The sequence below is a fragment of the Nicotiana tomentosiformis genome, chromosome 11 (genome assembly GCF_000390325.3).
Source record: "Nicotiana tomentosiformis chromosome 11, ASM39032v3, whole genome shotgun sequence".
In the NCBI taxonomy this organism is placed as follows: Eukaryota; Viridiplantae; Streptophyta; class Magnoliopsida; order Solanales; family Solanaceae; genus Nicotiana; species Nicotiana tomentosiformis.
In genome coordinates, this window is record NC_090822.1 from 36,438,226 (window position 1) to 36,510,314 (window position 72,089).

General features: G+C 38.5%; 3 protein-coding genes across 3 annotated transcripts; all 3 read right to left on the minus strand.

The window, feature by feature from the left end:
- Positions 1-3,594: 3,594 nt before the first annotated feature.
- Positions 3,595-8,881, minus strand: LOC104119420 (FLUCTUATING-LIGHT-ACCLIMATION protein 1, chloroplastic). The gene is made up of 3 exons (XM_009630929.4): positions 8,609-8,881; positions 8,356-8,526; positions 3,595-4,159 (listed from the first exon to the last, which is right to left on the minus strand). The coding sequence occupies exons 1-3, from the start codon at positions 8,758-8,760 to the stop codon at positions 3,925-3,927; spliced, it is 558 nt and encodes a 185-aa protein (XP_009629224.1). The 5' UTR covers positions 8,761-8,881; the 3' UTR covers positions 3,595-3,924.
- A 10,458-nt stretch (positions 8,882-19,339) lies between these two features.
- On the minus strand, positions 19,340-19,906 carry LOC138901264 (uncharacterized). Its single transcript, XM_070189014.1, has one exon. The coding sequence runs from the start codon at positions 19,904-19,906 to the stop codon at positions 19,340-19,342; it is 567 nt and encodes a 188-aa protein (XP_070045115.1).
- Positions 19,907-29,509: 9,603 nt separating this feature from the next.
- On the minus strand, positions 29,510-32,134 carry LOC117273234 (uncharacterized). Its single transcript, XM_070189015.1, has 4 exons — positions 31,787-32,134; positions 30,405-30,619; positions 29,970-30,318; positions 29,510-29,854 (listed from the first exon to the last, which is right to left on the minus strand). The coding sequence occupies exons 1-4, from the start codon at positions 32,132-32,134 to the stop codon at positions 29,510-29,512; spliced, it is 1,257 nt and encodes a 418-aa protein (XP_070045116.1).
- Positions 32,135-72,089: the final 39,955 nt, after the last annotated feature.

The window sequence follows — 72,089 nt, forward strand, 5'->3', positions numbered from 1 at the left end:
TGAGTTCGTAAGGTCTGGGTAACATTTATCTACGAGCATTTCCCGAATCCGGGCACGTGGGCCCAGGGGTGACTTTTAGGAACCTTTCGATTTTGATTGGGTAATTACTCTAATAGATGAATTATGAACTTGTGAGCATATATTGATTAGTTTGTATGATATTTGGCTAGTTACATATTGCTCGCCATTGATTTGGGGCAATTAGTGAAGTTGAAGGTCCGAATAGTGGACTTGGAAGCGAGTTAGGTCTCTTGTCTAACCTTGTAAGAGGGAATTATCCACGTAGGTGCTTAAATTGTTATTTTTATAATTGTTGGTGCTACGTACGCAAGAAGTGACGAGAGTCTGTACGTAGCTAAAATCATATTTATGTCCGGCCAGAGTTAGGAATTTATCATGTAATACTTGTATTATTTGAACCCACTTGTTAGTTTAATTGCATTTATAATTGAAATTTGATTAGGGATTATGTTAGGCCGAACTTTGTCACTTTGAGCTTTGGCGGAATATTCGATTGTTGATAGAAAATTACGTCTCTTTATAGGCTTATCCTGGTGTTGTAATTGTATGACCAGTAGTCTGAAGAGTTTCTCTATTCCTGTGGATCGGGTCGAACTCATCGACAATATATACATGGATCGGGCCGTACGACCTCGATAGTGTATGTACACGATTATTTTGGATCGGGCCGTATGACCTCGGCCTAACTCGTGCGTAATATCGCTAGGAGTTCGAATATATTTGATATTTCCTTCATGACTTGAGAGTCGATAATTACTTGATGGTTCTTATTTGTTGAAATGGCATGTGATATTTGGGAACTTTCAATTGATATTTTGTTAAAGAATCACGTTATTTATTATTTTCTTATTCCATTGTCATTGTTGTATTTCATGCATATTTATAATTCTTGCACTTTATTTATTAACCACTAGTAAGTGTCGATATCGACCCCTCGTCACTACTTCTTAGAGGTTAGACTAGATACTTACTGAATATACATTGATTTACCTAATCATCACAAATTATGCAGGTACTAGGCAGGTATATCTGGTATCCGTTTGGGCGTGCATCCACATTACCCGGAGACTTAGTGGTGAATTGCTCCCTCATGTTCCGATCTGCAGCACCCGTAGTCTTCTTCCTGTTGTATTTTATATTTCTGTCTATTTCATTTTAGACAGTAGTTGTAGTGGTTTGTATATTCTAGTAGATTTCTCGTGCACTTGTGACACCAAAATTTTTGGAATTTCTAGTAGAAGTTTATGGTTTTTGCCTATTAATATCACCATTTCACTCTTATATTTTATTTATGATTTATATCACCATGACATTCTATACTTAGTTTCTCTATTAAATAAAATTCATGTTTTTAAAAGTAATAAAAATAAATAATCAAATAGATAGTTCTCCATTGGCTTGCCTAACGACGATGTGGGGCGCCATCACGGCCTATAGTGGGAGTTGGGTCGTGACACTCCCTTTTTTATTACGCGCCAAACTTTGACATCATAAAATTTCGCATAGATCTCCATGCTAACTTTCCAATGCGAAAAGTGTTGTCCATTGAAGTATGGGGGCTTTGCCTGTGATGTTCCTTCTTGGAATAGAGTCCCGATGATTACTTGATTTGACATGATCTTTTCTCACTAGATGTTAAGCAAAATCAAAATGTGAGACATGCTCTGATACAAATTAAAAATACAAGGGGGAGGGGGAGGAGTGAATTGTCGATTTTTTCTTTTTATAGCTAAGTAGTTGACTAGTTATCAATTAGCTGACTAGAAGTAAATATAAAGTAAAAGCTAAAGACAGAATGTAAAGTGCAGAATTTAAATGACACCAACTATTTTTATAATGGTTCGGATTCAATGTGAATCTTACTCCAGTGCCTTTGGATTGAAAGAGGGTTCTCTCTTCAAAGCTCCTTGAAAACTTCGTACAAGTATGTTGATGTTATCGCAAACACCAACTGCCGTTTTGGTTCTAAGTACACTCGTTGTAATTTGATACAATGCTTCACCAATATTTTTCTCTCTTTCTTCTCTCTACTAGTTACATAGTAAATCACACTTAGATTACAATGCTTGCTTAGAGTAGAACAAAGAGTACGAAGTTGGTTCGATCAAAGTATACATCTTCTCTTGGTCGTCTCACTATATATATAACCTTCGAGGGTTCTGTTTTGATTCTTGATTGTGGCAGATCTTGAGAGATTACAGACCTAAGGGAATTGATCCTTGGAATGAATCGTAAAATGATTCTTTTCAAGAATAAGTGTGGAGCTTCCATTAATTTATCTTGACCGGTGATCTTGATATAACTTTTCGTTTGTGAGCAAATCCTTCTTTCATTCGAACAGCCTAAAAGAGATCTCTTGATTTCGAAAGTCAACAACCTTCCTTTAATAAGCGAATCTTTAGTGCGTTGATAGATATATAGAACGGATTCTAAGCAATCTTGATCTCCTCTGATTTTGGTCATTCCTTTATTATCTTCCTTTGTACAAACTGTCAAATCTTAGAAGATCTTTCTCTTTTCTTTTTTTTTCTTTGCTCCTTCCTTTCCTTTACTCCTAGAGTGTTCCTGCAAGAAAAAAAATATTATTTTTCATCATTAAAACTTAGAACTAACACCAACTTCATACCTTCGGTTCTAAAGTTGTCCTCTAACATAGAGTAACTTTAGACCCGTTGGTCTGACTTTGAAGTTTTCCGTGTTAAGTTTAGGACTTCAAAGTTCAGACCTTTGGGTATGAAGATGGTCTTTGGCATATCCTAACTCCAGGCCCAATAATTTGAAGTTTTCATGTTAACTTTATGAGTATTTTTGTCCAAATTTTATTTATTATTAGATACTCCTTCCGGTCCACAATAAGTGATTTTTTGGCCTTCTATTTGTGGTCCAAAATAAGTGATTTTTCCAGATTTCAAGAATGAATTAATTATTTTTTTCCTACATTGCCCATGGAGTAAATAGTGTTGGAGTATGTGTTAGGAGTGTTTATGTGAAAAGATAGTAAAAGTTAATATGGTCAATTTCATTGCTAATTAATGTTAAAAAGTGAATTTCTTAATCTATGTGAAAATAGCTAAAAAATCACTTATTCTAGACAGGAGGGAGTAGTGGCTAAATTTTTATATAATTTTTGAAAGTCAGCTATATTTTAAACGATTCCATCACAACGGGCTACCTGGTGCCATTCCTCCAAAATATTTAAGGTGAACCACATCGGTTTTGCATGTAGGACATGGTTAGAAGGTGCATAAAAAAGTCTGTTTGATTTTTAATTATCATCCATTTGAAATTAAAATAAAATTAACATTTTCTAAACTACTTGTTTGTACCTTCTTAGAATTATTTACAACACTTCCACGATCAAATAACCTCAACATTCTACGTTCCTAATACTAGTATCTGCAGGCACATGTGTGTACAATAACCCTTTTTAACCTCTTTTTGTTAGTATGGCCGTCATGAAATGAAAGGTGTTATGAGAAGAAAATTGTGATGTGGTAAGGATTAAGGATGCATAGCCCTGCATACAATTGCAAAGTCTCAATAGAACTTCGAAACACAACATTAAAACAGAGATACGACAAGAATTGCTCTTCCAAAATATAATATTTACATAGAAACTAGGAAAAAGTAACATAAGAGTAACTGCAGCTTCAAAAGAAAATGAGGCCATCAAAATCCCTACATAGGAGATGTTGTATTCACTAGTTTGTTTATATACCCTTTCAGGAATTTGAAGAAAAGCTTCATACCCCAAATTTTCTTTTACAGGCTTCCAATTTGGTTTGATAATTGTTTCCAATACATAAAATTTATATACTATGGCTGCATGACACCGCTAAGTATATCAGTAGCCTCTTGTACAAGACTAATTCCATTAATTTGGACGAACATGTCTTGTAAATGCTAGTATTCATCTTCGTCTCTTGACCGAAGAACCCTCCGAAGAACAGAAGCAACAGCACCAAGAACCAAGAACAGCACCAGCGTATCGAATCCACCTCCGACGCCAACGGCAACACCAGGGCCTGGTGCGAAGAACGAGAAAGGCGACCAGCCCCATCCACCATAGAATGGCACACCATACCCATATCCACCAACTAGAGGAGGAGCAACTGGTGGATTGACATAGATATTTGTTCTGAAAAGGCAAAGCAAGAACAATGTCATGGTCTCATGAAGCAGGATGATGTGAACTAGTCTAATTAAGGGATTTGTCAAATACAAGTGATGGATCATGTAACTAGAAAAGCTAGTTGAACCCGGATACCCTTCACTAGATGAAATATCATAATTCAGTCTGGAATTATAGTTTAATATAAGTCAAGCATATTCAAAAACAATGACTTCTCTACCATGGAAGCTTTGCAGTAAGATTTTGTTGCATAATTTGGTCGCTGGGCTCCTCCAATCCCTAGTCTTTACAATTACCATGCATTTATCCATTACTTTTCCTCTTTCCAGACAACAATATTTCCTTTTCAGTAGAATACACTTGAGGAATAATCTGACACACGCATTTCTGATTCGATTAAGACCGGATAGATTCCTACAGTTATGCTAGCTCATTGATCATGCTTAATTAAGCAAGTCACAAGTTTCTGATCATGACAAGAAGAAGTTTTAGAGAAATCATTTACAAAAATGAGCAGAGAACAGGACCTGAGACAAAGAAAGGAAAGCTCTACCAAGGTTCTGCTAACTTTCTATACGATTCGAGTGTAGACTAGATAGTAAATGGCTGGGAAAGTTTTGTAGCTTAATATTTGGTACAAGAGAACCTCTTCAATATATTGTGGACACCATGTACAAAATTAGCCAACCCAAAATTAACCAACCTGAGACGATAAATTGAGTCTAACATGAACTAGCTATGGGACCTCACAAGCTCATGAGAGCTCTTTGTTGTACAGCAAAGACGCCATCCCACGTAAGTCTATCAAGTCTAATTCAAATGGTTTTGTGGCCAAAAGTTACAAGACAATCAAAGGCATGAAATTTAATTATAGCACAATTCTCCCAATCCTACATCAAATTAGATCCATATGTCAAATACTTTTTCCCCGAGATACTAGACTGTAAGAATTATTTTCCACAAAACAAAAGTTGAGTTGAGAACACTACATTCATAATAGAGTCCACTAATAGCATTTGGTCATGATCCTTTGGCATATGTAACAGTAGTTGGATCTTCTCATCCACATAACTGCAAACCTTTGCCTATCCTTTGAGCAGAAAAACTACAATGTGTATGTTGGCTGAGAATGCTACAAATACAGTTCTGTAACAGTTCATCTTATTTTGGGGAAAGGTTTGATGCAAGGCTGAGCATACTCTTGAGAGCATTTTCAAGTGATTTGAGAAAACAAAAGAATAAAATTATTCACCACAATATCTAAGTTGAGTTTCTTTAGCAAGGACTTCGTTTTAACTTTTGACAGAACAAATTCCTGCTTCCTTTTTATACGGTAATTTGTACATCAAATAACATGAGAGGGCACAAACCTTGTGTTTTCACTTTTTATGGGTACTTGTAAATACAAAATAGCTATTTGGATCTTGGAGGCCAAACGAAAAGTGATTCCTAGACTTCGTCGTGATGGAGTGAACTATTCTTTCAAAAAGATCAGTCAGAGTTCATGACCAACAAGAATCAGTAAAGTTGGAAAGTTACTATGCTAAAATAATTCACAAACAGTGAACTTCTTCAGCACTAAACTATTTGAGAAGCCCGAAAAAGCTTTACCAACCCAAAAAAAAGGATGCCTGAAAAAGAGTAATCTAAACTAGGAAAAAATACTATCAGGTGTCTTCTATAGCTAATAACCATGGCTCCAGGTGCGAAAATGGAGAATAATGGTGACGACGGTTAACATACATTGTTGAATGCAAAAAAAGGACAGGTTTAAAGTAGGTGGAGTAGGAAGCTGGTTGAAAAAAGGAGTAGGAAGCCGAAATAAGTCTGCATTCCCAAGAATTGTGATACTAACAGCTAGTCTTAGTAAACCTAGCCAAAAGCTTTTGTTCATCCAATAGATAATGAGAATAACATCCAATAAAAGTACACAAGTATAACCACGTTTCATTCTTTAACAATAAGACCTTGACCTGGAAGCTATATTCATGCTCTTGACCCATACACTTATGTCCCAATGTTTGACTATATTCCATTTGTATATTCCACTTTTTGACCTGTCTAGCATGTCGTCTGTACTATTTCTATAAAAAGCAAAAAATATGGCCATAAAGATTCTTGTGTTGTACCTTTGTAGCTAATATCTAGAACACTAGAATCACACCCAGTAGGGAATTTAACTATTTCTCGTCTTGTTGAATGAAGCTTTTAGGTTCTACATGCACATTTGCTTTAGCATTGTTTGCACTATATACTGAAGTAATGTATCTGCAACCAATTACTAACAGTTCTCTTTTTATTTACTTCCCCATCCACGCCATATTCATGAGAGCTTACTGCATTTTATAAGTTATTAGCGGAAGGAATAAAGGAACTTGAAAGCCTAGAGAAGAAATCATACTAAAGATGATGGGATTGTTTCTATTAGAAGATGAGATCTTTCCATAATATTATAAAACACAAAGTTATACACTTATGTAACTCAAAAGTAACATATGCTCTTCCCGGGCATTTGTCTTAACCTTTACTACTGAAAAGTTTTACGAATAAAAGATATACCTTGCTCCACTAACATCTTGTTTATATAGGAAGAAAAAAAAAGGTTGCTAAAAGGGAATACTAAACAAATAAATATTCAATGCTAGTATCTGAACACGAAGAGAAGCGTAGATATGAGATTAACTTGTTTAGAACAAGAATAAAGAAAAGGAAAGGACGATTCATTGACTCCACTCAAAATTCCAAGTAAAACATAATACAAGTTAATATGCTCAGATGACAGAATATTATATGACAGTAGAAGGAAAATTTCAGGGTGATCTCCTCACCTCATGCTTCATTTGAGTGTCAACAGAGTCATGCGGAGAAACTGTGGGGTAAAGAAAAACATGACAACTTGAACTACGTTATCCAATTAGAAAAAAAGGACATGTCAAATCAGACGAAAGTCACCAATGACATGGGTTAGCAAGGTAAGAACCGAAAATGTCAGTTCCCCATGTAAATGAATAACTCCCGAAGGTTTCAAATAGATGCCATTAAAAAGTTAGAATTCAGCTCAAAGAAGCACACTTCCAGCACACCTATGTTCTTTCAAATGGTTCAAAACAGAACTTCTCGCATTAAAATTGTCTGGATCCCAGTGACTGAAATCTCTAGCACATCTTTCGTGGCTTCAGTGTTTTCTCCTCATTATATGGAAAACATCACATTTGTGACAGATTTAACACTGCCTTTTCCTTTTACTCCTGCCAAGTTATCACTTCTTTCCCTTTTTACTTCTATCCAAACTATGCCAAATTGAAACCTTCCTTTCGAGTCTAAATTTCAATGCTAGAAGCATTTCACCTATCCGGATACAATCATTCGACAGAAGTCCAAGGCAAATACAACTATAGGTGTTGTACCGTTTGGCACCGAGAATACTATACTTTTAGAAGTGGAAACAACTATTACATTGATATCTCTACACACTACCAAGTTCAAATTTTTATCATATATTGTATATCTGGGACAATCAAATTATTCTCTATTGCAATAATAAGATAGATTTATTAATACAGCTATTCATCATTTTCCAATGAGTATATATTTGCAATTATAAGCATTTTGTACAATTTTAATTATTACAAGTCCAATGTAACTTCAATAATGAGTCAAATTAATCCCCAGTAAGTAAAGTAGGACCTACATTTGAAACGAAGTACATTTAATGCGATACTATTAGATTAGACAAAGAGTTTAAGAAAGAGAAAGACTTTCGAAACTTGGGTACTAAACATGTTATAAAGCCCATAGGGCTTGAGTATAGTAGGGAGAGCGCAGAGCGTGATGTGTGGGTTAGATGCACGTCACAGAATCAAATATTGCTGCAGATGAAAACTTGATATTCAAGTGGAGAAGGATAGAGCAGAAGATCCATTATCCACCTAATTTCGAACTATATGCACAGACCCTGAGGATTTCTCGATCATAAGAAAAGCAAGCCATGACATTTTTGTAGTATAACGGCATATCATTAAGGCTAAAATGGAAAACTTAAAATTAAATTGCTCCATATCATTTTTTGGAACAGCTAAAATGTAAATAGTGTCACATAAAATAGAAGGCAACAAACAGCAAGCAGTAAACAGATTCTTTAAAAACATAAACAGATTCTTTAAGGGGGAAAAACTTATTGGGTAAAATATAGTGGAAAATACCTAGAATTATTGATCCTAGGTGAAGAAGAGCGAGGAGCTGAAGATCGAAAAGCCTGACCACCAACTCGACCACCAGTCTTAGCAGCTGAAGCTGGATCCACTGACCCCACTGTCAATATCCCAGCTGCCACTGCTACTAATGCCAACTTACCCCATTTATTTTCACTTTTCCTGAAAAAGAAAAACAAGATACTTTTTCAACAACCCACAAAATGAAAAACAAAATAATGAAAACCATTTTTTTATTTTTTACCTAAAAGAGTCTTGTGGTTCATCATCTGGGGTGTGTTTGCACAAGATTTTAGTGCTATGTACAGGAAAGTAAGAGGTATTTTTTCTGGGTTTGTATGCAGAAGAAAGAGGAGGACTAATTAGGAAACTTTGCTGTAGAAATGCTACAGACATTTTTTATTTGGAACTTCAAGTGATTAGCTCAAGAGTTCAGAATTGAAGTGGATTCTACTTTGAGTCAATGCTGTTCTGATATTTGCCAAAGGTTCATCCTTTTGATGACTGTCAAGTGTCCACGTGGGGGATGTAGTAGTGATGGATATATGTTAGAATATTCAAGAATATAAGGAGTATGTTTTCCATATAATGGGAACAAACATAAAGTTAATCCAACGGCTGTGCAGCCATTAATCTCAAGCTAAGCAGTATCAACAATACGATTGGAGCGTATGGACTCCCATTGCAGCTCCCTAATGTGTTACAAAAGTTTTATTTTTACTCTGTATTTGCATCAAATTTAAGTAATATAATTTTATAAATAAATATTATGGAGCAGTTAGAAACTGGAGAAAAATTGTGAGAAGGACCTCCACCAAATTATGGATTTTTGTGAGAATGCTGATGCTTGCCAAGGCTTGTGCCTTATACCCCTAATGCTATATCCCCAAGGAAGTATGCCACAACCTAGGGTTGTCGAGTGGTGCAAGACTAAAGTATTGTAGGTGTGGCAAATTAATAATAAGTATTTTGTACCTGTTATTTTCACTTGGCAGAGGATTTGATTCGAATTTATGATAACAATGTAAGTTTGTATGATAATGGTCCATACAACGGTAAATTAGAAGAACTTGTTAAACCACTCGAACACATGATGCTCATGATTTTGATGAAAATTGGCTAGTTTACATACTTAGGTCAAAATGTTCTTACGAAAAAATAGTCGTGGGAGCATAATTTGGATACGCCATCCATTCAACAAAGGTAAAGTCAATATGCCATCCATTCGTTTTAGTCTTTTTCTAGTTTTTTTATAACTAATTATGTCTTTGATTATTACAGTAAAATCAGTGGAGCATATTCATTGAAGGTCATTAACTTCCTCCTAACTGATACGCCGATGGTGAAGCTTAATGACACACAAATGGACTTGTGATCCCCATCCAATCCGCACTCAATAATGAGTAAAAACGGTTGTTGCAATTATAATACCCAGCTAGAGTTGGAGTCGAATTCCTCAGGAGTTTATGAAGGGTGTTAAGGTAGATACTTGAAGAGAGTACGTGAAATAACTAAATTACGCTTCCAAACAAAGAGTGATTGTTTTTCAAATTAACACTAAGAGATTAAACTAATTAAACGCAACTAGAGAGAGAATAATTATTTTTGGTATTTTTAAATAATTGAAAAAAAGCCTAGGGATGTAACCTTCACTTAGGTGCAAACCTAATGAGTAAACTAAGTTAATGCTTGTTTTGCGGAACAAAGTATAATATAACTCTCAATTCTCAAATACCCACTCAATACCTCTCGATTATAGAGTGGTTATTCCCAAATTGACTTTCTCAAGTCCGATTGGGTAGCAATGCAAATAATTGATATGAGTCCAAGCCGAATTTTCTATATCTCTAGTTCAAACCCTTTAATCAAACTACCCAAAACCTTAACTGACTCAATTTCTTGTTAGCCAAGTTTTCCTAGACTAGGTTCCTTTTTTCAACCAAAAACTAAGTCAAATAGGCATGAATCAATGTTTGCAACTATTAATTCTAGAAATAATGCATAAACAAGGCTAACTAATAAACACCCAATCATAAACAAGCATTAGAATTAGTAACCCATAAGATTTACACACTAGGGTTGGCCACAACCCTAAATAAAACTAGCTACTCATGCTAGAAAGAAAAGAAAACAAAGTAGAAGAAGTAATTAAAGCCATAAACTATAATTAAATGATAAGACTAATGATTCTTCTTCAATATTTGTCACTATTTTTCCAAAAGGGTAAGTATAACCGCTACAGCTGCTAAGAATACAAAACTTGCCCTAAAAAGTATTTTCCGTCTATTTATAGTGCCCAAAAATTTGCTGACAAAAATACCCTTCGGGAGGTTTTGCAGCCGCACAATTCCATGTGTCCTCCACGCTTTTCTTCTTCTCATGAGTTGGGAGGAATTCTGTAGCCGCACAATTCCATCTGCGGCTGCACTTCAGCTTCTACGGCCGCACTTTTTGACTGCGGATCGCACTTTGACGAGGCTTCACAATTGGTCTTTTTGCACCTTCTCTGAACTTTTCAAATCATGTCAGTGTGACCAGCTTTTGCGACTGCATAATTTGGTGTGCCGATCGTGCTTCTTCAAACTCCTCTGAGGCTTCAGGTCTCTTTCTGCGGCGGCATATTGATTTCTGAGGACCGTACAATCTTCTGCGGCCGCAGAATTACTTCTGCCGACCGCACTTTTGCCTGCATTTCTCCTTCTTGCCTTTTTAAGCTGGAATACTCCTTTTTGAGTTAGATTTCTTCGCTAAGCTCCAATCCTTCAACTAGCCTGCATTTCACGTAATTTCATTAGTTTTGGGAATAAAAATCAATACTTTCGGACTATAACTAAAGCAAGAAGGTACTAATAAGTGGTTAAAATTCACACTTATCAACTCTCCCAAACTTAAGTCTTTGCTTCTCCTCAAGCAAATAGATTAGTTAAAACCTCCTCTAAGTGAAAGGTCATTTCAAAGAGTCAATTGTAAGTTGTTCATACTCAGTTGGGATCAACAATTACCCACAATACTTGTGCATTTTCAACAAGGTGAGAAAACATATGTTACGTGCATATAACTTTAGTGTGACATTTGAGTTTCAAGAATTGACTTCGCTCATCAAGGACTCTTGTTCTATCATGTAAATCATGGTGGACTCCAAACTCTTCCTCCTCTACATTCTATTTGCCATGCTTACTTCAAGAATTAACACTCAATTTCTAGAGCAATGAAGGATTCACTCTTCTCTCACAAAGGAATGTCAAGTACCATAGGCTTGACCTCATGTAGATCTCCACCAATGTAAGCTCACTCGGTTCAAAACCAAGTAGGACTTTTTGCGGGTTATAATGAAGGCTTTTAGATTGGGGTAGGATACCATATGGGATAAGTGGTTACACCCTTTCTTAAGCACTCCACTTTTTCATTTCTTGGCTCACATTTACCAATCCTTAGAGGAATTTATTTTTCTTGGGGGGGCTAGAGAGACTTGCCATCACTCTTTATTGCTCATTTCATTCTTTCTTTTTCCCTGGTTGCTCATACTAGAGATGGTTGCCTCTTTTTGATATCATCAATCTCCCTTTTTATTTTTTTTATGGAATTTTCTTTTTGTTCTTTTCTTTTCTTGCCTTGTCTTTTTATAGATATCATTTCTTTTCTCTCTTTTTGGTGCCTTGATACCTCTTTTAGATTCTCAACCTCCCTCCCCCCCCCCCCCCAAAAAAAAACTTATGACTTAATCCACTTATTTCATAAGAGTGTTAAGGAAGGTCCGGGTACCAAGAGAGGATTATAAACAAAACGGGTAAAGGCTTGTAGCATGATTACCAACAAAAAAAGGGCTAAAAGCTCAAAAGGTTGACTAGGGATAACAAACATAGGTTGGCAATAAAAAGCTCAAACGGACCAATAAAAGCCTACAATCATCTTTCAAACCAAGCAAACCTAGAATTTCGCCTTGAAACACATTCGGGGCAAGTTCTAGACTATCCACTCAAGTACTTGGACTAGCAACAAAAATCACCTCACCTCTCATGCAACTAGACCGTAAAAGAGGATAGAGTCTAAATCCTACAACGATCACAATCAAGTTAAAGATTACTATGGTCCATTCAACCACTCAATAATTATCAAAGTCAACTTAAGAACCTTAAAGTCACTAACTAGAGCTATTTTCTTCCAAACACATTGTTTCAAACCATAGGCATGCATTTAAGTGTGTTGGTGCCAAATGAAGCATGAATAACTCTTTTTCGAGAATGACTTGATTAGGGCTTTTATTCATTACTACTTACTACTATTATTACCTAAACACAAAACAGACTCATTCCCTTAAAAATGTTGTCACACCATCCATCCTCGGGAAGAGTCACCCGATTCACACAAAATACCACCTTTGGAAAGAACCGTGGCATTAAAAAAATTAAAGGCTTATTATCCACGCTAATAATAAAAACATAAAATCTACTACATAAAAAGAAACTACTAACATAAACAAAATCAAAGGAAACAAATAAATAAGCTAATGAAATCAACAACTACTAAAGATAGATAAAATGAAACAGAATCATCCAATTATTACATTCCAAAGTATCCAAATATACCCAATGTATCAAATAAGCTCCATCCCCCCCCCTCCTCCGAATAAAAATAAGCATTGTCCCAATGTTTAACAAAATAAAAGCAAAAGTAGAGAGGGCGAATAAACTCTCTAAGTGTCCTTCGTCATCACTGTGTCCCCAACAGTATCAGTGCTAGTTGGCTCAGCCAACTGAATATCATCATCAAGTCTGGGAGTGGCTGGAGAAGTAAACATCGCATGCACTACATCAGAAGTATCGGTGGCAAGGCATGGCTCCTCAGACTGGCCAGTGGGAGCATCATATATAGATGGATCTAGGTCGGGATGGGATTGGTCAAGCAGCATGCCAAATGGCAAATCTCTGGCTTTAGCTAGTCGGGTCACCTCAGTCTGAAGCTTATCAATTGACTTCTTGTTGGCCTAGGACTTCCGCATCTTCTTCCCCTGCTTGGCCAACCCCTCGATCATAGCACCATGTTGTACTAATGTATTCATAATCACCTTTTGGTTGTCGAAGATTTTGCCCAGCTTCTCTTCAATGTCAGAGGGATCTCGAGGTGCCTGTGTAGATGTCTGCCCTACAACAGCACTGGAAATCTCAAATAGCTTTAAAGTAGCTGCATGCGTCTAGTTTTTGAGACTCGCCAATGTCTGGGAGACTCGCAAAGCAGATAGTGGACATGTAAGCATAGGCACCAACCTCAGATCTGGAGTAGGAACTGTCATAGAAGATGTGGAAGGAGCTGAAGATTGTGGCTCGGGCAAAGCAGCTGCTACACTAGTAGAAGGCTCAACGTGGATGGAATATCAGATGGACCAGAAACTACAACTACCAGTTCATCAGACTGGCCAGTAGTAGTAGAAGGCTGAGCACTCCTCTTTGGATTCCTCAGATCCTACAGCTTGTACCACTCAAACGGCCATGCTGGCTTGACCTTGGTGTCAAACGGCCTAGGCTCTACCTTAGCTTCTGTCAGATACTCAATAATGGTGCTAAGGTAGGGATAAGAAGTATTACTTTGCTATGACACCAGATAAATGTTGGATTGATCGGGTACTCGGCCATGATAGATGCCACCAAAACAGCTCGAGGAATAGGTAGATTGTTCTCATTCTGGCACGGTCAAGTCTGCTGCAAACAAAGGTTTGCCACCCCTTGGCCTCGAAACTCAGTGTGCTCTGGAAAATAGGTATCCCAGCAGCAATCCAAGGAGGAGTGGGTCCTAGTGCTAGAATCTCTGTAAGCCACTGCCTGGACTCTTCTTTTAGAGCCAACTTCTCTAAGTACTCTCTCAGCTCCACATCCTCAAATCCCAAGTATGAGTTCAGAGTATGCTGATCAAATTTCACCTTTAGGTTGCGCACTTTGGTGACCTTTGTCCCTTTGAGAATATGCATAGTGTTTGCATAAAACTCTCGGATAAGGTGCTCCTTGACATCCACCATCTTCTCCGTAAATAGCATCCACCATTTCCTCATTGTAAACTGCTCTAGAACTGCAAGATTCTACTTGTCAAGATCTTTCAATAAGAACTGTCGCTCATGAGCCAAAGACCTCAAAGGCCACCATATCTAAAAATCAGAGAATGCCTGGAAACTCACAAATATATCCTCCCAGGCATCCTTTTTCTTTGTCCGAGCTAAACCAGCTTGTGTACTTGCTCCCTCTCTCCTATCATCAAGGACATCATCAGAACCAGACCCTGCAGCTGCCGCCTCAGACTCCTGGCTGGCACATTCTGAACCCTGGAAAGTGATGTGGGATGTAGAAGGCATATCCAGAGGACCGCCCCTGTGGACTGGATTGCTCCTCAGTGTGCTCCTCTGGAATAGAGTGTTTCCCTCGGAGGCTTCCCTAGACGGGGCATATGAGCTAGACTCGGAGAGGTCTCTACCTCTCCCTCGGCTTACTGCTGCTTTTTTTGATATGGTCTTTTGCACACTTGGGGGCAAAACACCTCTGCCTCGACCCCTTGAAGCTTCTCCTCTTCCTTTGGTAGATTTACCTCGTCCTCATGATCGTACCATTGTCTGTATCAACACAAAGAGAATTGCCAGTTGTAAATCATGATTCAAAAAAGTTAAGATTCATGTAAGTGAGTAAAAACAACATAGAAGTAGTGGGGTTACAATTAGATAAACATACTGCAGAATTCGGGGAAGTGCGGTCCGCCCAATTTGAAGTGCAACCCGCAGAGTGGAAGTGCAGACCACACCAATTCCAAGTATAGCCGCACTTCTGCACATACGTGCAAGGGGTTCTGATGGTTAGTCTCTGATGGACAGTGCGAAGGTCATGTGCAGTCACAGTATTCATCTGCGGCCCGCAGAATTTGAAGTGCGGTATGCAATTTAGAGGCTGAGAGGGCAAACCTCTGATCGACAGTACGGACCAAAGTGAGACCTCTCCAGAAATTCTGCAATCCGCACAATTAAAGTGCGGCTGCAGAAACACTATCCAACCACTAGTTGCCATAACAAGCAAACTGCAGACTGCACAAATCTAAGTGCGGCTGCGCATTTCAAGAACTGACGAGCAAGTCTAAGGTTTTACCTAGGTTTTGCAAAAATTTGTTTAAATCTACTTGGCAACATGGTATACACATAGAAATCAGTTAACCCGACCCATTCTAGCATGTTTTAACAATTACCCAGTACAAAATTACCCCACATGGATACAATGATGGAATATAATAATAGATGGCCTATAAAGAAGATAAAAAGGAAAAATAAATTCAAAAATTAAAATGAAACAAAATCAACATGAAATGAAGCATACCAGATGATGTAAATGTGCAAAGATCCTATGAGTGCAAATGGGTGTGTGTGTTTGAAAATGCTAGAACCTCACGTAGACTCTCAGAGCAACAGAACTTCTCAAAAGTATGAAAAGTGTAAAATGAGTCCCAAAGTTCTATTTATACTCAGAGGATTTGAGAGGGTAAAGAATCGAGTGCGGCCGCACAATTTCATGTACGTTCCGCACTCTTTTACCCGGCCTTCAGTAGTCTATTACTTTTGTGTGGTCAGCACAATTTCAAGTGCGGCCGCACAATTCTCCCTGAGGTCGCACATTTTCCCCACACTGACAGGAAAAAAGTTCAGGGACCCTGTCATTTGGTATCTAAGTGGCTCCAGGAAGTGCGGTCCGTAGATGAAATCTCCAGCCGCACAAAGTCATCTGCGGTGGCAATATTTTTCTGCGGCCGCACAAAGGAAAAGTGCGGTCCGCATTTTATGCTTCGATGACACAACGTTGTCTACCATTCTTTCATCTAACACTCATCCCTGCAGCACACTTCAAATCAAGTTAAAAACAACAAATAACATCTAACTACAAAAAGTAAAAGGAAAAGAACTTGGGTTTCCTCCCAAGAAATGCCTTTTTTAATGCTGTGGCATGACGCAATGTCATAGCATCCACAAGTGAAGTAAATAACCGCCACCACGTGGCTCTCTCCAACTTTTACCAAGTAGTGCTTCACCCGATGACCATTGACCCGGAATATTTCATTGTTCTTGTTCTTCGAATCCAATGCACCAAAGGGTGTCACACCAACAATTTCAAACGGACCACTCCACTTGGACTTAAGCTCCCCGGGTAACATCCTCAACCTTGAGTTAAATAACAACACTAGATCACCTGCCTTGAACTCTTTGTTCCAAATGTACTTGTCATGAAGATATTCAGTCTTTTCTTTGTACAAGGACAAACTCCGATACGCATGATACCAGAACTCATCTAATTCATTCAAGTGTGCAACTCGCAAGTTAGAGGCTACATCTTAATCAAGATTCAATTTCTTTAAGGCCCGCATTGCCTTATGCTCTAGTTCCACTGAAAGATGACAAGCTTTCCCAAATACTAACCGGTATGGAGACACCCTAATAGGTATTTTGTAAGCCATCCTATAAGCCCATAACGCATCAAGAAGCTTCTTGGACCAATGTGTCCTGTTTGCATTCGTCGTTTTAGACAAGATACTCTTTGTCTCCCAGTCGGAGACTTCCACTTGACCACTAGCTTGTGGATAATAGGGAGTCGTGACCTTGTGAGTAACATCATACTGGCTAAGTAAAGTGTCGAAAGCCTTGTCGCAAAAATGTGACCCCCATCGCATATGATTGCACGCGGAGTACCAAATATCGTAAAAATATTCTTCTTCAATAAAGCCACTACACTTCTAGCCTCATTGTTGGGTAAGGCGACAACCTCAACCCATTTGGGCACATAATCTACCGCAACCAATATGTAAGTATTTCTATAAGAACTCACAAAAGGGCCCATAAAGTCAATGCCCAAACATCAAAAATATCAATCTCCAAGATGGTTGTGAGAGGCATCTCATTTTTCTTTGAAATTCCACCGGCCCGTTGACATTCATCACATCTTTTCACTTAAGTCATTTGCATCTTTGCAAGAGTAGGCCAATAGAAACCCCAACTTAAAACTTTGGTCGCCGTTCTTGCTCCACCATGATGACCACCATATGGTGAAGAATGACAAGCTCTAAGAATATCACCTTGCTCTTCTTCCGGTACACACCTTCTAATCACCCCATCCATAAAATTCGGAAAAGGTATGGCTCATCCCAATAGTAATCTTAACAATCGCTTTTGAGCTTCTTTGGTTTGAAGAGAACTCATCCGGAATGATACCTCTCACAAGAAAATTTGCCAAGTCTGTAAACCACGGTACCTCTTTTATTGATACTGCCAAAAGTTGCTCATCAGGGAAAGAGTCATTAATTTCAAAGCCATCATGTGGCCTCCCCTCCTCATCCAAATGAGACAAGTGGTCCGCCACTAGGTTTTCACTACCTTTCTTGTCAATATCAAATTCTTGCAATAAGAGCACTCATCTCATTAACCGAGCTTTAGATTCCTTTTTGCTCATAGGATAGTGAAGTGTCGCATGATCCGTGTGGACAATAACTTTGGCACCCATCAAGTACGGGCGGAACTTCTCAATGGCAAACACAATAGCAATGAGCTCTTTCTCCGTAACGATATAATTGACTTGGGTACTAATCATGGTATTACTAGCATAGTAAACTTGATAAAAAAACCTTGTTAATATGTTACCCCAAAACAGCCCCCACCGCTACATCACTTGCATCACATATGAGCTCAAATGGTAAACTCCAATTTGGAGAGGTAATGATAGGAATAGTTGTCAACATGAGCTTCAATTGTTCAAAAGCCCTCATACAATCATCATTGAAATGAAACTTGGCATCGTTCTCAAGGAGCTTACACAATGGGTTCACCACTTTAGAGAAATCTTTGATAAAACGCCGGTAGAAACCCGCATGGCCTAAGAAACTCCGCACACCCTTCACCGAGGTTGGGGGTGGAAGCTTAGAAATAACCTCAACCTTCACCTTGTCAACTTCAGAACCATTCTTTGAGATTTTATGGCCCAGGACAATGCCCTCCTCAACCATATGAAAAGATATTTCTCTCAATTGAGTACCAAGTTAGTCTCTTCACATCTAGCCAACACTTTATCCAAATTTGCAAGACAATTATCAAAAGAATCCCCAACCACCGAGAAGTCATCATGAAGACTTTAAGGTAGTCCTCTACCCTGTCCTTGAAAATAGCCATCATACACCGTTGAAAAGGCACAGGTGCATTGCACAAACCAAAAGGCATCCTCTTGAAAGCAAAATTACCATAAGGACATGTAAAGGTTATTTTCTCTTGATCTTCCGGAGAAATAAGAATTTGGTTGTAGCTCGAGTACCATCAAGAAAATAATAGAAAGAACGGTCGGCCAATCTATTGAGTATTTGGTCCATAAAAGGAAGTTGAAAGTGATTCTTCCTTGTAACTTTGTTGAGCTTATGATAATCCATACAAACTCTCCAACCGGTCACCATTCTTGTGGGGATCAACTCATACTTCTTATTGGTAACGACCGTCATGCCCCATTCTTTGAGAAACATTGAACCGGAGAGGTCCAAGAACTATCAGAGATGGGGTAGATAACCCCGACATCAAACCACTTGATAATCACTTTCTTGACCACTTCTTGCATAGCCTCGTTGAGTTTTCTTTGATGTTTAATGGACGGTTTAGCACCATCCTCCAACTTGATCATATGCATGCAAAATGCAGGGCTTATATCCCGAATATCCATCAAAGTCCACCTAATATCCTTCTTCCTATTTTGCAACACCACCAATGTAGAATCAACCTGCACGTTAATCAAACAAGAGGAAAGAATAACCGGTAAAGTAGAACAAGGGACAAGAAATTCATACCGAAGGTGTGGTAGCAATGACTTCAACTCCAAAGTAGGTGGCTCTTCAATAGAAGGCTTTGTAGGAGGAGTCTTCCTATTCTCAAGATCCAAAGAAAATTTTCGGGGTGCATAGTTGTACGACCCCATTCCTCTCAAAGAGTTCACACATTCCATAAAACCTTCCATCTCATCATCATCAAGTAGAGCAAAATGACTTCCAATATATCACCAATATTTATTATAGCACTTGTATCATCAACAATAATATCGGTCACCAAATCCACAAAAGAGTACACCTCACTGCTATTTGGTTGCCGCATAGACTTGCATACATGGAATACCACTTTTTCATCACCAACCCGTAAAGTGAGTTCTCGGGGTTCAACATCACAAAGAGTCTTAAACATAGCAAGGAAAGGTCTCCCAAGAATAATAGGCACTTCATATTCAACCTCACAATCTAGAATAACAAATTCCGCCGGAAGAATGAACTTATCAACCCTGACCAAAACATCCTTAATCACCCCCAATAGACTCTTCATGGTATGACTGGCCATTTGAAACCTCTTAGATGTGGGTCCTGGTTTCCCAATTCCCAAAGTTTTAAACACCGAGTAGGGTATCAAATTTATACTCGCCCCAAGATCACAAAGTGCTTTAGCAAAATCGGCACTCCCAATTGTACAAGGAATTGTGAAAGCACGGGGATCCTCCAACTTAAGAGCCATGGAATGAACAATTGCACTCACTTTATGAGTGACTTTGATAGTTTCAAAATCCAATTGACCGCTTCTTGGTAACAAGATTTTTCATAAACTTGGCATGACCGACATTTGTTCCAAAGTTTGTACCAATGGCATATTAATAGAAAGACTTTTATCATTCGAATGAACTTCTTGAATTGATTCTCACCATTTTTCTTGGCAAGTCTTTGAGGATAGGGAGGTGGAGGCTTAGGCTGGTGCCTTATCCTTTTGCACTACTGCCTCCGGTATGTCAATGATGTTCTCCCTAGATGGGTTCACTTCCTCTTGGGTCTCCTCCACACTATCATCAATGTCAATTCGAACCCCATTACTTGCTTGAACATCATTGTTTGTGAATTCCTCTTCTTGTATCACTTGGTCATCGTCCATAAGTCGCCTTTCACTTGAGGTGGATGCATTCCGACCTCTTCCACTTCTTGTGATAACCACCATAGCATACCCCGTATTGTTACCACCCTTTGGGTTTACCACTGTATCACTTGGTAGTGCACCCTTAGGACGAGTATTAAGATCTTGAGAGATTTTTCCCATTTGAACTTCAAGATTACGGATTGATGTGGTATGTGAGGTAAGTTGGGCATCCGAATCGGTATTTTTTTCCATCATTTGCTTGAACATGTTCTCAATACGGCCCATCTCGTTGTTTGAAGAAATTTAACCATGGGAAGGATAAGGAGGTGGGTTGCTAAGTTGTTGGTACATTCGGGGCCTTTGAAAACCTGAACCTCGATTTTCTTGATTGTTATTATTTCTCCAACCACCTTGATTGTTGCCTCCCCATCAATTTCCTTGGTTGTTTCCACTCCAATTTACTTGGTTGTTGTTCTTGTGCCAATTTACTTGGTTGTTGTTGTTGTGCCAATTTCCTTGATTGTTAGAACCCCAATTGCCTTGATTATTTTGTGGTTGCCGTTGTTGTTGATTGGAGACTTGGAAATTTTTCCTTGGCCCTTGGTAATTGTTCACAAATTGTACCTCTTCCTCTTGCTCATGATAAGAATCATCTTAATCAAAACTACCATCATCTTGTGCATAACTCTCCACTCGGGTTTGAAATTGTGGACCCTTGGTCCTCTTCTTGTTGACCAACGCATTTACCCCTTCCATAGCATGAACTTGCTCAGGAGATTGAACTTGATTAAGTTGGGCCTTGGAGGTTGAGTCATAGTTGTTGTCAATTCGGCAATGTCTTGCCCATGGTATTACAACTCTTTATGGAGATGAATTATGTTGGGATCACTTTGTGAAACATTAGCTTGGGATTGCCAAGATGAGGATGTTTCCGCCATCTCATCAAGAATCTCATATGCCTCCGCATAACGTGTTGTCATAAAGTTGCCTCCGGCCAATTGATTGACCACACATTAGTTCTTAGTATTAATACCATGGTAAAAAGTTTGTTGGACCATGTTGTCGGTCATATCATTGTTCGGTCACTCATTTACCATTGTCAGATACTACTCCCGAATTTCATGCAAAGGTTCATTGGGCTCGCCAATATTTCATCCCTAAAAGTAGCCATGTTCCCAGGAGAGAAAAATGTAGCAATAAACTTTGCCTCCAATTCATCCCAAGTATGGATAGAATGATTAGTCAAGTGTTCCAACCAATCTAAAGATTTACCTCGTAGAGAGAAGGGAAAAAGTCTCAGCCTCAAAGCATCCTCTAAAACATTTGTTTGTTTTCTCCCCCAACACGTATCCACAAAGCCCTTCAAATATTTATAAGCATTTTGATTTAGCGCCTCGGTGAAAAAGCCTTATTGCTCCAGCAAAGTGAGCATCACATTGGTAATTTAAAATTTTTCGCCCTAATGCGAGGGGGGGACTATTGCACTTGCATAAACTTCGTTGGGCAAAATTCGGTGTTGCGCCACTTGTGGTTGTGGTGGTGGAGGTGGGCGATGTGGGGTCACGTTGTCTTATTGACCACGGCCTCGATGATTTGGTTGGGACACTTGAGGTACGTCATCTAGTTGTTCCTCCTTGCCGTCCAACTCACTCAATGGCGAATTTCCAAGATCATTGTTCACCATTTTGTACCTACGATTTCCTTGACAAATTAGTAACACAAAAGAAAAATAAAATATTTCAATAACACACTCAAATATATAGCTAACACCGTAAAAATTGCCCGGCAACGGCACCAAAAATTGATCCACATCCAATACGCACTCAATAGTGAGTGGAAACGGTCATTGCAACTGTAATACCCAAGTAGAGTCGGGGTCGAATTCTTTAGAGAGTTTATGAATGGTGTTAAGGTAGATGTTGCACCCCATTTTGCGCGAGTTAAAACAAGATTCAACTAGTGGTTTCCCTATTAATAGTAAAAAAGAGTCGCCGCCTAATATTTAGAGGTGTACTAGGGTATCTATTTAATTATTAACATCATTATCCTATTAGTCTTCTAACCAGTAAGATTTGGATAAGGGTTCTTGTTCTTCTAAGGGGAAGGTATTAGGCACCCCCTAGAATCTATCTAAGGTTGCTCCATAGGATTTAGACTAGGTTCGGGATTTTTAGATGTCTATATTCTACTTGGTTAGTACTTAAAAGTATATTGCTTACTCTATGGCATGTTTAAAAATTATCATTTTGAAAGGAATGTAGTATATGTACTTTGGAAAAGAGAGTATAGGTTTTACTTATAACAGTCCTTTGAAAAATGTCTACATAATTGAAAGAATTTTAGAAAGTGTAATTATAATGTATATATTTGTAAACTTGTAAACATGGCCAGGTTTTAAAATACTTTATCTTTGAAATAAAATGGCCATTTGTATAACTTTAGTAAAGTAAGGCTATTTGAAGAAGTATGCTTTAGATATACCTTAAGATCAATTTCAAATCTTGTTTCAAGTTTTAGAAGAAAATCGCTTGAAGTGTTCTTCGACCACGACTGTGTTTTATTTTGTTTTGGAAAACATGTCTTGGAAATCATTTTCTCGATTCTGGTTTTTAAAGAAGTTAAGTTGCTTGCTTTTCAAATCTGCCTTGATCTTTAAAGAGTTTTAAGAAAAAAGTTTGTACAAGTGAAAGTGAAACTATATTATAGAAGTAGCTAAGCATGTTTGAAGTTGTTTAACTACAGAAGAGATAGTGCTTTTAATATTACCTATTGTTTTTAGCTTGCCTAGGTTTCTAAAGTAGTGCAAAAATAATAAAGAAAATAATTCACTCAATATTATCAGTGTTGATACATATAAGAATAACAGTAAACTTATAAGAGTTGTGAAAGGAAGGAATGGACTCATAGTTTTGGGCCTGAAAGGGATTAGGCCTAGCAGATAGTGAAAACAAACAGCAGCAGCTCCTATGACTCCAAGGTTCAGGCAAGCATTTGGGCCTGAGTCCCTTTAGAACTTGGCAAGGCCCAACTCAGACACATGCAAAAAAAAAAAAGTAGATTATTAGATATACAGCCCAATGTGATACTTAAATACAAACAAGATCAATGTAAGGCTCAAAAAGGATCTGTAACAGATACTGGTAATCAAGAATGCATTAAAATTAATGTAAGGTCAAATAGAGTAAATAAATTAACAGCGACGCCTTTTCTTTCATTTCACACTAACTCTAAAAGGGTTAATGAATATTAATGGTTAAAGGCTTAAGGTAAAATTCCACTCATGGCCAAGACACCCTTTGGATCCCTGACACTTCAGAGTTCACAAGGGTCTCAGGGACTCCAAACAATGGTTGTGTCAGGGAGGGCATCTTAAACACAAACTAAACCTTACTCCTAAATACCCTTAACCACTCACACTTACTCTTCCCTATAGGTTTAAGTGCTGATGAGGCACTCACTGTAATTCCAAAACAGTAATAATAACACAAAGGTATATACAATTCTCACAGAAACTGTACAGAGTACTGCTATGAGACAACATATTACATCATTAAGAACACAATCTAAACACAAGTGTGTGGTCCTGTTAACACTTTCAACATGCTCAAACACTCAGAGAAAACCAATTACATGTGCATACAAAGGAAGAGAACACCAACAGGTTGTTTCAGGAGTCCAAACAGTTAAGTCTTGTAACTTAAGGAGTGGAGAGGATACATGTATCGTAACCTTACTGATCCTACTAATAGATTTAGACTTGCATAAGTCCTAACTGTCGTCATAATACCTTAGCCATGTTCAAACTTAGTAAAAGTCCACACATAAATTAAACCTTCATTTCCTACTAGCTTTATGGGCTAACAACTTCATTCAGAAGATCTAAAGAGTATTGACAAGGAGTATTTATTCAAGTAGATGGATTTTAACTTAACAGGTGATCACTTTCTCCTTAAAGGGTTTCTAATCTCATGTTCAAACTAGGTTCATTAAGAGTTAATGCAAAACCTTACACTCAAAGCAGGAAGTTAACATCAGAGGTTTCTCTTAAGTCCACAAATGAGTCACAGTTAACTTATGCAATCTTAAAAAGGTTCAATTTCACATATGTAACCATACAGCATGAGAGCACAAACATAAATATGGAGGACAAGCAAAAGTCTGTTTCAAAACAAGAAAAAGTGCAGAACCCTTAGGGGATATAAAGACACACACATGAGACATTCCTAATGAGTGCAAGACTATAATATGGTAGAGTATCAAATAGAATCAGACCAATATGCTAATTATAGGGGCTTAGAACAATAGATTGTTTCACATTAAGTATACACAATTCTAGTAGCAGGATAGTGAGTCCACTTAAATAGGTTCAGTAAATTAGTCCAAACATGATGAAGTTCTAGTTTCAGATGTGTCAGCGACATGGTGTAACTGAGAGAGGATGCAAAAATATAGCAGCTATCAAGCTCTTAAAGACAATCAAGGGCACCTTAGTGAACGCTGGCAAAACACCCATAAAACCAATTGCAGAGATTCATTAGATCTTAGTTTAGTTATATTCATAGGAATACTTATATAGTGGATCCCACAGGCATGATTAAACAGTCATGAAGGTTAACTAAAATTTATTATAATGGTCTTTTAAGTGCTACAGAATAACCAAAAATGCTTTGGAAAAGAGAAAGCAACCCAAACAACTTAAACTGATATATTTCAAATGAATGACAACCTTGTAGTTAACCATAAGTGTTCATATCCTATTTTTGCTTTGGTTTATTAGATAAGCAACCTCAAGTGCATAATGTAGATCAACAAGTAATACCAAGGTAAAGATCAATAGAGTAAACACGAGAACCATAGCAAAGTCATTAGGGAAGTTTAAGGTCAAAGAAGATGTACATAATCTGCTAAGTTCTTTGCTAATCATACATTACATATTCATCAAGATTACAAAAGTGGTCGATTAGTATTAGTTTAGTTTCAGATCATTAAGGAAAATAGTATCAAAGCATAAGGTCGATTATGAACTAATAACAACACATTATAAGCAAAGATAATCAATTATAAACTAATGACAACCCATCATAAGCAGAGTTAATTAACAGAAGATAACAGAGTAGGCATAATTTAACTAAATTATTAAATGAGAGGAAGGGTCGAAGCTCACTGGCCTTCCTTGAGAAGCAAACCAAACAAGAATTTTTGTTAACCGTTTAGGAACCAAAGGTCAAATAATTACCATTGAATTGAAATCATAACCGAACGAGAGAAAAAGATGAAGAACCAATTAGAAACTAGGTTATTTTTCGATAGATTATGTAAGCTATTGTACTCATATTAGGTTGTGTTTCTTGTGTTAGATCTATTAGGTGAGAGCATTGAAAGCCCCAAAGTAGGCATAATTTAACAAAACAATTAAACGAGAGGAAGGGTCGAAGCTCACTGACCTTTCTTGAGAAGCAAACCAAAAAAGGATTTTTGTTAGCCGTTTATGAACCAAAGGTAAAATAATTACCAGTGAATTGAACTCATAACTGAAAGAGAGAAAAAGATGAAGAACTAATTAGAACCTAGGCTTTTTTTTTCATAGATTATGTAAGCTATTGTACTCCTATTAGGTTGTGTTTCTTGTGTTAGGTCTATTAGGTGAGAGCATTGAAAGCTCCATTTTATAGTGCATTCAATGCCTTAGGGTTTCACAGATTCAAACTCAGTAGTGGAGAGTGACGATTACCAAGTGATTCAAGCAAAATCGAGTGAAAAATCTGAAAGACATATGGGAATCAGTGGTAGTTTTTACTTGAGAGGGGGAAGTTGACCGTTGAAGGCAAGAACCATCGGAAAAGATCCTCAAAGTCCAGAGGTCGCTTTGCTTGACCTCTGGACCAAGAATATTCATGATAGCACTGGGAGACGGCCATGCATGCCACAAATTTAACTAATTATATAAATATAGAAGATTTCTGAAGACTTTAGCATTTCATCGTTTGGTCTAGGGTTTCGAATTTGGGGATTTTCGAATCTCCAAGTTTGTAATCCAAAGGTTGTGATATAATCTGGTAGGGGTATTAAAATAAGGAGAAAAGCAAGAATATATCTGGTCCGTTGATGGCATGGATCAACGGTCAAGATTAAGTGTGTTTGTTTTGTGAGTGAATGGGACGGGTGACGCGGCGAGCTTAGATTGACTTAGGGAGAGTGACATGGATTGCCACAGTGGAAAGAGAGGGATGGACTTGGACCAGATCAGATGGGATTGGTTTTGGGTATTGGGCTGATTTTAGTTTAAGAAATAGCCATTTCATGTTTAATTACACAATTACAAATGTAGCCATTCGATCTTTAACCTTTTAAACATTAATTTAATTAAACTTATGTAATTATAATAAAATGTAATAAGAATTTTAATAATCAAATACACTACTAATTACTGTAATTAGTTAATTAGTTATTAAATATTTTATTTTTCTATTTACTATACTAATTTCGGATTTAAATTGAAAGAATGGGCTATTTCACCAAAATTAAGGAATAAACTTGTTAAATTAATTATAATCCTATGTGATGCATATAAAAATTATTTTAATAGTTTCAAAAATAGTAAATAGTAAAAATAGCATGTTTATAATCATATAATTACTAATTAATACCATTAATTACCTAATTTTGTAAAAAAATAGATATTATTAATTAGAAAATATATTTAACATATTTATTAAAAATTACGAAGTGTAAGTAAATTAATTTTTAAAGGAAGGGTCAAAATTGATCGTCAACAACTGCACTTCTTTGACCGGAGACGATGAACGAGTTTTCGGGCAAAAAATCAAACTATGGCCAATTTTATCCCGACCTTAGGCATACATTGTAGGAGTGGCATACAGATTTTAGGAAGATTACAAGTTGTAGAACTAGGGAAAGAGTTAAGGAAAACTCTGGAGAATTTTGAAGAAATGGGGTAGAATTCTAGCTTTGAATTGCTTACATACCTCAGGCTTAACGAGGATCAGGCCTCATGTAGTTTTGGAATGATAATTTGGAGAAGGAAATGCTTGCAAGAATTTCTCTAGTATCGTATAATGACGATACTGTGAGAGGGAAGATTTGGTACCCATGATAGATCTGAATTGCGGTTTAATTTGAAAGATTTTGAAGAATTAGAGTTCCACCATTTGTTTTGAATTCGAGTTTTGATCCTTGGCATGCTTATGAGTTTTTCGTTCCTCATAGCATTGTAGCTTTGTTTGCTGCTTAGAAGATATTCCACATCGCGATGTTTGGTCCTGCAAAAAAAAACATACACATACCTATATATCATAATGCAGATATGTTAAGATGTAATGTAAATGATGCATGAATGATGATGTCTGGCTGTCGGCTAGCCGTTATTTGGGATTGGGACGACGGGTTACTTGAATTTGACTTGATTGTTAGCCAGGTTGTGTACTGTTTCGCAGCTATCGGATCATTAAGTCTCCTCACGTTAGGAATATCTTTGCACGATGGGAGTAGTTGACTTGTAATGTAGAATATATCTTCGCATGATGGGAGTAGTTGACTTGAAATGTAAATGTATCTCCGCGTAATGGGAGTTTAACTTAAAATGTAAAGTATCTGCAAGTTGCATGAACAAAACATCAAAATATTCAAGAAGAAATAAAGAAATAAGGAGCATGCCCAAGAGATACTCTTGACTGCAAACTAATCGCGGTCGTTGATCGGCAAAAAGTTGGTGATAGGGTTTGCGACTATCTACTTGTTATCTTCGATATGTCGTAGTGGCAGTGCGGGACGCTCTCGTTGGTGAACCGAATAGTTTTCTATATATATATATATATATATATATATATATATATATATATATATATATATATGGCTTTGATTGGCAAAGCCAGCAGCTCGATTTGTACAAAATGTTGTGATTAGTTGAGCAGACGGTTTGCTATGTACATTGCGCCAGTTGGCGGGGCTCGCGACTCGCTATCTACAAAGTGCTCCGCTTGGTTGAGCAGACAGTTTGCTATTTACAATATCGGTGGCCTGGTTCCAAAATACCTGCAAAGGATTTGAGAGTTAGTCTTTATCTATATGAGAAAAGTTTAAATAATGAAAGAGAGATAACAGTTGTGAGAGAGTATCAGATACGTCATTGCCCCAGCGTTTCTTTGTATCTTGTTGGTTCTGCATTCAAAGAAATATTCTTAGCAGGGGGGTGTGTTGGTTTGTGTTGACCGTAGTCTTGGCTATGCCTCGGGTCTAGTAAGGTTATGCAACGAAGTTCGGTAGGTGGAATAATAATTTTGAGAAAATATTTTGAAAATCGTCCATTTTATGGCAAATGTCGTCGTTCTGGATTATTACATGTTTAAAAATTCCCTCTGACGCGAACGTTGTTTCTGGAAAACTCTGTCCCATTGATGTCGATTCTCGAAGATTCCCCTGACAAAGTATCTTCTTGCAGCTGCGATTGCGTCCTAATCTAAATAAATGCGCTACAAAAGGTTTTCCTAGGGTTATGACCGAACCTTTTCAGGTTTCCTACATAACCAAAATGGAATTAGGTCTGAACGTAGTTTGGGGTAATGATAAAGAAATTATGGTGATTACCGAGCCTGACTCAGACTGCCTATGTATCCAAATAGAATCAGGTCCAAACGTAGTTCAATTACAATAGATAATTAAACCCGATGAGAATTGCCTACTTATTCCTGCCGAAGAAAATCAAGTCATGGCGCAGTTCCAAATACATACAAAATGATATTTGGATTTTCTATAACAAAAGAAGAGGGGGGAAGAGCCCAGACCCTACGTGTGTTTCCTACGTATCCCACCGTGAAAGCCAGGTCGGGCGTAGTTCTGTTACAACCAAAACCTAACTCTACTGTCTCAAATATAGTATCTCTTGATTGAATCTGAGTTTATAGGCTTCGTGCTGACTCTTCCATCCATCTCTTCTATGATCAGATCTCCTCCCAACAATACTCAATGGACCATGTAAGGACCTTGCCAATTTGGCGCAAACTTTCCCTTGGCTTCTTCTTGATGAGGGAATATCTTCTTCAAGACCAACTACCCCAGCATAAATTGACGAGGGTTCACCTTCTTTTAGTGCATTGGCCATCCTACGTTGATACAGCTGACCATGGCACATTGCGTCCATTATCTTCTCATCAATGAGCATGAGTTGCTCCTTTTCTGACCCGTATCTATTATGCGTCATCTAACTTGGCTTCCTGAATGACTCTCAAAGATGGTACTCTCAACATTTGTGAGTATCACATCCTTGGTGCCATATACCAATATGTATGGCGTTGCCTCAGTAGATGTTCTCTTGGTGGTCCGATAACCTAACAAGGCGAAGGATAACTTCTCGTGCCATTGCCTATGATTGTCTATTATGTTTTGTAGAATCCTTTTGATGTTTTTGTTAGCTGCTTCAACTGCTCCATTCATTTGCAGTCTATAAGCTGTAGAGTTACGGTGGACGATTCTGAATTTCTCACAAATCTCCCTTATGAGATCACTATTGAGATTGGATGCATTGTCAAATGATGATTGATTCTGGTATCCCAAACTGGCAGACTATGTTGTTACAGACGAAATCTACCACTACTTTATTCGTGGCGGTCTTGTATGTAGAAGCTTAGACCCATTTGGTGAAGTAGTCAATGGTTACCAAGATGAAATGGTGTCCATTTGATGCGACGAGCTCTATCGGTCTAATTATGTCCAAGCCCCAAGTGGCGAATGGCCAAGGTAAACCTATTACATTCAACACATTAGGTGGACCCCGGATGAAATCCCCGTGAATATGGCACTGATGACACTTCTGCACGTAGCAAATGCTATCGCTTTCTATGGTCATCCAAAAGTATCCGGCTCTTAAAGTTTTCTTGGCTAAGGTGAAGTTATTCATGTGAGGTCCACATGTCCCTGCATGCACTTCCTCTAGCAATTTCGTTGCTTCAGCAAGATCTACACATCTTAATAGACCCAAGTTCGGGTACCTCCTATACAGGACTTCCCTATTAATGAAAAAGTGATTTGCTAGCCTTCTGAATGCTTGCTTCTTAACAGACCCAAGTTCGGGTCCTCTCTTGTTTCCAGAAACCTCTTGATGTCGTAGTACCACGGCTTACCATCTGAATCTTCATCTACATGGAAATAGTACGCATGTTGATCCGGGACCTCTATATTAATAGGGTCGATATAATTCTTATCTGGATGTTGGATCATGGACGATAAGGTTGCGAGAGCATCAGCGAACTCGTTTAGGATCTTGGGAATGTGTTTGAACTCGATCTTGATGAACTTCTTGCACAGAACCTTTACGAAATATAGGTACGGAAGGATCTTGACGTTCTTGGTAGTCCATTCTCCTTGAACTTGATGTATTAACAGATCAGAAGCTCTTTGATGTTCATGTCGACCGCCATCCTGATCCCGAGGATGCATGCTTCATACTCGACCATATTATTGGTGCAGGGGAACCTTATCTTTGTTGATGCCGGGTAACGTTGTCCTGATTCTGAAATCAAGACTGCCCCGATTGCTATTCCTTTGAAATTTGCTACTCCGTTGAAGAACATTCTCTATCTTGGGTATGACTCTGCGATGTCTTCTCCGGCGAACAATACTTCTTTATCCGGAAAGTATGTAGTGAGCGGCTCATATTCCTTGTCCACTAGATTCTCTGTAAGGTGGTCAGCTAAGGCTTATCCTTTGATGGCCTTCTGCGTTACGTACACAATGTCGAACTCGCTAAGAAGAATCTACCATCTGGCCAGTTTTCTTGTAGGCATCGACTTCTGAAAGATGTACTTGAGCGGGTCGAGCCGGGATATTAGATGTGTGGTGTATGTTGTCATGTAGTGCCTCAACTTCTAGGTGATCAAAGTCAAAGCGCAACAGGTTCGTCCTATCAAAGTGTATTTAGCTTCACATAGTGTAAACTTCTTGCTCAAATAGTATATGGCTTGATCTTTCCTCCCGGTCTCATTGTGTTGTCTCAACACACATCCAAATGCATTGTCCAAAACTGACAAATATAATAATAGTGGCTTTTCGGGCTCGGGAGGAACCAACACTGGCGGATTTGACAAGTACTCCTTGATCTTGTTGAAAGCTTTCTGACACTCTTCTGTCCATTTTGTAGCAGCATTCTTTTTAAATAGCTTGAAGATGGGCTCGCAAATTACCGTAGACTAGGTTACGAATATGTTGTTGTAATTTAACCTGCCAAGAAAACTCATCACATCCTTCTTACTCTTAGGAAGCGGTAAGTCTTGAATGACTTTGATCTTTAAAGGATCCAACTCTATCCCTTTCCTACTTACAATGAAACCCAACAGTTTCTTGGCGGGGACTCCGAATACACATTATATGGGGTTCAACTTCAAACTATACCGCCGCAAATGCTCGAAAAACTTATTTCGGTCGTCCAAATATTCTGCACTATTTTCGAGATTTGATGATGACATCGGCCACATATACCTCAATTTCTTTATGGATCATATCGTGAAAGAGGGTTGTCATGGCCCTCATATAAGTAGCACCAGCGTTCTTGAGGCTGAATGGCATGACTCTGTAGCAATAAACTTCCCAAGGCGTAGTGAACGCTATCTGCTCTGCATCTTCTTTATGCATCAAGATCTGATGGTAACCCACGAAACAATCCATGAATGACTGCAGCTCGTGCTTCGCACAATTGTCGATGAGGATATAGATATTTGGTAAAGGGAAATCATCCTCTGGATTGGCCTTTTTAAGATCTCGATAATCCACACATATCTTGATCTTCCCATCATTCTTTGGCACCGGTACGATATTTACCAACCACATAGGATAATTGGTGACTCTCACCACGTTTGCCTCTATCTACTTGGTTACATCTTCTTTTATCCTCAAATCCGGCTTCAACTTTCTGAGTTTTTGTTTGGTTGGCAGTCTGGCAGGATCGGTAGGCAATCTATGCAAAATGATATTGGTACTCAATCTGGGCACGTCGTCATACGACCATGCGAATACATCGATGTACTGCCGGAGGTGCTCAACCACATCTTCTTTCTGCCCTGCTTCTAAATAGATGTTGATCCGAGTTTCTTTCACATCTTCTCCGCTTCCCAGGTTGACTACTTCTGTCTCTTCAAGGTTGGGCTTTTTTTGTCTTTCCAACTGCTCGATCTCTTGTGGGAGATTATCTGGCATCATGCTTTCGTCGTAGTCTGGATCGTTCTGCTCGAGGATTTCTTTACATGTCATAATTGCAGAATGCGGGTTTTATCGGTTTGATTTCTGAAAAGAAAAACTATGTATAAATGAAGCGATAAATAAGTTTGTAATAATTTTAAGAAAGTAATTCTTTTATTTTATCAAAGGGAACATCTAAGCGTTCAAGGGGGCAATTGACAAAAGAGTACATGCAAAGTTCAAAATTTTGTGGCCTCTACGAAGTATTCTTTAGCTAACATCTTCTTGCAAAATTCTGCGGCCTCAGTATCTGTTATATTCCTCCTTTGAATCTTTTCCCTTCCTAGATATCCTCGGTTTAACTCCTCCGGAGCGTAACACCTCCCTGACCTGGTCATTCCATGAGCCGCTGCGAAATTCGTTATCTTACCTTTCCCTTTCTGTTGATACGTCCACGGGACTGTCTTGTATTCCCAATCCTACTCATTCCTGATAACATCGGTGGATTGTTGCTGGTATGTCTAGACCATCACTGGAGATTTTAACTGTATGGTGATCATCGGAGCTCTTTGGGGTGGAACCCTTGCAACCTCGGTGTTTCCTATTATGATGATGGTTCCTTTCAAGTCATACTCTTCAACTAGTGTGATCATATTAGATCCTTGATTCCAGTGGTTCGACAGTGGGTTACAGTTGGCGGAGCTGGGATGTACTAAATGGCCCCACTTTTGATCAGCGACTCAATTTCATTCTTTTTTCTGAAGTAATCCTCAGTATCATGCCCCGGTACGCCTGAATGGTAGACGCACCATTTGGTTGCATCAAAGTATTTTGAAGGATGCTCAGGAATCCTCCCTTCTACCGAATGTATCAAGCCAGCTCTCCTCAATCTTTCAAATAGTAGAGCCAAAGGTTCAAAAATCGGGGTGTAGTGTTTGGGACCTCTTTCTTCAAAATTTGGGTGAGGTCGGGGTGCATAGGTTGGTTGATTTTGATGGGTGGTGATTTGAACTGGAGCGTATGGTCATGGTGGATTTGAATTTATTGGGGCACGAGGTGGGATATATTGAGTTTGGGGATTGTAGTATAGTTGTGTATTGTATACTGGAGCATAAGTAGGCGGGTGTGGGGAATAGGTTTTCGGAGAGTAAGAGTTGATTCAATGGTATGGATTGGACTGGTAATAGGGAATGATTGCTGATACCTCTTCCTTTTTCTTCTTTCTACTGCCTATCGAACCGGATTGAATTGCTTTGCTAGATGTTTGTAACGCGTCCATAGATTGTATCTTTCCGGACTTGATGCCTTCCTCTAAAACGTCTCCCATCTTAACAAGTTCGAGGAACTTCTACCTCATCATGCCCATCATCTTTTCAAAGTAGATTCCTTCTTGGGCCCTGATAAAGTATTTGGTTAGCTCGTTGTCATCTAGTGGGGGCTGGGTCCTGGCAGCCTCTGACCTCCAACGACGGGCATACTCCTAAAATGATTCTGACGGCTTCTTCTGCAAATTTACCAGAGCGAACCTATCTGGGGTAATTAATGTGATGAACCGGAAACAGTTCATGAAATCTTCTACCATATCCTGCCACTCTCTCCTGTTTTTGGATCCTGGCGAGTGTACCAAGTAAGTGCCTCTCCTGTCAGACTTCTTATAAATAACTTCATCCTTAACTTCTCATTTCTCCCTACTCTAACTAGCTTATCGCAGTAGGATCTCAGGTGTGCATGGGGATCACCTGTCCCATCAAAGCTATCAAACTTTGGAGACATATACCCTACTAGCATGTCCATATTAGGGTGCATACACAGATCCTTATAATCTAGACTTTCGCTCTCTCGAGCGACCTGAATGTTCTTCATTTGTTTCCTCAATGCTCGCAGATGTTCAGATACTGACTTTTCCTCTTTATACTTAGCTTCCTTCTCCATTCGGCATACTGATCAATTTCTAAAACGGCATATACGGGTAGAACATATCGCTCATGTGCAGTGGTATGTGCCATAGGTATATGCTGATTTTGATTCTTGGTGAAGGTGACGCCATCACGAGGAGGGGTATGACTGTATTGGTAGCGACTGATGGGTTTTACGGCATCTGAACATAATTTGGTACATAAGGGGTATGTATGGGAGGATTTAGTGGGTTTGCAAGGGTTACTGGGGTATAATCTGGGTTGTAATGACTAAAGTCGGGGTATTGTTTGGTTGGCGGTTAGTCGAAGGAAAGTGATCGGGGATCGAATCTAGTGAAGGAAAGCGGGGTGGTTGTGGGAGCGTTGTCTCGTCCAGATGCGCCAATTCCCGAATTTGTTGTACTTCCTCTACCAATGATTCCATCTCTTGTCCCATCCTAGCAACATGTTCGTCGTTTTGTGTATCATCTTTTTCTCCCGATCGCCTCAGGCTATCAGCTATTACGAGAGCGTGTTCGGTAGGGTTATTTGTCACATACATCTTCCCTTTTGATCTCAAGTTGTATGGTGATTCCGCCAGTTTTTGGGTCAACACAAACCAACCTCATCTTTGGGGAATAATAATAAAGTAATGCAAGAAAAGAAAAGAAAAACAGAAGTCAATTTCAGTATTTGCACAAATATTAGCACATAGAGTAGTTAGTTCTCGTATACAATTAAGTGTGTTTCTAATGTGTGAGGGTCCTCTCTTTGCTGGAGGTGGGCCTAAGTCGCGAATATTTGACAAACAGTTAGATTCGACACGTTCAGATCCGAAGCAAACTTTTGGTTTTCATTAATAATATTTGGATTGTAACAGGCGGGGGCAGGGATTACAACATCGTTTTTCAATATCCATGAGATTACATGGGCTCAACAGACTTGCCCTTAAGAAAATGAAAGGGTTCAGATAAAAGATACAAGGTAGGAAAAAGGGTGAAATCAGCCAGCTACTAACAGCCATCCCCAGAATCATTTCCCATGTCTTCTTCCTCTTTCGGTTCCTCTTCCGGGTCTTCTTCAAATTGTTCTTCATCATCATTGAACGCAGGCTCTTCTTCTGAATCTTCTTCTGGTTCTGTCTCAAACTCAATTTGTACACACTCGACCACTCGGTCACTATTCTCTGGAGGTAGCAGCATATGATCAATTGATCCTGGGACCACTTGGAGATTCATGGAGGTAGTCACAAGGTAGTGAGGCAAAATCTCATGATAGATTTGTAATGCTGCCACTGCATCTTCTAACTAGGCTATTCCTTCTCTGCTTAATCGGACCAGCTCATCCTCTTCATTGATCTAGACATAGTATTCTGGAGTGCACCATGAATTCTGACCCATTGGCATCATAATTAAATCATTCTACTCCTCTTGAAGCCTCCTTATCCTTGGTATCGAGATTTGCCCATTGTACTCGTCTTCATACAGAGCCGTCCTCGTCCAGAGAGGTACATCCTGGATTTGACCAAACTGTTTGAGGACTCGTAGGGGTGCATATGTCTGAATGCCTTCGAGTCCTATCAGCTCAATGAAATACTTCTGGTGAGTCCTTAGAATTGCCTTGCCAATCAGCCACGAAAGCTTCCAGTTTATCCATTCTTCGCTCAAGTTGGTCAGCATCTCTCTCCATTTTTCGCTCAAGCTGGTCAGCATCTCTCTCCATTTTCCTGTCTGTATGGGAAGACCCAATGCCTCATTCTCTCACTGTGAATCTGAATCATATTGCTAACACCCATAGAGTAATCAATTGTTGCCTCTCGTTGAAAGAAGTACTTTATGGCCCATATTTGGAGTAATAAGTTATAGCCCTTGAATAAATCGTACCCCCGGAAACATGTAGACAGTGCTCTGAGAATTTCTGCTAATATCATTGGCACTAAGGTGGCTTGAAGGTTACCCTGGAATGTTGCCAAGACCACCGGTAGTAAGTTGATATTGATCTGTCCTCTCCTTTGTGGGAAAACCAGCAATCCTAGCAGTGCCAAAGAGAAGGTTATGGGGTGGAGACTTTCCCAGGTATCTTGATCACACTGAAACTCTCCCAAGTACCATTCATAGCTCTCTCGATGTCCAAACCTGTCGAACAACTGGTCCAGGCTTACCCATCCTTCTTTAATGTTCCTCAAACTTTGACTACCCGCCAAACCCAATGCATCAAGAAACCTATAGCTGGGCATGGTGACCGGTAGTATCGGTTTTCTCCCAGTAAATGGCAGCTATGTGAAGCTGGCAACTTCTTCCAACATTGGCATCAATTCACAGTCAGCAACCTTGAAAACCACTTTGGCCGGATCCCAGAATTCTATCAGCAAATGGGTAAGTACCCTATTGGTCCGGATGTTCAGTAAGGCAGTCAATACTCATAAGTGCGTCCTGATTTTGTCTCCATGCTCTCGGTGAATATTCTTCCACCACTTCTTTAGCTTGTGCGGTGCTCCCATGACCAAATTGATTACAGGGATGTTCTGGTTGATTTCTATTTCTGAAGATTATAGAAAAGGGTTTGATAAGTATTTTGCTCCGGATCTTTTGTGTCTCATCGTGATTGGTTCGTCGTTCCACAAAAGTCATGTCGTTTGGTGCATGACCCATTGACATTAGGATTGCTTTCCTAATTATGTGTCGATGCCAACGACTGACTCACCTAAGGTTTATGCAGTATGGCCTATGTTTGCTAGAGTAGAGTCTTCCTAAATTTTGAGTTGGACTGAATGCGAGAGGTTATGTCAGTTGACCTAAAGAAGCCATTTTCTGAAACTAAAGAGTTTTAAAAGAAGGTTCGGAGGGGTGCAAAAGACAACCCTCGCGTGCCATTGTGTGTGATAGTGTACGGCCAAGACTCGATAGGAGAGAATGTGATGAAAGTGTATAATATAAAGCGGTAGCAGATAATGGGATGTTAGTAATAACATTAAAGTAAGCAGATAAGTACATAATGAACAGGTAAGTGCATATTGGCAAATTAAGCACAGTTAAAGTAGTATATAAATAATTTTTCTTAAATTCTAGGTCTAGTCTAAGTCTGCTAAGGTCAGAACCTAAGAGTAATCTCCAGCAGAGTCGCAATGTTGTTGTACCCTAATTTGTACGAGTCAAAACAAGATTCAACTAGTGGTTTCCCTATTGATGATAAAAGAGAGCCACCACCTAACATTTAGAGATATACAAGGGTAACTATTTAATTATTAATATCATTATCTAATTAATCTGCTAACCAGTAAGATTTGGGTAAGGGTTCTTGTTCTTCTAAGGGGAAGGTGATAGGCACCCCCTAGAATCTACCTAAGATTGCTCCATAGGACTTAGACTAGGTTCGGAAATTTAGATGTCTATATTCTACTCGGTTAGTGCTTAAAAGTGTATAGCTTACTCTATGGCATGTTTAAAAATTATCATTTTGAAAGGAAGATAGTATATGTACTTTGGAAAAGAGAGTATAAGTTTTACTTATAAAAGTCCTTTGAAAAATGTCTACATAATTGAAAGAATTTTGGAAAGTGTATTTATAATGTAAATGTTTGTAAACTTGTAAACATGGCCAAGTTTTAAAATACTTTATCTTTGAAATAAAACAGTCATTTGTATAACTTTAGTAAAGTAAGGCTATTTAAAGAAGTAAGCTTCAGATATACCTTAAGATCAATTTCAAATCTTGTACCCAAGTTTTAGAAGAAAATCGTTTGAAGTGTTCTTCGACCGCGACTGTGTTTCATTTTATATTGAAAAACATGTCTTGGAAATCATTTTCTCGATTCTGGTTTAAAGAGGGGAAGTTGCTTTCTTTTCAAATTTGCCTTGATCTTCAAGGAGTTTCACGAAAAAAGTTAGTACAAGTGAAAGCGAAACTATATAGTAGAAGTAGCTAAGCATGTTTGAAGTTGTTTAACTACAGAAGAGATAGTGCTTTTAATATTACCTATGGTTTTAAGCTTGCCTAGGTTTCTAAAGTAGTTCAAAGATAATAAAGAAAAGAATTCAATCAATATTATCAGTGTTGATACATATTAGAATAAACGTAAACTTATAAGAGCTGTGAAATGAAGGAATGGACTCATAGTTTTGGGCCTGAAAGGGACTAGGCCCAACAGACAGCGAAAACAAACAGCAGCAGCTCCTATGACTCCAAGGTTCAGGCAAGCATTTGGGCCTAAGTCCCTTTAGAACTCGGCAAGGCCCAACTCAGACACATGCGAAAAAAATAAAGAAAATTATTAGATATACGACCCAATGTGATACTTAAATTCAAACAAGATTAATGTGAGCCTCAAAAAACAAATACAGGTAATCAAGAATGCAATAAAATTAATGTGAGGTCAAAGAGAGTAAACAAATTAACAGCGGAGCCTTTTCTTTTGTTTAACACTAACCCTAAAGGGATTAATGAATATTAATGGTTAAAGTCTTAAGGTAAAATTTCATTCATGGCCAAGACACCCTTTGGATCTGTCACGACCCAAAATCTGCTAGTCGTGATAGCACCCAACCCAACCCGCTAGGTAAGCCAACAAATAACTATCCAATTTAAATAATAGTAATAAGACAATCAAACAAAGAAATTATCTGAATCTTAAACCTTTCCCAAAGACTGGTAGTATAAATTATGGGATTCTAAGAATAGAATTTACAAAGCTGATATGAAGTAAAGACATCTTCTGTTTGAAAAGTGCATAAACAGAGTTTTTATAAATCTAAGGCTACCATGGACAAGAGGAAGCTACAACAGGAACGCAGGTACATCTTAAAATCCGGCAACCATCGAGCACAGCAACAATAACAACCAACATCTGCATGCAATGTGCAGAAGTGTAGTATAAGTACAACCGATCCCATGTACTGAGTAAGTAACAAACCTAACTTTAGGTTGAAAGAAGTGACAAGCTAGAACATAGGTCGGGTCCAACACCAATAATCAATAACAGTTCATAACAACGTAGAGCATATAAATAAGAAAAAAACTCAGAGATAAAAATGCTCAGATTTTTCACAGTTTTTCGAAAATAGTCCCACTTTTCACGAATATCAGAAAAAACTCAAATCCTTTACCGAAATCGTCGTAAAATATGATATAGTTTGAAAACTGTAAATGTTTCCAAATAATCCTTCCCACAATAAATTAGATGTTTCGTTTTTCTTTCCAGATAGCAAGTGTGAAATACCTCTTTATGCCCACATATCAATGTGTGTAAAAACAAGTCATGAATGACGTGATACCGTACAACATGAGGATAAATACATCTTTATGCCTGTATGTCATGTGTGCATGCCAATGCTATGTATCTCAGAGATGAATCATGTACTCACACTCTCAGAGTACTCAATCTCATTGTCTCACACTTTCCATTCGTCATGCTGAACCACTTGGTATTGTATATGGCCCATACGACCCAGGGAAATCCATCCCGGAACATATACAACACTGACTATAAGTCACCCAGTACCGAGGAAAAAGGGCAATCCAACCCTGTGGAGAAATCCATCTCCAGGTATCAAGTACTTTGGACAAATCTATGTCCAGGGAAATCCATCCCTCAATAATATCATCCGCGCTCACTAGGGGTGTGTACAGACTCCGGAGGTGCTCCTACAGCCCAAGCGCTATCATAAGCTAGATCGAGGCATAAATCAATATAACATGTTGCGGCGTGCAGCCCGATCCCATAACTGTTTCTCATTATCAGGCTGTCAGCCTCACTCAGTCAGCAATCTCTCCAGTCTCACTCACGGGCTCACAATGTCATGAAACTAGCCCGACAACAATGATATGATGTATAAATAAACAACAACTGAGACTGAGATATGATATGAATGCATGAATATGACTGAGTACAAAATATCAATGAAATCAGTGAGATGACAGTAAGAAACGACCACTATGGGTCCTAACAATATGAGCATAAAGCCTAAACAGGTTATCAAGCATGATTGACAGCTCAGTTACTTAATCACATGATGAAAATACAGATATCAACAAAAATAGGGCCACCACGCCCGTTACCTAGCATGTGCTTTACCTCATCATTAATCACATAGCACGTAATTCGGGGTTTCATACCTTCAGCACTAAGTTTAGAAGAGTAACTTATCTCGAACAAGCCAATTCCAATACCGAGCAAGCCAAGTGATGCTCCTAAAATGCCATTTCACATGTTCCGACCTCAGAACGGCTCGAAACTAACCAAAAACAACTTAAATACATCAAACAATGCTAAAGGAACCAATCCCAATCGAAAAAGGTCGAATCTTTAATCAAACGCCCAAAATCGGCCAAAAAATCCAACTCGGGCCCGCACCTCGAAATCTGATAAAACTCATAAAATCGGACAACCCATTTAATTACGAGTCCAACCATACTAGTTTCACTCAATTCTGACTCCGAATCGATGTTCAAAACTCAAAAATTTACTTTATGAAATTTTAGACAAAACCCCCAAATTTCACTTTGAAATCATCAATCAAATGCCAAAAATAAAGATGGATTCATAAAATATAAGCAAAATCAATTATAGAACACTTACTCCAATCCATATGGTGAAAATCGCCTCCAAATATTGTCCAAATCCTAGCTCTCCAACTCAAAATATGACCAAATGAACAAACATTCGATATTAAGCACTTTTGCCCAGTTGTTCTGCCTTGTTTTGCATGCCAAACAATCCTAAAACTTGCTTTTGATGCCTCCAATGGATTCCTTGTGAAATTTCAGTCAAGTTAGGCTTTTGAATCACTCCATTTGACCTTATAATGAAGGAGATATGTTGGTTTCAATATTTGAAAATAGTGCAAATTTTTAAATACGAAGTCAGTGACAATTTCGTAATTAATCTGAAAAATCTGGCAACCCAATTCTTAGTAAAATGACCATAAAATCCTCATATGATGTCCAAATTTGATGATTCTTTTTGCTACGGATCCGTAATTACGATACGGATCTAATGCGTAACCAAAACGGAAATTGGAGCTCATTTTTTCAATGTGGTACCATTTATGCTTGAAGAAACGACGTCGAAACATAAGAAAATCGAGTGCAACACAACCCAATTCTATCCAAAACACACCTGAGCCCCTCGGAACCCCGTACGAACATACCAATGATGTTTGGCATATTTCGATATGTGTTGATGTTACTTTACCCATGTTTTAACCACTTCTTGATGTTATTTAATCTTTAAAACGCCCAACATGGTGTAATTATTGGTTTGATGACTAATTAAGTTATGTGTGACGATTTAAGGTGTTCGGAGTGCAAAATATGAAGAAAAGGTGGTTTAGCCAGAGGAAGAAGGGTTGGATGCGTCGCATCCAACCTAGGAAAACATCATCCTGCATGCAACCTTAGCAGTGAAGTTGGGCCATAGCGTTCGCCATCGCGTGCGAAACTGGGAAGTAGAAGAGAAGGCTGGATGCGTCGCGTCCACCCTCGCATGCAAAGCTGAGAAATAGAGGACAAAAATTGAAATGGAGGACAAGGTGGATGCGTCGCATCCACCTTAGCATCAATCCCTGAAGCCGATTTGGACTAGGAATAGGAGAGCTTTGACCCACGACTTTTGTACGCAATATATAAGCTAAAAACGCCTCTTTTAGGTTATCTAACATATTGGGAAGGGGAAAAAAGCCACGACAAAGCTGTGGAGGCCGGAATTCATCAAGTTCCATCTTTCTCCCACCAAACTTAGTAATTTTTATGTTTCTTTATATGATTTGTTGTTTGGCTACCATGTCTATATGGAGCTAAACTTCACGTTCTAGGGTTGTGGTTCTTTCATGACTATTGTTATTCGGATATTGATTTTGACTTCTTGATTTATCATATTAGTTTATTTATTCAATCTTGCACTTAATTATTTAATTGCTTGATCACCAATTGAATATTATCTACGAATCTAGAATTGAACTCGAAAGTGGGAATTCTATATTGCATATAGGATTGAGTAGGGCAAGTTCTTGAACTCGGGCATCGGGGGACGGATTCGTAGTTAGGATAGACATATACCTAATTGCCTTGCTTGGTTGATTTACAGGAATTATAAATGCGTTCTTGTTGATTCTAACTCCATAGACATATAGGCGTTAGGTTAGCTTGAATAGGCGAGTAAGAACTCGACAGATTCTTATGAGCATTAACCCTGTCAACCAATAAGCTAGATAAATTAGTCGGTCAATTCAATTGAAGAATACAATAGGATTGTTAGATAGCCCATAACCCTAGATCATTTTCATTACATTGATATCATTAAAATCTGCTCTCTCTCTGTTCAAAGTTTATTATTTATATTTTTCTTATTTAATTAGTTTAGAATAAAATATTTTTAGATTTAATTCTTGTTTAGATAATTAGGATAGTCTAATTTAGTTAATAGTTAATCACAAGTCCTCGTGGATTCGACATCCGACTTTTAGTCACTTTATTACTTGACGACCGCGTATACTTGCGTGAGTGTGTTTGGTCGCAACAAGTTTTTGGCGCCGTTGCCGGGGACTTAGAAATTAGCTACGTGACTAAGTTAAGCTTTTATTAGATATTTGTTTTCAAGTTTTAATTTTCAGTTTGCCTGGTTTGTGTCAACGCAGGGTCTTCTCTCGAATGCAGAGGAGTAGAAGTGCAAACAACCTCATTCCTCTTGATCCAGAAATCGAACGAACACTACATAGAGTGAGAAGGGAACACGAAGCTAGAACGAGAATAGAAAGAGAGTTGGACATCGCAGTCCAACCACAGCCAATAGATATGGCAGGCAATGAAGAGCGTCCGGTAATTGAAGCCGCAAGGCCCAATCTTGCGAATATGACTCAGGCTATTGTGAAGCCTGATATCACTGGGCATTTTGAACTCAAACAGTACATGGTACAGCTGATTCAGTCCACAGGACAATATGTGGGTCTATCTCATGAGGACCCGCAGAGGCATATTCAGAACTTCTTGGAAATCACGGACACTTACAATTATCCGAACGTCTCCAAGGACTATGTCAGGCTGACACTATTCCCTTTTTCACTGTTGGGGGAAGCTAAAGAATGGTTGCAAAAGGAGCCCGCGAACTCTATCCACACTTGGGATGATCTAGCAAGGAAATTCCTGATCAAGTTTTTCCCAACTAAGAAGACAAAGTCGCTGAGGAGCCAAATTCTTGGGTTCCAACAACGGGATGGCGAGACACTTCGTCAAGCTTGGGAAAGATACAAGAAGCTACTCAGAGACTGCCCGCATCATTGTCAAACTGATGAGGTATTGGGTCACACTTTTGTTGATGGGTTAGATGAAGCATCAAAGATGAATCTTGACTCAGCTTGTGGGGGTAGTTGCATGGCAAGACCGTATAGTGAAATACAACTCTTGCTAAATAATTTCACTGCTAATGACCATAATTGGCAAGGAGAGGGGGATTCACGAAGGGGAATTAAACAGAAGGCCGCCGGTTTGATTGAGCTTGATGACTTTTCCGCCATGAGAGCCGATATAGCAAAATTGGCAAATCAGATGAATAGAATGACAACACAACAAATGCAACATGTACAGCAGATGTCTATTTGTTGCGAACTATGCGGAGACAGTCATATGATTGACATGTGCCCCACGAATCCTGAATCTATATACTATGTGGGGCAACAAAACAGAGGTCCTATGAATCAACATGCGCAATATGGGAACACTTACAACCCAAACTGGAGGAATCATCCTAACTTCTCATGGGGCGGAAGTCAACAGAATCAGTATAGGCCTCAAGGGAATTTTACTCAACCTCAGAAGCCACCCCAACAAATGGAAGAAAGTACGAATGACTTGCTGAAAAAGTTGTTGCTAGACAATCAACAGCTCAGGACCGATTTCAGAAATCTTGAAGAGGCAAATGGGGCAGTTAGCAGCAAACCAAAATACTAGACCTACAGGCTCACTTCCCAGTGATACAGAGAAGAACCCTCAAATTAATGCAGTTACACTTAGAAACGGGAGGGAACTAGAGGAAGTGCCAAGGAAGATAAAAGAAAAACCTATACCTGGGGGGAGTTGACACCTAAGGCAACACAAGAGTCAAAGGAAGATGATGCAAGTTCAGAGCGAATGGAGGTTACAAGGCCACCACCACCTTTCCCCCAAAGATTGCAGAAAAGGAATGACGATCGCATGTTCAACAAATTTCTCTCCATGTTGAGTCAGGTTCAATTAAATATTCCATTAGTGGATGTACTTCGTGAAATTCCAAAGTACGCTAAGTACATAAAAGACATAGTGGCTCATAAGAGGAAATTGACTGAGTTCGAGATGGTTGCACTTACTGAGGAGTGCACATCAAGGGTCCAAAACAAGCTTCCCCAAAAGCTTAAGGATCCTGGCAGCTTCACCATTCCAGTACAAATCGGTAATATTGACATGGGACGTGCTCTGTGTGATTTGGGTGCAAGCATAAATCTGATGCCTTTATCCTTGTTTAAGCAATTAGGTCTGGGAGCTCCGAGACCAACCACCGTGATGTTGCAATTAGCTGATAGGTCCATAGCCTACCCCGAAGGAGTGATTGAAGATGTGCTGCTGCAAATTGGAAAATTCATCTTCCCAGCTGACTTCATTATTCTAGACTTCGAGGCTGATGAACAAGTTCCAATCATATTGGGACGACCTCTCTTGGCTACTGGCGATGCAATAATTAAAGTGAGAGAAGGGAAAATGATTATGAGAGTGGACAACGAGGAAGCAGTCTTCAATGTCTACAAAGCAATCCAACTTCCCCGCCACTATGAGGAGCTCTCTATGATATCTGTGGTGGAGGTGGATGAGAAACTTCTTGACACGAGTGTATATCTAGACGACTGTTTAGAAAAAGCAATCATGATGTTTGATAGCTTGGAGATGGATGATGAGGTTGAGGAGATGATGCATATCCTAGATACATCATGTGGTTACATGCAAGGAATAATCCCGTTTGAGCCCCTGAATAGGCCAAGTGGCCCCCCACCAAAGCCGTCAATTGAAAAAGCTCCAAATTTGGAACTTAAACCCCTACCCCCTCACCTTTAATATGCTTATTGGGAAGTTCTGACACTTTACCTGTTATTATTTCTGCTCACTTGTCTAAATTACAGGAAGAAAAGCTATTAAGGGTGCTACGTGAGCACAAGCGAGCAATTGGGTGGACAATGTCTGACATTAAAGGCATTAGTCCAGCTTTCTGCATGCACAAAATCCTCATGGAGGACGGACACAAGCCAAGTGTAGAACACCAACGCCGACTAAATCCAATCATGAAAGAAGTGGTAAGAAAAGAAGTGATTAAGTGGCTTGATGCAGGTATTGTATTTCCAATCTCTGATAGTAAATGGGTAAGCCCCGTTCAATGTGTGCCGAAGAAAGGGGGATAACCGTAGTAGTTAATGAAAATAATGACTTAATTCCTACAAGAACTGTCACTGGATGGAGAATTTGCATAGATTACAGAAAACTGAACAATGCCACCCGGAAAGACCACTTTCCCCTTCCCTTTATTGACCAAATGCTTGATAGATTAGCTGGCCAGGAATACTACTGTTTCCTGGACGGTTATTCGGGGTATAATCAGATTGCTATAGCCCCAGAAGACCAAGAGAAAACTACATTTACATGTCCTTATGGCACGTATGCGTTCAAGAGAATGCCCTTCGGTCTTTGTAATGCACCTGCGACTTTTCAAAGGTGTATGATGGCTATTTTCACTGACATGGTTGAAAGATTTGTAGAAGTATTCATGGACGATTTTTCTGTGTTTGGATGTTCTTTTGATAGTTGTTTGATGAACCTTGATAAAGTGCTAGCTAGGTGTGAAGAGACGAACTTGGTGCTAAACTGGGAAAAGTGCCATTTCATGGTACGTGAAGGTATAGTTTTGGGGCACAAGGTTTCAAAAGATGGTCTACAGGTGGATAAAGCAAAGGTGGAGACGATTGAAAAATTGCCCCCGCCGACATCCATCAAAGGCATTCGCAGTTTCTTGGGTCATGCAGGTTTTTATCGTCGTTTCATTAAAGATTTTTCGAAAATTTCTTCCCCTTTGTGCAGGCTTCTAGAGAAAGATGTTACCTTCAAGTTTGATAATGCATGTCTGAAAGCATTTGAGGAGCTGAAGGGAAGATTGGTGACTGCACCAATTATCATTGGCCCCGATTGGGCACAACCATTTGAGTTGATGTGCGATGCAAGTGACATAGCAATTGGAGCGGTGTTGGGGCAAAGGAGGGATAAAATCTTTCACTCCATTTATTATGCAAGCAAAACTATGAATCCAGCTCAGATGAATTATACAGTGACTGAAAAGGAGTTGCTTGCAGTGGTGTGGGCGTTTGACAAGTTCAGATCCTATCTAGTGGGAACCAAAGTCATCGTCTACACAGATCATTCAGCTATCAGATACTTATTTGAAAAGAAAGACGCCAAGCCGAGGCTGATTCATTGGGTCCTCCTCTTGCAAGAATTTGACTTAGAGATCCGAGATCGAAAAGGGACAGAAAATCAAGTGGCCGATCATTTGTCCAGATTAGAAAGTCGGGACCATGTAGATGAAGGAGGGTCAATTAAAGAAACATTTCCGGATGAGCAAATATTAGCAGTCACCTCAGGTGAAGCCCCATGGTATGCAGATTATGTGAATTTTATCGCAAGTGGGGTGACGCCACTAGAATGGACAGCTGACAATAGAAGAAGATTCCTACATGATGTAAGGTTCTACGTGTGGGATGAGCCATTCCTATATAGGCAGTGTGCAGATCAGTTGGTGAGAAGGTGTGTTCCTGAGGAAGAGATGAAGGCTATACTACATGACTGCCATGCGTCACCATATGGAGGTCATCACGGCGGGGATAGAACCGCCCAAAAAGTGCTACAATCAGGTTTTTATTGGCCAAAATTGTTTAAGGATGCACATGCCTTCGTTAAAAATTGTGATAGATGCCAAAGAACTGGAACTATCACGAGGAAGCACGAGATGCCCTTGCAAAATATTCTGGCGGTAGAACTTTTTGATGTTTGGGGGATTGATTTTATGGGACCATTCCCATATTCTAACGGGCACAGATACATCTTGGTGGCGGTCGACTATGTTTCTAAGTGGGTAGAGGCCATTGCTCTTCCTACTAACGACGCAAAGGTTGTGGTAGGCTTTGTAAAGAAGCACATCTTCACACGTTTTGGGACCCCAAGAGTGTTGATAAGCGACGGGGAACTCACTTTTGTAACAAACTGCTGAATAATATTCTTGCAAAATACGGAGTCAAGCACAAAGTTTCCACTGCCTATCATCCCCAAACGAGTGGTCAAGTAGAAGTTTCCAACAGAGAGGTCAAGCAGATTTTGGAAAAGACAGTAAGTATGAATAGAAAGGACTGGGCCGGGAAGCTGGATGACGCATTATGGGCATATCGCACTGCGTACAAGACCCCAATAGGCACTTCTCCGTACAGGTTGGTTTATGGGAAGGCCTGCCATCTGCCCGTCGAGCTTGAACACAAAGCATATTGGGCGATTAAAAAGCTAAATATGGAGATGGACTTGGCCGGTGAGAAGAGATTGCTACAACTCAACGAGCTTGATGAGTTTCGATTGCATGCGTATGAAAATGCCAAATTGTATAAAGAGAAGACCAAAAGATGGCATGATAAGCATATCCAACATCGTGAGTTTGAACCAGGTCAAGAAATTCTACTGTTTAATTCAAGGCTAAAGCTTTTTCCAGGAAAGCTTAAATCTCGATGGTCGGGTCCGTTTGAAGTGGTTAGTGTGAAACCTCATGGTGCGATAGAATTGTGTGATAAGGGGTCCAATACGACATTCTTGGTAAATGGCCAAAGAGTAAAACACTATTGGGGTGGTGACATTGCACGTCACAAGACCACAATGGATTTAGTGGAGGCATGAAGAACATGTTGCGTCGTGCCGCGACGTTAAATCAGGCGCTTCTTGGGAGGCCACCCAAGTTAGTTAGTTTATTTTTATTTTTATTTTTATTTTTTTTTTTGTAGGACATAGATCTTAAAAAAAAAAAAAAAAAAAAAAAAGTTCCCCAGATATGAGAAAACGAGGCGGATGCGTCGCATCCCCCTCAGCAAAAAAAAAAAAAAAAAATTTTTTGACGGGCCAATTGCTCAAGGCAGTGAAGTCTGCCTATCGCGTCCGTGTCGCGTCCGAAAATTTTTTTGAAGGAAGACAAGGGGATGCGTCGCATCAAAGCTCGCACGCACAGGTAAGTACTATATATTTTAACACATCTTAAGATAACGAATTCGTTAAAAACTCTTCTTGCGACGCATCCACTCGTCTCTTTTTGCGACGCCTACGAACGCAGAACAGATTTCTTTAATCGAAATTGTAACGCATACAAACGCGACAGGTACGCATCATCCTCTTCGTTCTTCCGTTGGCTTCTCTCCTAATTCTTCTCTCTTCCCTCCCTCAATGGTAGCAACAAGTAGGTTTTGCAATTTCAAAATTTTTTAGGGTTGTCGTTCTTGGTCGTTGTAATGGTTGCGAGATGATAAACTATAATTCCCTTCATCTCGTCAAACTTTGGGAGGGTAGTTGCATTGCTCAACTGATAGAATGAACTAGGCACACTTGTTGCATACCACATGTTCGACGAATTGTCCCTGAGGAAAATTTAGGCGTCGGTGAAGTCTGAGTAACCGAGCAACATTGGTGTATGCTTGAGAATAAGTGTGGGGTCGAGTGAGGGGCTATGTGAAATTGAATTTTTGAAGAGAGTTATCACATACTTGCTGAAAGTCATGAGCTACAATTCCATGAAGTAGTGAATGGCATGACTTTACGAATAAATTGAAGTCTGCAAGCTGTTGCAATTGCTTTCAAGCTGAACTTCGCTGTTTCATCTGCTAATTGTTGAATTCTTTGCATTGCAGGTACTTAGATTCGTAAAATGACAGCAGTGAGTAAACCATCCAAGCAACAAGACAAAGATGGTAACAAGCAACCGCCCAAAAAGCCTACCGGAAGGGCAGCGGGCGGTCCAAATCCACAGAAAAAAGGAAGCGGACGGAGAAGGAAATGGAACTGCTGCCTAGGCAGTTAAGTGATGATTCAGAGCAAGAGGAGGAGGAAACATTAGTCAGGAGGACAATGAAGAAGGGTATTACACCAAGCAAAGGAATAGAGATAAGAGAGCCTGTGACATACCAAAGAAAAGCTTCGAAAATGAGTGATCCGACTGATAAAGGGAAGGAGAAGATTACTACAGAATCTGAATCCGATTCTGATTCGGACAATGACCACCTACAGGTCAACATGAGTGATGAAGACGAGGGTGAACCCATAGACCGAGTTGATTGGGAGAAATACTTTGTTAATGAGAAGGCATTCCGAGCCTATAAGAAGATACTGGTTTCAAAGAAGTATATTCCGGAAAAGCCGATAAACATCGGACCACTTAAGACAAAGTACTCAGAGTTTCTAAAGTCAATTCGAGAGGTGCAAAAATGGGGACCCATCTTGAAAGGTCACGGCAAAGCCAACCTCACCATTGTTAGAGAGCTCTACGCCAATTGGCATCACGCAAGGGGAAACATTGTGCGAGTAAGAGGGGTAGATATTAATGTGTCAGCCGAAGCTCTGAATAACTTCTTAAGGGTGCCACACACACTTACAGATAGGTTTGACTCCATATGCAAAACACCAGATTATGCACACATTAAGTCTGTCCTATGCCCTACCAGGAAGGATGCAGAATGGAAGCATGGGAGTATGGAGTACCACTCTATAGCCAAGGAATTCATGAGTGCGTTAGCACGTGTGGCTCTAAATTTCATTTGTAACCGCCTGCTGCCATGCCAACATAAAACTGATGTCCCTCGTTACCGCGCACTCGTATTATATGCTTTATTAGAGGGGATACCACTCAACTTCGGAGCCATCATGCATGATCAAATGCAGCGAACCAGGATGAATTACAAGTGGAGGTTGTTCTTTGCTAATACCCTAACGGCTTTTTTAACAGAGATGGGAGTACTATGGGACAAGAAGAATGACGACATTGAGGCTAAAGCTCCAGGACCATATGATGTCACTCATGTTCTAGAGCCGAACAAGGGAAGGTCTTCTAAGCTCACCATTCAACAATTATTTGAGCAAATGCAAGCAGATATGCAAGAGAACAGGGCTGAGCTGATAGCGACTCGTGTCGAGTTGAGTGCCACCAGGGATGAGTTGAGACAGACTCGTGCGGATCTAAGCCGAGTTCAGACCGAGCAGGCCACGATGATGAAGGAGATATCATTACTCCTCAGAGCTCTGGTTCAATGTTCAGGTACAGACATCTCCCAGCTGATTGCATCATCCACTGCCGGACCATCCACTCCTGTTCCTCCCATAGTCACTGAGGCTCCACTCAACAGGCCTACTGAGGTCGCTGTAACACCTGATACAGAATCAGCACCAGTTGTTGATGATAGGAATGCTATGGATGCAGATGCTCCTCCACAGACTGCGGATGAGCCCTCCACCTTGACTTGAGGGAGTTCTTCTCACCCTACTTTACCTTGTTTGTGTGCGTTGGGGACAATGCACAGTCCTAAGTGTGGGGTGGGGTGATTCATGTTTTGATGTATGGATGAATGTACTAAAATATTCACTGGATTAATGGCATAAAATAGCAGTAAATTCATCTATATGGAGTAACTATCAGTTTATCTATCAGTTTATCATTATCAAAAAAAAAAATAAATATATATATATATATATATATATATATATATATATATATAGTATCTTTGTAGATAGTAATAATCCCCTGTGGTTTTTCTTTGTGCCTCGGTTCTTTTCCATGGGATGTAGTTTGAACCGGATAATTTTGTTTTCTTTTTAGAGTAGAGTAGGAATGTAGGGAATAAAAGGAGGAAGAATGATGAACCTAGGTGACCTTGACTTGGTTGATAATGGCATATTTAGGCTTTTACATATGTAATATCTTCCCTTCTCACTCTGAAATTATTGATGATGCCTTGTTAAAATGGATAGCATGTTTTGTGGCGCCTATTTCTCATTTTCTTGACTTGTGTTCACTTTGCGCTTAATGCTTAATATCTCGTTGCTCCGTGAATACTTGCATTGTTTGAGAGTCGGAATGTGACCGTCCTTAATGAGTCATGTGCCATGTGTGGTAAGGTTTTTGTGTAGTCCATGTAGTGTACTTGTGTCTAGAACTTGCCCAGTATGTGAGTTGAAGCGAAATTTTAGGTGATGCTCGGTTTGAAAAATGATTTTAGGCTTTCTTTGATCTTTTTGAGCTTATTGCTTATCACAAATAAAATCTATCCCTAGTTAACCCTTTTGAGCCTGTAGACCTTTTATTTGGTACCCACATTACAAGCCTATACCCTTTTTATTCTTAATTGACATTGTTTTGATCCTTTTACCTCTTAAAGCACTTTAATTGTTAGATGAGCGCTAAAAGAAGTAAGAAGGGACTAAGTGTGGGGTAACTTTTGAGTGGAACCAATGAAAGAAAGAAGGGTGCACTTATTTTGTAAAATAATACACCACTAGCGGAAAGTGAAAAAAAAAAAAAAGAGAAAAATCTGGAAAAAAAAAAGGAAAGAAAAATATAAATGAATAAATTGTTGTCTTGTTCTTGCTAGTGGGTATGAATTAAAGTAGTGCTTAAAGAAAGAGGAAATATTGTTTGAAGTGATATTATTGGTGAAATTGAAAGGGTGTTGAAGAATTCGCGCTTAAGTTATTTGATGATGTGTTAAAGTGCTTAGGAGGGTGAGTCACTATTCCTTAAATATATCCTACCCGTCCCTTAGCCCACATTACAACCATGAAAAAGTCCTAATTGATTTTAGATCGAGCGAGCTTACATTAGTAGAGATTTACATTAAGGGCAAGCCTATGGTACCAACTACATGCATGTGACTTCTTTTGTGAGAGTGAGCGATTTTCTTTGTGAGCATGAGATTCGAATGTGTGGATTGATTTTACTCTCTCTGCTTTTGTTGTGAGGGCACATGGTTTCACGGGGGATAGGTAACGTTATTAGACTTCTCTATGATGTTGGTTGTTCAAGCCATGAGTGCATTGTGACATTGAGTCGGTTTTTGAGGTTAGGATTGTTGTGAGCATGTTGTCTTTGTTCGAATATGTTTAAAGAAGGGCATAAGAAAAGGGAAGTGTGTTGATGCATAGTCTAGAGCCTAATTGTAGCAAATAACCATGGTCATAGATGTAGTGTGCTTTGAATGATAAGAGCTTAATTTTATTTTGTTTACTATAGTGATGGTTTGTTCGAGGACGAACAAAGGTTTAAGTGTGGGGTAGTGATGTTTGGCATATTTCGATATGTGTTGATGTTACTTTACCCATGTTTTAACCACTTCTTGATGTTATTTAATCTTTAAAACTCCCAACATGGTGTAATTATTGGTTTGATGACTAATTAAGTTATGTGTGACGATTTAAGGTGTTCGGAGTGCAAAATATGAAGAAAAGGTGGTTTAGCCAGAGGAAGAAGGGTTGGATGCGTCGCATCCAACCTAGGAAAACATCATCCTGCATGCAACCTTAGCAGTGAAGTTGGGCCATAGCGTTCGCCATCGCGTGCGAAACTGGGAAGTAGAAGAGAAGGCTGGATGCGTCGCGTCCACCCTCGCATGCAAAGCTGAGAAATAGAGGACAAGGTGGATGCGTCGCATCCACCTTCGCAGGCAAAAATTGAAATGGAGGACAAGGTGGATGCGTCGCATCCACCTTAGCATCAATCCCTGAAGCCGATTTGGACTAGGAATAGGAGAGCTTTGGCCCACGACTTTTGTACGCAATATATAAGCTAAAAACGCCTCTTTTAGGTTATCTAACATATTGGGAAGGGGAAAAAAAGCCACGACAAAGCTGTGGAGGCCGGAATTCATCAAGTTCCATCTTTCTCCCACCAAACTTAGTAATTTTTATGTTTCTTTATATGATTTGTTGTTTGGCTACCATGTCTATATGGAGCTAAACTTCACGTTCTAGGGTTGTGGTTCTTTCATGACTATTGTTATTCGGATATTGATTTTGACTTCTTGATTTATCATATTAGTTTATTTATTCAATCTTGCACTTAATTATTTAATTGCTTGATCACCAATTGAATATTATCTACGAATCTAGAATTGAACTCGAAAGTGGGAATTCTATATTGCATATAGGATTGAGTAGGGCAAGTTCTTGAACTCGGGCATCGGGGGACGGATTCGTAGTTAGGATAGACATATACCTAATTGCCTTGCTTGGTTGATTTACAGGAATTATAAATGCGTTCTTGTTGATTCTAACTCCATAGACATATAGGCGTTAGGTTAGCTTGAATAGGCGAGTAAGAACTCGACAGATTCTTATGAGCATTAACCCTGTCAACCAATAAGCTAGATAAATTAGTCGGTCAATTCAATTGAAGAATACAATAGGATTGTTAGATAGCCCATAACCCTAGATCGTTTTCATTACATTGATATCATTAAAATCTGCTCTCTCTCTGTTTAAAGTTTATTATTTATATTTTTCTTATTTAATTAGTTTAGAATAAAATATTTTTAGATTTAATTCTTGTTTAGATAATTAGGATAGTCTAATTTAGTTAATAGTTAATCACAAGTCCTCGTGGATTCGACATCCGACTTTTAGTCACTTTATTACTTGACGACCACGTATACTTGCGTGTGCGTTTGGCTGCAACAACCAACAAGTCCCATAACATAACACGGACTTCCTCGAGGCCTCAAATCACACATAACAACATCGAAACGATGAAACACACCACAAATCAAACTTAAGGAACTTTCGAACTTTCGACTTCCAAAAACTCGCGCGGAAACATATCAAATCAACTCAGAATGAACTCAAATTTTGCACACAAGTCCTAATACATTATACGGATCTACTCGTTCCCCCAAACTACCGAGCAAAGTGCAAATGCTCAAAATGACCATTCGGGTCGTTACATTCTCCCCCATTTAAACATACGTTCGTCCTCGAACGTGCCAAGATTTGTTCCCAAGGCCATCAAACTGCCGTATAACTTTACCATGCACATACTCGGGGATGATCCCACGTCACCCTATTTCAACTAGGCCCGACCACACCACACAATTGAATATCATTACTCCATCCTTAGTCTGTAAACCACAGTATCCAATTTCCAACATCTGGAATTACTACAAGACCCCAACTTTGCATATATATACTGTATAAGTCTAAACAAGTTGTATCAAGCCATAACCATGACCCACGACACAATCACGGGATATACCACACAACTCAAATACGCATAGCGATAACTTTCGACCGCAATAGCTGCTCGATAACCAACTCGACACCGGTAACGAACCTCATATCAACTAAAATCTTGTTCTGAACCTTTGAACACTGGCAATTATGAAAGAAACACGCAGAAACCCGTAACCACTTATCAGACCAACAAGTCGTGGAACTCTCCCTCTTTCGACAAGAACTATAGCCAATTTCTAAGATGACTTTTGATATTATCCTTCCAACTATGCTGTAATCAATTACGATAGTATCCATTCTAGGTCCAATGACCTCATCTCATCCAACACAATCATTCTAGTGACATGCCATATCAACACAATCTAAAGCCACAACCCGTGCACCAATTAGCAACATTCCAAATGTACTCAAACATGGAAAATGACTCAAACAAGAGAACGGTCTCGTAAGCTCCACGGGTATCACCACAACGAAATGCTAAGAACCCATCATACACCACAGAACCAAAACACACGAATCTCACACAAAGGATCATACCTCAATACAACTCCACTACAATGTGTGACCCATCCAAACTCTGATCCATATTATATACCTCGAGCCGCTCTACTCAAAATCAATAACCATGCTAAATTCGATATCAAGTACCCAAAGTGAATTACCATAACCACGGAGAATCAATGACACAACGCCACACAAAACCCGAAAGAGCATAACCAATACGCCATCAACTAAGCAATACCCAATACTCTTCTCGCTCAAATTCCGCTATAGGACCCCAATAGAACCGCACCATATTTGCATATAACCAACGAATCACAACTCCTTGTAGCATAGAAGAGTAACTCACAGATCATTTCAGAACACGAATAAGCTCAATAACAACTAAATGGCACATCCCTCAACAATAGCAGTTCGGAGCCAACCAATCCGACTCGGTGTAGAATACACATCCTAATTGGGCCTACCAATGGAAACCACATCAGCTTCAAATAGATAAATAACCCCCTGATGTTCCACAATGACTGAATCATAATACATACTATCATCTGGCTAGCTTCGGCCACGACTTCACAGTCCACAACCATGATACAATCTGCTCCTAAGAACTCTAGTCTCCAAATCCATAGAACACATGAATCACTATATTTGATCGCATCTCCACCGCCAGAATGTCTAACACATCTCTCATACATGAGCATCCCATGAGGAATACTTCTATAATTCTTCCATGCCATATAGAAAAATTTGAATATCAGTAGTCGATCAACCAGGAGAGTGCCGCAATACCAATAAAGTATCCATATATCAAAACACATTGCCCCTTCTGAAATGTATACTCTCATAAAGCCATACCAAATAGTAATATCATTCACCTAGTCATCTGAAATCATTCATGCTGCCTAAGAATACACCATGACCCTGATCATGCAAATCTCAATCCCACACAGCACACCGCATATACCATGCTATCGTATGTAAAGTACAAAAATCTCGTAATCCACTCTGAGTCATAGTAAACTACATACTCAACCAGTTAGAAACCTTCCATTTGATCTCATCCAGGAGAAAAGCCATATTCGCAACATGCTCCACACACCGGTAGGAAATATATACCTCGAACCATGGTAGTAACCATTGAAAACGCTTTGAAACCCATTTGCACATAATCAAGCCATCAGAACTAAATCTCTCTATCTCAACCAAGCCGTGCAGGCTGCCAAAACCCAAGAGCATTTCCACGAAGCACCTGTAGAAACCCACCACATCATAAGCACCCAAAGAACCGATTATATCCATTATTGTGCTGATCCAACCTACTATCAAGTTGTCTTAATTCTCCGAGTCCTTCCCGAATTGCCTTTAAAATTGATACTTCTCCTTGCTAGAACACTACGATCCTTAACCAAGCGTGCCCCATGAACTCTAGCATGGAACCACACCGCCCTAAGGCTCATAAGCCGCTGAATTCCCTCTTAAGCACCTCAAAAGTACCACAACTAAGATACCCACTCTGAAGAGACCTTCCGTGAATCTAAAGCCGCTTCTTGCCCCTTTCCTGATACTGAAATATAGAATCCATAAGGATATAGAAATACCGCGAGTCTCGACACCATCCAAAGTAAATCTCGGCTTCTAGCCATATACAAATCCTGAAAAATTCTCAATTGCTACATATATATCTTGAACCCATTAGAACCCTCTCGAGAGCCTTCCACTCCGCTCAAATTTCAATTAAACCGACCAGACGGATCGAACGACCTGTGCCCCATTAGCACACTAACACCCAAGGAAGTAACCCACACTTCTAAGAAACCGAGAAAATTCCTACTCCATGCATACTACACCCTTCAAGAATAACCACTCAATTATTTCATGATTCCCATATACTCATAGAGTGTAATATAACCTGTATCTAAAAATTCCTTTACTCGAGTCATCCTCGATCTCCACCTCTGCAAGTCATAACTGATTCACAAGTATACCTCGAACCGAAACCAATCCAACACATAACCATGCAATCAACTCGTCGATAGCAGACTCCCCCACTTAGCTCAAAGCCATAGATCAAAACACATAATAACTCAAAATACCCATACTTTATTACTGCCACAATACCGTAGTGAAATTCAACTGAATCCTTCATAAGCTCACATGCACAACCCACATAGTACCTCAAATCATCTGCAAATCTCGCATTCACCCTAGTAACAGCCAAGCCAACTCCCATCAGTGATCCAAACTCAAATTGCAACACATATAATTCACTGGCAAAATGGAACTCTCTACAAAACAACATAGGGATCACACAACCTCAGGACACCCTGCAAGAGATAACCCACCTACTTAGTCTCAATCTGACATCTCTTCTTACCCTTTCACAACCACAACTACTACGCAATCGCTTAATCTTCCTGAGTCTGATTTCAATAATAAGGCACAAGAACCTAATTTGTTCCGTTATTAAGCAACAGGAAAGATCCTTTTATACACTCATAACTCGGAACCATACGTTACATCAAGACAGAAACCAAACACCCAATAGTCCTTTCTACATCTCAAGTAAACTCTCCTCGTCACATTCGAACAATCTGAATACATCCCGCAGTCACATAATACTCACCACATAGTCTTCCAATCACAAATCCCATTAATATAAACACCACCGGACATATAAGTCCCAAAATCACGTGCTCACACAATCAAAATCTCCGTGCTCAAGTTACATGTCAAAACCTGGCCTCAAGTCCTCTATACTGGCCCATCATCAGCACGCCAAAATCATATTTTGCATCTCAACCATGAAATCACAAGCCGTTGATGCACAGGTGATACCGAGCGCTCACATGCGCATACGAATGCATGGAAGGAATTTAAAGAGTTACGCTTCAAGCTGAATCAATGTCGCACGATAAGGAAAGAAAGATGGGAAGTATATCCTAAATGTCCTATAGCCTCTCGAAGATAGGTATGGACATCATCATACCGATCCGTAAGACTCTACTAAGCACTTGCTCATGACTTGTAAAACCTATGAACCTAGATCTACGATACCAATCTGTCACGACCCAAAATCCGCTAGTCGTAATGGCAGCTAACTCAACCTGTTAGGTAAGACAACTAATAACTGTCCAATTTCAATAATAGCAATAAGACAATCAAACAGAGAAATTATCTGAATCTTAAACCTTTCCCAAGGACTGGTAGTATAAATCATGAGCTTCTAAGAATAGAATTTACAAAGCTGATATGAAGTAAATACATCTTCTGTTTGAAAATTACATAAACAGAGTTTTTATAAATCTAAGGCTACCGAGGACAAGAGGCAGCTACAACAGGAACGTAGGTACATCTTCAAATCCGGCAACCATCGAGCACAGCAACAACAATAGCCAACATCTGTATGCAATGTGCATAAGTGTAGTATCAGTACAACTGACCCCATGTACTGAGTAAGTAAAAAACCTAACCTTAGGTTGAAAGCAGTGATGAGCTAGAACATAGGTCGGGTCCAACACCAATAACCAATAGCAGTTCATAACAACGTAGAGCATATAAATAAGAAAGAAACTCAGAGATAAAAATGCTCAGCTTTTTCAAAGTTTTTCGAAAATAGTCCCACTTTCTAAGAATATCAGTAAAAACTCAAATCCTTTACTGAAATCGTCGTAAAATATGCGATAGTTTGAAAACTGTAATTTTTTCCAAAAAATCCTTCCCACAATAAATTAGATATTTCGTTTTTCTTTCCAGATAGCAAGTGTGAAATACCTCTCTATGCCCACATATCAATGTGTGTAAAAAAAAGTCATGAATGACGTGATACCGTACAGCATGAGGAAAAATGCATCTCTATGCCTGTATGTCATGTGTGCATGCCAAGTCTATGTATGTTAGAGATGAATCATGTACTCACACTCTCAGATTACTCAATCTCACTGTCTCACACTTTTCACTCATCATGCTCAACCACTCGGTATTGTATATGGCCTATACGGCCCAGGGAAATCCATCCCGGAACATTTATAACACTGACTATAAGTCACCCAGTACCGAGGAAAAAGGGCAATCCAACCCTGTGGAGAAATCCATCTCCAGGTATCAAGTACTTTGGACAAATCTATGTCCAGGGAAATACATCCCTCAATAATATCATCCGCGCTCACTGGGGGTATGTACAGACTCCGGAGGGGCTCCTACAGCCCAAGCGCTATCATAAGCCAGATCGAGGCATAAATCAATATAATATGTTGCGGCGTGCAGCCCGATTCCATAACTGTTACTCATTATCAGGCTCTCAGCCTCACTCAGTCAGCAATCTCTCCAGTCTCACTCACGGGCTCACAATGTTATGAAACTATCCCGACAACAATGATATGATGTATCAATAAACAACAACTGATACTGAGATATGATATGAATGCATGAATATGACTAAGTACGAAATATCAATGAAATCAGTGAGATGACAGTAAGAAATGACCACTATGGGTCCTAAAAATAACAGCATAAAGCCTAAATGAGTTATCTAGCATGATTGACAGCTCAGTTACTTAATCACACGGTGAAAACACAGATATCAACAAAAATAGGGCCATTAAACAGTGCCATTAAAACAACGGAGTCACAATTCACTGGGTGCACGCCCACACGTCCGTCACCTAGCATGTGTCACCTCATCATCAATAATATAGCATGTAATTCGGGGTTTCATACCCTCAGTACTAAGTTTAGAAGAGGTACTTACCTCGAACAAGCCAATTCCAATACCGAGCAAGCCAAGCGATACTCCAAAAATTCCATTCCGCGCGTTCCGAACTCCAAACGGCTCGAAACTAACCAAAAACAACTGAAATACATCAAACAATGCAAAAGGAACCAATCTCAATCGAAAAAGGTCGAATCTTTAATCAAAACTCCAAAATCGGCCAAAAAGCCCAACTCTGGCTCGTGCCTTGGAATCCGACAAAACTCATAAAATCCGACAACTCATTCAATTACAAGTCCAACCATACTAGTTTCACTCAAATCTGACTCCGAATCGATATTCAAAACTCAAAAATTCACTTTATAAAATTTTAGACAAAACCCCCAAATTTCACTTTGAAATCATCAATCAAATGCCAAAAATGAAGATGGATTCATGAAATATAAGCACAATCGAGTATAGAACACTTACTCTAATCCATATGGTGAAAATCGCCTCCAAATATTGTCCAAATCCGAGCTCCCCAACTCAAAATATGACCAAATGAACAAACCTTCGATATTAAGCACTTTTTGCCCAGCTGTTCTGCCTCGTTTTGCATGTCAAACAATCCTAAAACTTGCTTTTGATGCCTCCAATGGATTCTTTGTGAAATGTCAGTCAAGATAGGCTTTTGAATCACTCCATCTGACCTTATAATGAAAGAGATATGTTGGTTTCAATATTTGGATATAGTACATATTTTTAAATACGAAGTCAGTGGCAATTTCGTGATTAATCTGTAAAAGTTAGCGACCCAATTCTTAGTAAAATGACCATAAAATCCTCATACGATGTCCAAATACGACGATGCTTTTTGTTGCGAATCCTTAATTACGATACGGATCTAATGCTTCAACCAAAACAGAAATCGGAGTTTGTTTGTTCAATGTGGTATCATTTATGCTTGAAGAAACGACGTCGAAACATAAGAAAAACGAGTGCAACACAACCCAATTCTAATCCAAAACTCACCCAAGCCCCTCGGGACCCATACGAACATACCAACAAGTCCCATAACATAACACGGACTTACTCGAGGCCTCAAATCACTTATAATATTATCAAAACGATGAAACACACCTCAAATCAAACTTAAGGAACTTTCGACTTCCAAAACTCGCGCCGAAACATATCAAATCAACTCGGAATGAACTCAAATTTTGCACACAAGTCCTAATATATCATACGGAGCTACCCCTCCCCCCAAACTACCAAGAAAAGTACAAATGCTCAAAATGACCGTTCGAGTAGTTACAAGATCCCTAACACTTCAGAGTTCACAAGGGTCTTAGGGACCCCGAGTAGTGCTTGTGTCCGGGAGGGAATCTCAGTCACAAACTAGACCTTACTCCTAAATACCCTTAATCACTTACACATACTCTTCCCTATAGGTTTAAGTGCCAATAAGGCACTCACTGTAATTCCAAAACAGTAATAATAATACAAAGGTATATACAATTCTCACAGAAACTATACAGAGTACTGCTATGAAACAACATATTACATCATTGAGAACACAATCCAAAAATAAGTGTATGGTGTCCTGTTAACACTTTCAGCATGCTCAAAACACTCAGAGAAAACCAACTACAGGTGCAGACAAAGGAAGAGAACATCAGCAGGTTGTTTCAGAAGTCCAAACAGTTAAGTCTTGTAACTTAAGGAGTGGAGAGGATACATGTACAACAACCTTACTGATCCTACTAACAGATTCATACTTGCAGAAGTCCTAGTTGCAGTCATAATACCTTAGCCATGTTCAAACTTAGTAAAAGTCCATACATAGATTAAGCATTCATTTCCTACTAGGTATATGAGCTAACAACTTCATTCAGAAACTCTGAAGAGTATTGAAAAGGAGTATTTATACAAGTAGATGAATTTTAACTTAAACAAGTGATCACTTTCTCCTTAAAGGGTTTCTAATCTAATGTTCAAACTAGGTTCATTAAGAGCTAAAGCACAACATTACACTCAAAACATGAAGTAAACATCATAGGCTTCTCTTAAGTCCACAAATGAGTCACAGTTAACTTATGCAAGCTTAGAAAGGTTCATTTTCCATATATAACCATACAGCATGAGAGCACAAACATAAATATGGAGGACAAGCAAAAATCTGTTTCAAAACAAGAAAAAGTGCAGAACCCTTAGGGGATATACAGACACACACATGAGACATTCCTAATGAGTGCAAGACTACAACATGGTAGAGTATCAAATAGAATCAGACCAACATGCTAATTACAAGGGCTCTAAACAATAGATTGTTTCACATTAAGTATGCACAATTCTAGTAGCAGGATAGTGAGTCCACTTAAATGGGTTCAGTAGATTAGTCCAAACATGATGAAGTTCTAGTTTCAGATGTGTTAGCGGCATGGTATAACTGAGAGAGGATGCACAAATATAGCAGCTATCAAGCTTTTAAGGACAATCAAGGGTACAACTTAGGCCAGGCTAGCAGAACACACATAAGACCAATTGTGGAGATTCATAAGAGCTTAGTTTAGTTATATTCATAGGCATATTTATACAGTGGATCCCACATGTATGATCAAATAGTCATGAAGGTTAACTGAAATTCATTACAATGGTCGTTCAAAAGCTACATAATCACAGAAAATGCATTGGAAGGGAGAAAGCAACCCAAACAACTTAAACTGATATATTTCAACTGAATGATAGCCTTGTAGTTAACCTTAAGTGTTCATATCCTATTTTTGCTTTGGTTTATCAGATAAGCAACCTCAAGTGCATGATGTAGATCAAAACGTAATACCAAGGTAAAAATTAGTAGAGTAAACATGAGAACCATAGCAAAGTCATCAGGGAAGTTTAAGGTCAAAGCAAATGTACATAATCAGTAAGGTTCTTTATTAATCATACATTACATATTCATCAGAGATTACAAAAGTGGTCGATTAGTATTGGTTTAGTTTCAGATCATTAAGGAAACAGTACCAATGCATCGTCGATTATAAACTAATAACAACACATTATGAGTAAAGATAATCAATTATAAACTAATGACAACACATCATAAGCGGAGTTAATTAACAAAAGATAACAGAGTAGGCATAATTTAACTAAATAATTAAATAAGAGAAAGGGTCAAAGCTCACTGACCTTCCTTTGAGCAGCAAACCAACCAAGGATTTTTGTTAGCTGTTTAGGAACCAAATCTCAAACAATTACCAGTGAATTGAACTCATAACCGGAAAGAGAGAAAAATATGATGAACTAGTTAGAACCTAGGTTTTTTTTTATAGATTCTGTAAGATATTGTACTCGTATTAGGTTTGTTCTTGTGTTAGGTCTGTTAGGTGAGGGCAGTGAAATCTCTATTTTATGGTGCATTCAATGAGTTAGGGTTTCATAGATTCAAACTTAGTAGTGGAGAGTGATGATTATCAAGAGATTCAAGCAAAATCGGGTAAAAATTTTGAGAAACGGAAGGGAATCAGTGGTAGTTTTTACCTGAGAGGGGGAAGTTGATCGTTGAAGGTAAGAACCATCGGGTAAGATCCTCAATGTCCAAAGGTCGCTTAGCTTGACCTCTAGACAAAGAATAATCATGAAAGCACTGGGAGACTGCCATGCATACCACAAATTTAACAAAATATAGAAGATTTCTGAAGACTTGGCATTGCATCATTTTGTCTAGGGTTTCGAACTTGGGGATTTTGAATCTCCAAGATGAAACGAGCAAAGGTTCAGTGAGGATCGTGGATAAGGAGGACAAAAGGGATGATTTATGGTCATAATTCATGACCTTACACTAATTTGTGCAAGGTTCTTTAACCGATGAGGTCTGGTGAGTTGAGAGAGTAGAGAGCAAAAGGGGAAAGAGAGCGACTATGCTGGGTGGAAAATGATTTAGGGTTTGGGTGATTGGGGGTTGGTCTCCAGGGTTAAGAGTGAGAGATGGAACAGGAGTCGTTGGATCTTTTGATCAATGGTTACGATTATTTAGGAGATTTGAAATGATTTAAATAGTTTAATGAGGAAAAATAGCGACCGCTGCATCATTGTAATCCAACGGATGAGTCATAAACAAGGCTAAATAATAAATACTCAATCATAAACAAGCATTAGAATTAATAATCCATAATATTTACACACTAGGGTTGGTCACAACCCTAGATGAAATATAGCTACTCATGCTAGAAAGCAAAGAAAACAAAGTAGAAAAAGTAATTAAAGCTATAAACTATAATTAAATGATAAAACTAATGATTCTTCTCCAATATTTGTCATTATTTTCCCAAAAGGGTAAAATATAACCGCTACAGCAACTAACAATACAAAACTTGTCCTAAAAAAGTGTTTCCCGTCTATTTATAGTGCCCAGAAATTCGCTGACAAAAATACCCTTCGGAAGATTCTGCGGCCGCACAATTCCATGTACAGTCCGCACTTTTCTTCTTCTCATGAGTTGGGAGGAATTTTGAAGCCGCACAATTACATCTGCGATTGCACTTCAGTTTCTACGGCCTCACTTTTTGACTCCAGACCACACTTTGACGAGGCTTCACACTTGGTCTTTTTGCACATTCTCTAGACTTTTCAAATCATGTCAGTGCGACCAGCATTTGCGACCGCACAATTTGGTGTGCGGACCGCACTTCTTCAAACTCCTCTGAGGCTTTAGGTCCCTTTTTGCGACCGCATATTGATTTCTTCGGACCGCACAATCTTCTATGGACCACATTTTTCATGCAGTTCTCTTTCTTGTCTTTTTGAGCTGGAATACTCCTTTTTGAGTTAGATTTCTTCGTTAAGATCCAATCCTCCAACTAGCCTAGAATTCACATGATTTCATTAGTTTTGGGAACAAAAATTAATACTTTCATACTAAAACTAAAGCAAGAAGGTACTAATAAGTGGCTAAAATCCACACTTATCAATTTGTCCAGGGAAAATTTGCAATGGATATCGTCAAGTGAAGGATGGACCCTTCTTGGTTTAATTAGTGTAATTGATGTTTGAATTGGTCATGGGACAAATTTGTTTTGGTGAACTAGTTGTAATTTCTGATATTTGGATCTACTTTTATGTAATGAAATTACCTTTTTGTCGATTAATTGTTGTTGCTGTAATTTTTATTTTGATGCACTTTCTTCTTGTATTAATACAATCTATAGGTTGCATAATGTATAATGTGGCTAGTAATAAACCAGCTACTTGGTTGCGTAATAGATACTGGGTCCATTAATAAACTAGATATTTGGTTGCTTAATTGTAATGACCCGATCGGTTGTTTTGAGCTCTAGTATGTCATTTGATGGTTTGAGGATTTGAGCAGCTTTACTTTCTGTATTATGACATGCACGTGTGGTTGGTTTCGGTTTTCGAAGAGTTCAGAGTTGATTTAGAAGAATAACTCTTAATTCGGAAGCTTTAAGTTGGAAAAGTTGACCAAGGTTTGACTTTTAAGTAAATGATCCCGGAATCGGGATTTAAGGTTCTTATAGGTTTGTAAGGTGATTTTGGACCTGGGCGTATGTTCGGGCTGAGTATCGGATGGTCCGAGAACGTTTCGGCGCTTAATATTGGAAGTTTGTATTTTGAAGGTTTTGAAATTTGCTAAGTTTTACTTGGAATAGATTTCGGTGCTATCGGACTCCGAGCGGTATTTCGGGACCTTGGATAGGTTATTTTATTGATTGGAACTTGTGCGTGGAGTTTTGTTGTTATCCGGAATGTCTAAGTGTGATTCAGACGTATTCAGCGAAGTTTGAATGTTTGAAAGTTAAGAGAAGGATTTTTATCGTCGATTCATGATTTTGATATTATTCGTGGCGTTTCTAGCCTTTGGATAAGTTTGAATAATGTATTGGAACTTGTTGGTGTGATTGGACGTGGTCCCAGCGGCCTCGGGTGTGTTTCGGAGGTAGTTTCAGAGCATTTTTCCTTGTTTTGAAACTGCTAGTGCTAGTTGTGGTGTTTTCCTTTGCGAACCCGATGGGGAGCACGTGTTCACGAAGAAGGATTTTGAACTAGAGGAAATTTGTTCTTCGTGTTCGCGATAGGTTAATCGCGTTCGCGAAGGTCTGGCAGTGGTGCTACGCGGTCACCTTGTCATGTTCACGAAATGAGAAGCTGGGCTTAGAGATTTTGGCCTTCACAGTAAAGTCTTGTGGGCTAAGGTAGTAGAAAGGATCTTCGGTCTGGGTTGAAAAAATATGCTCATATGGATTTTAGTGGCATGAGTAGGTGCACGAGATGTTATCTAGTAAGTTTGGCGATTTTAGAACGGTTCTTGGCATGTTCGAGGACAAATGTATGTTTAAGTGGGGGAGAATATAATGATCCGACCGGTCATTTTAAGCTCTAGCATGTCTTTCGGCGGTTTGTGACCTTGAGTAGCTTCACTTCATGTATTATGGCTTGCACGTGTAGTCAGATTTGAATTTCGGGAAGTTCAGAGTTGATTTGGAACGAAAATTCTCAATTCGAAAGCTTTAATTTTGAAGAGTTGATCAAGGTTTGACTATTGAGTAAATGACTTCAGAATCGGGATTTGAAGGTTCCTATAGGTTCGTAAGGTAATTTCAGACTTGGGCTTATGTTCGGGTTGAGTGTCGGATGGTCCGGTAGCGATTCAACACCTATTATCGAAAGTTTGCATTTTGAAGGTTTTAAAATTTGCTAAGTTAAACTTAGAGCGGACTTTGGTGTTATCGAGCTCGGGCGGTGTTTCGGGACCTTGGATAGGTTCATTTTAGGGATTGGAACCTGTGTGTGAAGTTTGGTCGTGATCCGGAATGTCTAAGTGTGATTCGGATGTGTTCGACGAAGTTTGAATGTTTGGAAGTTACGAGGAGGTTTGGATCTTCGATTCATGATTTTGATGTTATTCAAGGCATCTCGAACCTTTAGATAAGTTTTGATAAGGTATTGGGACTTGTTGGTGTGATTGGACGGTGTCCCAGGAGCCTCGGGTGTGTTTCGGGGTAGTTTCGAACCATTTCTCCTTATTTTGCAACCGATGTTGTGCCAGTGTGCTTCGCGATCGCGAAGGTAGTCTCGTGATCACAAAGAAGGTTGTGAGGGGGCTTGAGATTTGCTCTTTGCGAATGCGAGAAGATCCCCTCGAACGCGATGGAGGACCTGGCTCCTCTTCGCGGAGGTGGGGCCAGCTTCGCAAACGCGAAGAAGGATGGGGAGTTGAGGCCTGGCAGATGTAAGCCTTCGGGACGCGGCTTAGGGACCACGAACGTGAAGTGCAGGGATCAAGAGGCATCATGAACGCGACCTTGGGGTCGCGAACACGAAGAAGATTTTTGGGCAGCTGTGATTTTGGCCTTCGCAATCGCGAGGGTACTTACCGCGATCGCGAAGAGGGAAGACCTGGGAAGAACATGAATTTAATACAGGATTTTGCTCATTTCTCTCATTTTTCACTTGGATTGGCCGATTTTGGGTGTTGGTGACAAAGTTTTTAAACGAAAGTTGAAGAAAAATGCTTCAATAAAATCGGGTGTTGGTGACAAAGTGCATCAATAGAAGTTGAAGACAAGTGCTTCAATATAATTGGGTGTTGGTGACACAGTGCATCAACGGTAGTTGAAGACAAGTGCTTCAACTTTTGGGTGTTGGTGACAAAGTGCATCAACAGAAGTTGAAGACGGATTCGACAACAAAATTAGTTGTTGGTGGTAAAGTACATCAATGGGAGTTGCTGACAGTGCTTCAACAAAAGTAGAAGTTGGAGAGAAGTGCTTCAAAAAAAAAAGTTAGTTGCATATAATTTTGAATTACGGGAGAATGTTGAAAAACTAATTTAAAGTTGTAGTAGAAAATCAATTTTTTTTTGGATTTGGTATTTGCAAGTTTATTTAATTCATGTCTAAATAGAATTTGTATTCAGAATTATATAGGAATAAATTTTCATGTTTTTAGTATAAATAGGTTTCATACTATTATAAATAGAGGTGTTCCTAGATTATTTTAATATGTAAAGATTTGTGGAGGAAAAATAAAGAATTGTAGAGTCCATTCGGAAATTTAATAAATTATTTTTCCTTTATATTAGCATCAGAACTTTTACGATCTTGGGAGAGAATCAAATAAAGCTTCTACTGCCGGCAGGCGGTGCTAGCCAATGTATGCCACCCATATGTCCAATGATTATGCTGGTAACGTCGAGCCAATGACGTATGCATAAAAAAATAATTATGTCGAAAGGGATTGAGCAAAAAGACTGCAAGTTTAAATAGGTGCATATAAATATAGCACATGAGGATCAGACTCTTCTCTAAAAGTTGGGAAAAAAAATTTAAAAAAATGGGGGGGGGGGGAGAGTTGGAGACAAGTGCTTCAACAAAATTGAGTGTTGGTGACAAAGTGAATCAACGGTAGTTGAAGACAAGTTCTTCAACAAAATTAGGTGTTGGTAACAAAGTGCATCGATGTGAGTTAAAAACAGACGCTTCAATAAAATTGGTTGTTGGTGGCAAACTACATCAACGGGAGTTGCTGCAAGTGCTTCAACAAAAGTAGAAGCTGGAGAGAAGTGCTTCAAAAAAAGTCAAACATATACAATTTTGAATTACGAGAGAATATTGGAAGACTAATTCAAAGTTGTACTGAAAAACCAAAATTGTTTAAGATTTGTTATTTACAAATTTATTTAATTCATGTCTAAATAGGATTTGTAGTTAGAATTATATAGGAATAAATTTCATGTAGTTAAAATAGGTTTCATATTATTATAAATAGAGGTGTTCCTAGCTTATTTTAATGTGTGGAGATTTGTGGAGGAGAAATAAAGAGTTTTAGAGACCATTCAGAAATTTAATAAACTAGTCTTTACGTTCGTGCGATGCACGAATATTTTGTGTCAAATGTTGCCAAGTATATTCCAAAAGTAATAAACTTTCAATTGCATAAATACGCTAAAGCTAATTGTAACTGAATATATATATAAAGTTCAATAAACAATTCCTTTAAAATATAATAAATAATTCAAACCCACTTATTAATAATGTTTTGACATAATCGAAGGGTAAAATTGAACTAAATATTCTGATATCACACAATAATATAATTAAAGTTGTAATGATTACTTTAATTTAATTAAACCTTAATGATTCAGGTACATGAAAGTTATATTCCTTTAGATTAAGATATATTAATAACGTAGAAAAGGTGTAAATTCATTAGTCATAAATCGAATTTCTAGATTCAACTCCAATTTTAATTAAATCAACTCCAATCATATGTCTCATGCATACGTATACTTGCATGTGCATGAAATAGTACAATGTGTCCAAATATCAATTGTCATAGGTGTACTTATATGTCCATGTCCTTATTTTCTTATTAAAACAATTGACGTGGTTGTTTATTATTTGAATCACATTTTAGCAATTTGTTTCCTTGTAAACTATATTATTATATGATTTGTGGTTTTGTTTTGTTTAAACTCGTAGGGATTAAAGTTTTAAATATAACCATTCATCCAACAACAAATTATCTTGGTGAAGAAATATATAATTTATTTTTTGAAGGGCAATAAATCAGTACATAATATATAATTATCTTGATATTGAGTGTTATTTTTTTTAATTTCTCACTCGACGTTTCGTATCCAATTTTGGGCACGAGTAATCTGGATTTATTCCAGAAAATCCCATTTTAAGGGATAAAACTCTTTCAATCAAAGACAACTTTATTCGTAAAGCTCGAACCTAAGATTTTTGAATAAGAATAAAGGAATATTTACAATTCCATGTAACTCAGGAGATTATAAATGAATCAATCAGACTTGAGTGGAGGGACTTGTCTTTTAGAGTTCAGGTGGCGTTCTAGGGTAGAAAAAGCTTTTGAAAAGTTTCATAGCTAGGTAACTTTATTAAATCAATAGATCACCATTATTTAAGTAATTTGCACACCTATTCTTGGTCTACCTTGTCTCTTTTCATCTTCAATAATTTTGAATTAAAATTGAGCATTTATTTGTGTCATGTAGATTAAGAGCAGAAAATAATATCAATCCAAAATTGCAAGAAAACTAAAAGGAAGAGTGATTAAGCAGAAGTATTAACTGATGGAGTTCCTTAATTTTAAGGAAGTTGAAAAGATCATAAAGTTAGTTAGTTGCGTATTTTAGCAGGTTCCATGAACAAAAGTTTTCCTCAAGTTTTTTTGTGCAAATCTGTTTTACGATCACCCATTACTTATTTAAGAGTAATGCAGTTTCAAACGGTATAAAATAAGAGTAGGACAGGGGAGAGAAATTAGCAGAGAAGAATTTAATCAAAATAATAATTAATGCCTGATAATAATTGCAATGAAGATAAAATAGCCCGTGCAGTTTATCTTTCAAGGGAGAGAATGCTATGAATTGTCAATTCAATTAGAGGGGTGAAATTCAAAAATAGCCAGATTTAAAGTGGTCATTCAAAAATAGTCACAGTTTCAAAAGTTATTGAAATTTAGCCATTTTTCATGAAAAGATAAATTTGAACGAAAACACTGTTCAAAATCCGGAAAATACACAGCATAATATACTCTGTTGCAGCAAAATAGTGGCTATTTTCAATGACTTGGCAAACGCTGACTATTTTTGAATGACTAGTCCGAAAACTTGCTAGCCCGTGCTATTTTGACCAATTAGAGCTGTAGTTAATGACTGGTTGTAATTTTCAAGAAAGAGAAAATAGGAGTAGATAATTTAATTTAAATTATAATTAATGTCTTCTAGTATTTACTTTAATTTAAAAGTACTTTTACAAGTCCATTATAAAATTTATAGGATAATTGTGTTTTTAAGTAAATAAAAGTCTATCAACTTTTTGAGAATATTTTCATGATCAAAATTTAGCCTTTGACAAAAAAATATTAAGCACATACATAATTGGCAAAAGTAAAATTGAAAATAATCATATTCATGATTGGAAAATGTTAAAATTAAATGTTTTCAACATTTATAGTAATCATATAAAAAATATACATATAATTAAATAGTAATACATTAACATTCAAAAGACTACATACTATCCAAATAGAGCTAACCATTGAAAATATTGTAATATTTTCGGAATAAAGTTACTCAATAAAAGCAAAAAAGAAAAGAAGTTTAAAAACTATTATACCAATTTTTTGGAATACCAGAAATAACGACAAATCTTATATTGTAGTCCTACTTGAAAAGTAAACCAAAACTTATCCGTTTTCCCTTACATAATAACCCCTTTTTCTGCTGTTGCAATTAATTAATAAGAAAAAAATATGAGTCCAATTCGACTTGGACTCTACAATTAAATGAAACACTTTTACGTTTTTGTACGCTAATACTACAATAAATTATTTTTCCTTCAGCATTGATTGCATAGCAATCCAATCTGTATTACTCCCTCGTCCCAAATTAATAGTAACTTTATCTCATAAAATTATCTCAAATAATCATCATGGTAAGAATTAAAAGTTAAATTTGTTAATTGTTTTCAACTAATCTTTAATATTAAAGAAGTACTAGACATTTTTTTTCATAAAGTTCAATTCTCGAACATGATTTAACAAAGGTAACTTAATAAACTATACCTTGTATTTATTATTTTCTTAATAAACATGAAAAGAGGCTACAACTGAAATGGGATAAGAAATCCGTAAACTTAATGCCTCAATACCCACAACGAAAAAAAATAAGACATTATTAATATTTATTGCTAGTATGCTACTGCATATAGATATAGGCCATTACAAATTCAAAAATTGTTAATAGGATAGTGTAAACTTAATGCTTCAATACCTACAATGAAGAAAATAAGAAACTCAATTGCAAATAAAGCGAGAAATTATATATACTTGGGATAGTGTTGGAATGATATGCCTTTTCAAATGGTCGTGATATACCATCTTGGCTTATCATTTGGAACACTATTAAATACGATATTGTAGGTAGGTACATAGGTTCGACATACTAAATAAAGCCTCTTGTTTACCCTAAAAATTGAGTAATAATTAAACTTATATTGTGGTTTTAAGGATATGTGATTTAAACCAGCACCAATTGATAAACAACGAATTAAATAAATAAATTGAACAGTAAAATAGATCAAACCGGTCTGCAAACAATTCCTCAATGTGAGCACCTAATTTTTTACTATATTTGAACTTTTATCACCATCTACTATGTAAATATTTTTAAAATTTT

Coding starts and splice junctions, on each gene's coding strand:
- LOC104119420 (XM_009630929.4), bottom strand. CDS start 8,760: ATGTCTGTAGCATTTCTACAGCAAAGTTTCCTAATTAGTCCTCCTCTT. Junction 8,527..8,608: donor GAACCACAAGACTCTTTTAG/GTAAAAAATAAA, acceptor TTTCTTTTTCAG/GAAAAGTGAAAATAAATGGG. Junction 4,160..8,355: donor CCTAGGATCAATAATTCTAG/GTATTTTCCACT, acceptor TTGCCTTTTCAG/AACAAATATCTATGTCAATC.
- LOC138901264 (XM_070189014.1), bottom strand. CDS start 19,906: ATGGCTCTTAAGTTGGAGGATCCCCGTGCTTTCACAATTCCTTGTACA.
- LOC117273234 (XM_070189015.1), bottom strand. CDS start 32,134: ATGTGGTTGGTAAATATCGTACCGGTGCCAAAGAATGATGGGAAGATC. Junction 30,319..30,404: donor TGGTACTACGACATCAAGAG/GTTTCTGGAAAC, acceptor TTTCATTAATAG/GGAAGTCCTGTATAGGAGGT. Junction 29,855..29,969: donor ATGGACACCATTTCATCTTG/GTAACCATTGAC, acceptor TTGGGATACCAG/AATCAATCATCATTTGACAA.